Below are 70,000 nucleotides of genomic sequence, written 5' to 3'. Positions count from 1 at the left end.
AATATTTGCTTGTCTTTTAACATGTCTTGAGTGACAAAGAGAACAGAATTTACCATGATAAAACCATTGACATGCACATGTATTTAATTTTACAGTAGAATGTGAAATATATATTTACCTTTTAATCTTTTTTTAAGTGGGAAAGAGAATCACTATACCTGTATCATGATAAAACAGTAAAGAAGTTAAAGCAATTTGGTATTGTTATGTAATTTATGCATTCTTTTGCTTTCACGAAGGAACTCTTGATAAACTTGATGCTATCATTGATTTACATGATTGTACAGCCCTTTGCCATAGTGAAATGGTAAAGGTGGCACAATTGTAATTTTACCTTTTCGTTGTTAACTAAACATATCTCGAGATTAAAACAAGCTAATTGAACAGAACAAACGGCATCTGAGAGCTAAGACTATGCCCGTGACGTTGATGTAAGCATCAGGTCACAACGGTTTTTTCTAATTAGCAAGAGGGCGCTTTTCACTTGCACGATTTTTTTTAGACAGGCTGTATTAAGAGAGGGTTCCCTTTACTGTTACTGTTAAAGCCTTAATGTACGATTTCCGTCATATTTTAATTTTTCGCATGGGTTTTACTTACTCTGTCTGGTAGACCGTGGGGCGATGACTTTGGCGCATGACTGGGGCATACTATTATGTGAATTTATACGAGGGTGAGTTGGGACTTTTTGCCATGCGCAGTAACAAAAACTGAATAATTTTCGCCTATTATGAGCCAAACAAACTTTAATTTGAAGCAAAAACATGGTAGCTCAAAACTAACATTTGGGAAGCCCTGACGTAGGGACTGTGTTGTAAGTTTAGGAAATTTAATTTTTATTATCTTTATTTTCTTGTTTTAACAGGCTCTGCCACCCAAAAGTTACTCCAGTCTCACAGATGAAATGAAGAACATCGTCAGTCAAAATGTGGAGTTTGTGGTCGGCTTTGAAGAAAAACTTTATACTGCCAAGGAAAAGAAATGAACTTGGAGGTGGTTTCCCTAAAGAACTAAAGTCGGAGATGTTTCAAAATAACCGATATACTGAGTATTTCTTTTGACCACGATGGTAAAGACCATGAAGACAGTGAGTGAATATCATCACAATGACTTAGATTTTGGAGTCATCAACTATAGACTGCTCAGCTACGTCACGTGTGTGAGATGTTGTTTTTACGCAAAAATGCAGTTCTTCATGATCAATTCGATTAAGAAATTTATGTGTATTTTTCAAAGACAACCACTATGTTTTGATATAATGGGTCATTTTAAGATATATGAGTTTGTGTTGTATTAATGGAAATACTAGTATGTAAAACACTATACAATGTAATTATGTATATTCATACGTAGCGGTAAATGTAAATAGGAAGCAATTTAAGACTTCTACGCTACTCAAATTTCACTCACCGGAGCGCTTTCACCGGGTCAACTGCCATCTTCAGCAGATATTATTGCTCTGAAGATTTGTTGTTGCTAGTAATGTTATTGGAACACCTCCGATGACGTCACACATGTTGATGACGTCAAACTGGAGGATGTGGTGGCACCCCCTTGGTTCCGGGGGGTCAGGAGATTGTCCCAAACAGGGCCGATGTCTAACCCTTTGTCACGGTTCAGTCTGCGTCTTTTAGTTCTGATGGCTTCAAGACCCTACAAGGGAAGTCCTTAGACTACCTCTCTAACACTTTTAAGTGTTAGAGAGGTAGTCTAAGGAACGTTTTCCCAGTCAATCTGGTGCCCTTTGCTCCTGTCAATATGTTCCTTGATTGACCCAGATAACATCCGCTGAAGACGCCGGTTGACCCGGTGAAAGCGCTCCGGTGAGTGAAATTTGAGTAGCGTCGAAGTCTTAAATTGCTTCCTACTATGCAATGTGTTTTATTGGAACCTCATAGATCAAAGTCCCTCCTCCAAACAAATTTGTTTATTTATATCTTTATTTATATCTTATTAATATCCTCTTTGATTGGTTCAAAATTGGACACAATATTCATTTTGGCCAATTGGCAGGTAGTTCTCATGGGGTTAAAACAATCGGACCGATCCTGTCTTCCACAGCGCGGCTGAGGACAACCAAACAACTTTTTTTGGCCTTTAAACTTGAATCAGGAAAGCATAATTTACTGCAAAATACCAATTCTCATTTTTTTTTCGAAATGCAGACAATTATGTTATTTTTCAGAATTTTGACATTCTGAATTATAACACAAAAGTTGTTAGTGTATTCACACATGTACACATAAAAGAAATCATACAGAAGAAAATTATCACAATTCTCACTTTATTAGGCTTTTATATTGAGCTAATTATGCAGGTTGACAATCAATTGTTTTATGTTTTATTGCTTCAATTAATATATACAATTGTATTTGTATCTCCTATATAACAATAATTAGGTATCCAGGTATGATAATGTAAACTTTCAGAATTTAAAATAAAGTAATGCATTACATTTGAGAATATCTAGGCATTTCAAATCATTCTTAGCCAAAATGGCTGTAGCTCTGTGATAAACACACCGGCGTATAACACTGTTTAGAATATTGCATGCATTTGCCTTAGATTATGGAAAATTTTGCAGTATTTTGAGTGAAAATTGGCTTAGCTTCCCTTGAAATAAACATTTTTCCAGCCCTGTACGCTACATGGACACACACAACATGTATAATGTTCCAGCTTGGCAAACAATTGAATACATGAATACAAAAGCCACCTAAGTCCATGGGATGTGATTTTGAGAGAAAAACCTGTGTATCATTTTAATTCCTTCAGTTAGATTTACCTGGTCAATATGGTAAGTTTACGTGCAAATGAGTGGATTAACCTGTAATAGGTATGACGATTAGCATTTCAGGGACGTCGTGGGGTTCATTTTAAATTTTGGACTTAGGTGGTTTTTTGAATCATATACAAAGACAATAATGTTAGAATGAGATTACCACTAGTAAGATAATACAAAATAAAGCGCACAGGTATGTATAATGTTGATAAGCATTCTGCCATGTAATATAAACCACACACTTTCCTTTATTAAACCCATTTTTTTCAAAAGTCACTCTCTAGCAATGAATGTGTTACAAGTGGACTTTTATACATACTGGATTTTAATCAATGTGTTACAAGACTCAAATCATGGAATTGGGTGATTCTTTCATACATGCTATTTTTCACATGCTCAATAGACACAGAGGATGAATTTGAGTTGTTCTTTCATACATATGACAGGCCTATGTAAAGCAACACTTTCCCATGCTTAACTCAATTTGGTTTAAGTATGGACTTAGGTGGCTTTTGTATTCATATATTCAATTACTTACAATGCCTATAGTGTTGATTAGACAATACAGTCTTAGATTACACATGATCCAGATATGTGACAAGATTTCATCCACTTGTGCCAAATTAAAAGAGTGTGAAACCGAGACATAATGGGATATTACATTTTAAATCCACACTACCCATGTGGAAGATTCTGGAAATATCTTCCACAGAGGAGTATGAATTTCAAATGAAATGAACGCATTGGAATTTGAATTTCATACACCCTCTAGAAAAGAATCATTTGAATGTCATACCCCCTGTGGAAGATATTTCCAAAAGCTTCCACAGTGGTAGTGTGGATTTTAAATGGAATAGCCCAATTAGTGATTTAAAAGATGCAATATGAAAATTTGTCAGCTTCATTCTATAGTGGCATAAGGTGAGGCACCGCGAATAAACAGCTTTTCGAGAAAATCAGGTTTGAAGAAATGTCAATATAAAATCGAGTTGTGTAAAGCAGACATTCATTATATTTTGTAAATGATTTGAAATTTCTGTAGTAAGATAAATAGATTTTATCTTTATATAACTCTTGAAAGAAATATAGACACATATATTACTGGCAAATTAAAAACAATAAGTACGCGCTAGTACGTCAATATGGAAAACACACAAAACCCAATACCCTAAACTGTATGCCACCATGGTCGCTGTGTAATCCATATGAAGTTACTTTGAGTCAGCTTCATTCCATAGTGGCGCAAGGTGACCTTACGCTAACTACTATGGAATGAAGCGAGTTGATACGCCAGTATGACGTTCAATGTTTTTCGTTTTGCCGATATTATCTCAGTAATCATATGCCAAATATAATTAATTAGCTAGTTTTGGCTGTTGCGACTTGGCATAATGAAAGAGAACATCATTAAAAACATAATGCTAATTTTTAAACAAAACATGACCAAAAATCACCTTACGCCCTATGGAATGAAGCCGACAAATTATAACTTTGCGATAAAGAATGTTAGGCCATGGGTTTTAAACTTGACACTTGCAAAAGGTGCATGATGACATTGTATATTTCCAAATCGTGTTCTGCTAATTTCAGAGTGGCGAGTTCAAAACACATGGCCTGATGTAGAAGTCCACAACTTACACCATGCTCCAATTTCAGCAAAGCTAGTATCGAATTGTTTATCAATTGCATTCTAGACAGAATAAACTATTCCTATGATTAACATGACAAATAATTTGAGACCGCTCGAATAGCAAGTATACGAGCGGTGGAGTTGGAGTTGGGTGTCATAATGGCATAAGTAACAGACTGAGCTAGATTGATATTAAAAAGGGTATTACAATTTCAGGATAGTTACAGAAGTCACAGGTTGGTCAATTTCAGGATAGTTACAGAAGTCACAGGTTGGTCAGTTACCATAGCATCTGCGTTTCTCACCAATTTTGGTTGATTTTGATGGCACTAATTAGTATAAATGCCCCAAATGGGTATAAATGGTTGCCAAGGTAACTATCGTACAACTACCTTCAAATTGGAAGTACCAGTTGATACGAATAATATAAATTTAAAGTTTTATGATAAAAAAAAATGCCTATATGTAGGCGAAAATGGCAAAACTGCCAAAGACGTTCTTTTATGCTGACCTTTGAAAATCACAAAAATTGCTTCAACCCAAATATCTCGGCTCATGTCACCATGCAGAAATAAACTATTAGAAGCTTTGCCTAAAAATGTTGCACGGAAATCTGAACTAAAGCAGATAGACAGATGTGGCCTCTTTACTAAAATTAGCATGATTAGTGAAAATACCTTTTTATAATAGAAAATATCAGCCTCTCAAGATTGAAGAAAAGTTTTTGTAGAAAGTTGTAAGCCCGAACTTATAATACGTCGTATACATAATATTATCAATAGCTATCAATCAATATATAAAAAGAAATAAAATTGTCAAAACTTACAATTGAGTTGATGTAATGTTATTCTTATTCTAGCACACAGAAAAGGATTGTATACATGTATGTGACTTAGATAATATGTCCCCTCATCTCTATTTATGGTGTTCGGAGCTCTCTTCCTAATCAAGATTTGGCGGGTTCCTGAATTTCATTCCTTCTCAAGGACTTGGGAATCTTTCCAACTGATAACTTGATTAACATGATTATAATACAAACACAATGACAAGAAACAATTTGATAACATGATTCTGTTGAACGGCATGTTACGCAATCCTTGATTTGGATTATGCACTGACCCTGCCAGGTCAGTAAATAATTTTTGGTTTTGACCAGTAGCGTACCTAGGGGGGGCAAGTAATGGCACATTCCCTGGGTGTCGTCTTAGGGGAGCAGCGACTCAAACAATCAAACTTCCTCTAGATCGATTCCGTGGCCCGTGAAAGTCAAGTATTTATGCAAATTTTTGCACAGGAATGTGGTGGAGGGCACCAATCTGTATCCTTTATGGTACTACAATCCCTAGTTACACCACTGGTTTTGACAATATGAAATGTATAGTAATGGTTCATTTTCTACAAGCCTAATTAACCTTTTCAAGAATATTATGAAATTTGGCAACAAAGACAGTGGCGTAGGTAGGGGTTTTGGGGCCCAGGGCTAAGCCTAGGATACATAATGGTGCCCCCATTCTTGAAACAATTGCGCTGTTGAGCGTGAGAAAATTTGTACAAATAGGGCCTACCACTAATTAATTTTGGTTATAATGAAGTTGAATATCGGTCCTAAATTGATCTTTCAAATGAAATGATTATTTGTGGTTAAATGTGCGCAAAGTGCAAGAAAATCACTTGGAGGGGGGCACAGAATCGATGCTGAATTGGACTATTCGGTATCCTCTAAGGTGTGTTCCTTCCACTGTACAAAGAAGACAAGTCAACCGTAGGGGAGCTTTGCATTGGAACTCAAGTGCATTTTTAATCTACAATGTAGGGGAAAATTACTGCAAAATTAAAACCCGCAGAACAATGGCGTAGCTGGGATTTTTTTCAGCGGGGGCAAGCCTGTATGGGGCGGGGGCCCAAATCCACCAAACAAAAATGGTGGTAGGTGCGGGTGGTGCGACGCATCCCCCACCCGAAAAGAAAGTGTACTTTCAGAGTAAAAATATTAAAGAAAAATAAAAAACAAAGGAAATAAGTTTAGATATTGCAAGAGGGAAAATGGTAAACTGGGTTATTACTTTTTCAAAGAATAGCACGCTCCGCGAGAAAATGTGCTTTTTTATTACTAATTTGGTCTTAATAGAAATGAATTTTGGTCATAATTCTTACTAATTTCTTGGGCATAGTGCGCATGAAGCATGCTAAAAATTTCCAATTTCAGACCAAAATGAAGGTAAACGTAAATTTTATGTAAAGAGGGAAAATGGTAAACTGGGTTATTACTTTTTCAAAGAATAGCACGCTCCGCGAGAAAAATGTGCTTTTTTATTACTAATTTGGTCTTAATAGAAATGAATTTTGGTCATGATTCTTACTAATTTCTTGGGCATAGTGCGCATGAAGCATGCTAAAAATTTCCAATTTCAGACCAAAATGAAGGTAAACGTAAATTTTATGTAAAGGCCAGTGCGCGCGAAGTGCGCAAAATTTTGCATTTCGGTCCAAAACATGGTGTTTTGGGAAACATACATTAGGCAATTTTAGGGGCCCTGGGCCAGGCCCATCTGGTCTGAAGGTAAATCCGGCCTATAAGTTTGAAATAACTCAATGGTAAATACTAAATCGGCCAATATTGTGTCGATATTGACAATTTTCGGTTGGGGCATGCAATACAAGAAACATGTCGTACACAGCCTTCTTGACCACCTTTTTCAACTTTTCTTTTTGGGTTGGCCCTTTTATTGTTTTATTTTTATTAGTCAATTTACTGCTCCTATTGGTGCTTTTGTGCAATTAGCATTTCAAAAGCTTTTAGTATTTTTTGTCTTCAAGAAGTCAAAAACGATCCTGGGATCTACGAGTATATTGATAATAATCGTATAGAACTACATATCGTATGGATTCCCTCTCTTTTTCTCTCCTCCCGCCTCTTTCCCCCCTCTCTCTCTCCATCCTTTCTCTTTTTCCCTGCATGCACTGGGGGGGGGCAGGGCCCAAATAGACAATTTTTGCCAGGCTTATTGATAATAATCGTATGGTATTGAATGTTGTATGGATTCCCCATCTCTCTTCCCCTCCTCTCCCTCTCTCTCCTCTCTTTTTTCCTCTCTCTCTCTCCCTCCTTTTCCTCTTTCCCTTTTTTTCCTTGCACTAGGGGGCGGGGGCCCAAATAGGCAATTTTGTCAGGGCTACGCCACTGCCACAGATGTTCACAATATGCATACAATGTAGAAAAATTTTCAACAAAAAGAAAGCCATGATTTTTCTTTTTAATACACCCTTGGTACTTTTTTGTTTTAATTTAAATATATGGAAAAATTACATGTTGAAGCATGCAATCACATGCATATGAGGGGCAAAAAATCCTCTATGCATAAATGAGCTAAAAATCAAATGGTATACACTGTTCACACGGGGATAGGGTGAGACATCACCAATCTGCCAAAAAGTAAAATTGATGTTTCTGGACTAATTCACATAATTATGGCTAATTTCCTCACTATATAAATATATTTATTGTTTTTATGATGCCAAGAAGTTCACTTCTACTGAGTGATAGGGGTTAAAGCCATAATGTATGATTTCTGTAAAATTTTATTTTAAAGTTTTAACTTTGTTATTCTTTGCCAAAATTAATTCATATATTAGTAACAATTGTCAAGGAGGTTTTCTTATAATTTTAAAGCAGAAATAATGAGAGAAATCTTAACTGTGGAGCTTGGAGAAGACATCCGGGATCCCGGTTTTATTATAAAAACTCACAAGCAAATCACAAGTGGCTTTAGGGTTCACTTTTGACATGCAAATTATTACTTGTTTTTTTTTCTGAAAAAGGTCAACATTTTGGAAGCCCCCTGGTTATTTGCCAGTGTTCACAGTACATTGGCTTCTTCTTCCCACTTCCATCGAAGATATAAAATACACAGATATGGGTTCACCAGGTTAATGATATGGGCATGGATGATGTATGTGGGGATCAATGGCATGATGCAGTTCACTGGAGGCTGTAGATTTGGATTGTGTCCAAATTCACCAGTGTCATACAGAAGCATCTGTATATACTGAGTGATTTGTATCCAGAAGCACACAGTAAGCTAGTACTTTGCGTAGTCTGGTATAGAAGCACACGGGTAATTCCGTGTGCTGGACCCGTTGTTGCTATGCCTATTATGCCGTTGCACTGTCCGTTGCCTAATTGATCGAGTGCACTGTTCTTTAGGATCCGATGAATTAGTTTTAAAGCAGAGCAGCTCAGAACGACTGGTCTTTTAGACAATTTTAAATTTTAAACGCGTATTTATTGCACGGTTGGCTTGACAGTGATTTGGCTTGGCTCTGGCGACCTTGCATCCCGGGGTACCTTGATCACAACAAATTTGGTTCTCATAATTATCTACAAGCTGACACTATAGGCCTAATAAAAATTTTCGTAGACCCTATATTAGGCCTAATAGCTTTTATTTTATCCGTAGGCCTATATTAAACGACTGGTATGTGTGTATAGGTGTACCTGTATGTAAATACCGTGTCTTTGTTTTGATACGCGAATGGACAAAAGACCGGATAACCGGATCGAATATTCCCTTTAATGAGTGGGGCTACTACGGGCAATAGCGGTGTCGGGGTGCGCATGCAGTCTCATCAGAGGATGATTTAAGCACTTCCCAGCAAGTCTTGCGGTTAGCACAGCTGTGTGAATGAACATGACACCACTGCCCGCCCACTGCATACACACGTGCATGGTTAAATTTGAATTTGGACAGATATATTTACAATAAAAACACCTTCTAAAAGTTGGTCGATTTCACATTTTATGTTATCTACAGAAGGTGTAAATTATCCTTCATGCATACATCACTTTAGATCTGAAATCGACCACGTAATAATGACACACGGGCAATTCTAAAACAACATCTTTTGCACAGAGTTCAATGGGATTTGAAAAGTAAAGTGGCAGTTGAAACACTAGTGATAACACTTTTACAGTGCATGATGGGGCTTCCTTAAATCATCCTCTGCAGTCTCATACAGGGTCCATACGAATTATCAAGACATGCAGGACGAATTATTGCTCAATAGGTTATTATCTAGAATAACATAGAATGGCAATTATTAGGCCTATTTATCGATTTATTATTATAGACTGATAAATAAATAAATAAATAAATAAATAAATAAATAAATAAATAAATAAATAAATAAATAAATAAATTAATAAATTAATTAATTAATTAACTTTTATTCATTTATTTTATTATCTATTTATCGATTTATTATTATAGACTGATAAATAAATTAATAAATTAATAAATGAATAAATAAATTAATATTAATAAATATTAACATTTATTAATTTATTTTATTATCTATTTATTTAGGCCTATTTATCGATTTATTATTATAGACTGATAAATAAATAAATTAATAAATAAATTAATAAATTAATTAATTAATAATTAATAAATAAATAAATTAATTAATTAATTAATTAATTAATTAATTAATTAATTAATTAATTAATTAACATTTATTCATTTATTTTATTATCAATTTATTTTATTTAGTCACTTATATATTTATTTATTTATTTATTTAATAATTGATTAATATATTGATTGATTGGTTGATTGTGTGAGTCAGAAAGAGAGCTTGTGAGTAGGGTGAAGTATCAAGTTGATTGATAAGCTGATTGGATTTATTCATTTGATTTTAAATATTTTGTTGACTCATCCACTCATTTATTGATTAATTTATCTATTTATTTATAAATTTTTACTTATTTATATATTTATTTATTTATCTATTTAGTTATTCGTTCATTTAGTTTAGTTTGATTTAGATCGATTAATCGATTGATTGATTGATTGATTGTTTGATTGATTGATTATGTGAGTGAATGAGAGAGATGGATAGATTCAGAAAGGGGGGAGAGTATATCAAGTTGATTCGGATTAGTTGATTGGATTAATTCATTCATCGATTGCTTGATCTGTTGATCGCTAGGTAGGTTGATTGGTTAAGTAGGTGATTTAATAGGTGAGTGAGTAAATGGGGGTCATTGAGCAGTATAGGGATTGAGTAAGCAGTTCAAAGTATAAGCCTACTTTACGTGAAGGGGTGAATGGATAAGTTCTTTCTTTCTCCTGGCTTGGGACCGTTACTGTCCACACCACCCCACCCCGTTGCCTCCAGTTTCTTCATTGAAGGTAAGTTGTAGGTTGTACTGTTTGATACATGTTTTTATTTGGTGTCATAGGGACACGGGGGCACGTGTCTCCCCCCCCAATCGATCTGGAATTTTAAAAAATCCCATGGCGAATTTGCTGACCCCCATTAGACCCTTTGCCCCCACCCAAAAAAAAAAAATCGTGGTCGGTACCCCCCTACAACCATGTTAAAGTTTTAGCGCCTATTCACTTTTTGACTGGGGATCCTCCCCACACAAAATTGCTCGAGCCAATCCATCTGGTTCAGTGATGATAAGAAAATGGAAGCTAGTTGTAGCCTAAAACCCGTTACGATCATGTAAATGTGTTAGTGCTTACTCTTATAATCACACCTTGCTTCCCATAAATTATATATGATATCCGCTTTAGGGGAAAGCTTTCTGACTGGGGACCCCCACCCCCCCCATACAATTGCTCTCAATCCATCTTGTTCGATAAAGATCACCCACCCACACCCCCCCCCCACACACACACCCCATCTCCCTCACAATTGCTCTCAATCCATCTTGTTCGATAATGAGCCTAAAGCACGCTATATCCATGTTAAAGTTTTAGCGTCTTCTCCTATTTGAACATCTCGCTTCCCATAAATTATAATGTTCACTTTTATTTCGATGGGGCATTAGGGACAATGACTTCTGACTGGGGAACCCTCCCCACACACAATTGCTCGAGTCAATCCATCTGGTTCAGTGATGAAACAAAAAAGTGGAAGCTGTAGCCTAAAACCCGTTATGACCATGTAAATGTTTTAGTGCCTGCTCTTATAATCACATGTTGCTTCCCATAAAATATAGGCCTAATGTCCACTTTTACATGTTTAATTTATTTGTAAAGGGCATTAGGGGAAAAGACTTCTGACTGGGACCCCCCCCCCCGCACCTCACCCCCCCACACACACCCCCACACACACAATTGCTCAATCCATCTATGGTGATACAAAACACTGCATTTTGAGCCTAAAGTACGCTATAACCATGATAACCATGTTAAAGTTTTAGAGCCTTCTCTTATTTGGACATCTCGCTTCCCATAGATTATAGTGTTTACTTTTTTTTCGAGGGGGCTTAGGGACAATGACTCAAAGGGGATGCCCCCCCCCCCCACACACACACAATTGCTCTCAATTCATCTAGATCAGTGATGATACCAACAAAATGCAATTTGTAGCCTAAAAAAATCATGGTCGGTACCCCCCCCACCCGCTATATAAACCATGTTAAACTTATAGCGCCTTCTCCTATTTGGACATCTCGCTTCCCATAAATTATACTATTCAATTTTGACTGGGGGACCCCCTCCCCCACACACAATTGCTCGAGTCAATCCATCTGGTTCAGTGATGATACAAAAAAATGATACTCAACCCTGCAGTTTGAGCCTGATGCACGCTATAACCATGTTAAAGTTTTAGCGGCTTCTCCTATGTTGAACATCTCGCTTCCCATAAATTATAGTGTTCACTTTTATTTCGATGGGGCATTAGGGACAATGACTTCTGACTGGGGACCCCCTCCCCACACACAATTGCTCGAGTCAATCCATCCGGCCCAGTGATGAAACAAAAAAATGGAAGTTGTAGCCTAAAACCCGTTATGACCATGTAAATGTTTTAGTGCCCGCCTCTTATAATCACATGTTGCTTCCCATAGGCCTAATGTCCACTTTTACATGTTTAATTTATTTGTAAGGGGCATTAGGGGAAAAGAATTCTGACTGGGACCCCCCCGCACCCACACACACACCCCCACCCCCACCCACACACAATTGCTCTCAATCCATGGTGATACAAAACACTGCATTTTGATTTTTGAGCCTAAAGTCAAGTACGCCATAACCATGATAACCATGTTAAAGTTTTAGCGCCTTCTCTTATTTGGACATCTCGCTTCCCATAGATTATAGTGTTTACTTTTTTTTCGAGGGGGCATTAGGGACAATGACTCAGAGGGGGAATGCCCCCCCCCCCACACACACACACAATTGCTCTCAATTCATCTAGATCAGTGATGACACCAAAAAATGCAATTTGTAGCCTAAAGCCCCTTATGACCATGTAAATGTTTTAGCGCTTGCTCTTATTTGGACATGTTGCTTCCCATAAATTATATATTATAATGTAGCCTACCATTTTACATGTTTAATTCATTTAGAAGGGACATTAGGGAAGTGACTTCTAACTAGGGACCCCCCCCCCCCCGCACACACACACACCCCCACACAAATTGCTCTCAATCTAGATCGATGATGATACAAAAAACTGCATTTTGAGCCTAAAGCACGCTATAACCATGTTTAAGTTTTAGCGCCTTTTCTTATTTGGACATCTCACTTCCCATAAATTATAGTATTCACTTTTATTTCGAAGGGGCATTAGGGACAATGACTTCTGAGTGGGACCCCCCACACACACACACACCCACCCCACCCACACAATTGCTCTCAATCCATCTGGTTCAGTGATGATGTATGTTTGCTTTTATGAAACTTTTTAGTTCATCCCTGTTTGAACACAGCTTTAGTACGTAGGGCGACCGGGCTATAAAAGATAAGAGCGCCCTCGTTAGGCCTCCTATATTTTCATCGCCAAATACGCAGTTCTATTGCATGTAAGCAAGTCACTGATAGACGTGACGGTTCTCTATAGAAGAGATTGCTGAAAAAAGTTTTTTTAAGGGATGGTCTTGTTAAACACGCCAGTTAGGAAATTTTTTGCATTCGCAAAATTGATTTTTGAACATGCACAGGTGGGATAATGGGAATGCTGTGCAATTATTATAAGCCCTGGGGATGGTTAATTTTTGTTGGGGGAAAACATTTTTTTGGCTTCTGATTGGGGACCCCCCCCCCCACACACACACACCCCCACACACACAATTGCTCTCAATCCATCTCGATCAGTGATGATACAAAAATGCAATTTGTATATAGCCTAAAACCCCTTATGACCATGTAAATCTTTTAGCGCTTGCTCTTATTTGGACATATGTTGCTTCCCATAAATTATAATGTCTGCTTTTACATGCTTAATTTATTTAGAAGGGGCATTAAGGAAATGACTTCTAAATGGGGACCCCTCCCCCACAACCCTCCCCAACACACCTCAGTTGTTCGGTGATGATACAAAAAAACTGCATTTTGAGCCTAAAGCACGCTATAACCATGTTAAAGTTTTAGCGTCTTCTCCTATTTGAACATCTCGCTTCCCATAAATTATACTGTTCACTTTTTATTTTGAGGGGGCATTAGGGACAATGACTAATGACTGCGGGAAACCCCACCACACACACACCCCACCCACACACCCCAATTGCTTTCAATCCATCTGGTTCAGTGATGATACACAAAAATGCAATTTGTAGCCTAAAACCCATTATGACCATGTAAATCTTATAGCGCTTGCTCTTATAATCATGATAATCACATCTTGCTTCCCATAAATAATATTGTCCGCTTTTACATGTTTAATTTATTTAGAAGGGGCATTAGGGAAATTACTTCTGAAGGGGACCCCCACCTGAGACGAATTCGTCTCAGCCCCCCCCCCCCCACCACACACACACCCAGTTCAGTGATGATAGAAAAAACTGCATTTTGAGCCTAAAGCACGCTATAACCATGTTAAAGTTTTAGCACCTTTTCTTATTTGGACACCTTGCTTCCCATAAATAACAGTGTTCACTTTTATTTCGAGGGGCATTAGGGACAATGACTTATGACTGGGGACCCTTCCCCCCCCCACACACACACAATTGCTCTCAATCCATCTGGTTCAGTGATGATACACAAAATGCAATTTGTAACCTACAACCCCTTATGACCATGTAAATGTTTGAGTGCCTGCACTTATAAATCACATGTTGCTTCCCATAAATTATAATGTCCCCTTTTACATGTTTAATAATTAAAGAAAAAGGTTTTTTAAGGGGGTACTACACCCCTGCTCAATTGTGTGCCTATTTTTGCATTTTTCTCAATATTATAGCGCATTGGTGACAAGTAAGATATGTATATTATAGGGGCAAGGACTACAACTACTGCACTGGAAATTTTATTTCAACACAGACACCAGTTGTGGAGTAAAGCAGTATACAGACTTTTTTTATTGTACGTACAATATTGTATGTACAATATGTACGTTATTTAATCTATTGCCATTCTATTTCCAGTACTGTATAAGTTCTAACGAATGTTTGATGACGTAAAATCGATAATATATTTCTGCTAGGTATTGTATGTAACATATTATCGATTTTTCGTCATCAAACATCGTTAGAACTTAAACATTACTGGAAATAGAATGGCAATAGATTAAATAACGTACATATTGTACATACAATATTGTACGTACAATACTCGGAGTCTGAAGCGCGCTTTACAGTCAAAAATGAGGGAAAACCAATATTTGATCAATAAATCAATAACTACTTGCCTTGAGTTGCTGAATTTTCAGTGCAGTAGTTGTAGTCCTTGCCCCTATAAGATTACTTGTCACCAATGCGCTATAATTTTTGAGAAAAATGCAAAAATAGGCACAAAATTGGCCAGGGGTGTAGTACCCCCTTAAGTGATGGTCTTGTCAAACACTCCAGCTACGAATTTTTTTGCATTCGCAAAATTGATTTTGAACATGCACGGGTGAGATAACGGGAATGCTAATTATTATGAACCCTGGGGAGGGTTAATTTTTTGTTGGGGGGTGGCATTTTTGGGCACACATTCATTAACGGATCACCTTTTTAATGGGGGGGGCAGTCCAAAACCTTGATTTAGATGCAAAATGTCATCCTCTCATTATTCCTTTTTGACCATTAAAGATTTGTGCAATTATAAAGGGGGGGCAAAGATGTTTTGGCAGGTCGAGAGGGGAGAAAGTATTTTGCCAGGCCAAAGGGGCAGCAATTTTGGCACATCTTTTGAAAATACCCATCATTATTGCACAGCCTAAACATAATATCAATGATTTCTTATTTTGTCTGTGATTTGTAATGTTACTATTGTATGTGATTTTTTTTCTATTATTGACAAGACTCAGTGACATAGCCGAAATTTTTCTGATACCAGAATCTCAACTTTGATAGTGGGTGTCAGGAGGAAGAAAGTCAATTGGGTCATTCACATATAAGTATGTAATTATGTATAGCTTCAGGCCCATACGCAGGATTTAGTTTGGGTGTGGATGTGGTACTTCCAAAGAGGGGATCTTTGAATTAAAATGCGCTTGTAAAAATTGGGACTTAAACCCCACTAAAATTATCAAACCTTTTTTTCCCATGGATGCGCAATGGGCAGTCCTTGCAGTCCGCTGGTGGCCAACGCGTATATGGAGTATTTTGAAAAGCGAGCTTTGTCATCCGCTCCTCATCCACCACGCATGTGGGTTCGCTATGTCGACGACACATTCTGCGTTATAAAAACTTCGCACGTGGATGAATTTACAGATCACATAAATTCGCAAGATAATAACATTAAGTTCACCAGAGAGGAAGAGGAAGACGGGCAACTTCCTTTCCTAGACACTCTGATCGTGCGGGCTAGCGATGGCAGTGTGAAGGTCAAGATCTTTAGAAAACCAACTCACACTGACCAGTATTTAAGTTTCGCTTCCCATCACCCACTGGAGCACAAATTAAGTGTGATCAAGACATTGCTTTATAGGAGTGAAATTGTTACGGATCCGGAGGATAGAGCTGAGGAAATTGAACACGTAAAAGGAGCGCTCCGAAACTGCGGTTATCGCGACTGGACCTTTTCAGAGCCCAGGAGAAGCGTGAAAATCAGCTTCACAGGACGAACCGGATAGTGAAACTTCCAGGGGGTTCACAATAACTTTACCCTACTTGGAAGGAACTTCGGAGCAGCTTCGCCGAGCATTCAAAACAGCAGGTGTTCCCACAGCCTTTAAACCATACCGCACACTCCGGCAAACACTTGTGTCACCGAAAGATAAAGTAGACAAATTAAAACAGTCAGGGACCGTCTACGAAATCTCCTGTTCAGACTGTGATGCTATGTACATTGGTGAAACAGGTAGAAAGTTGGAAAAACGGCTATCTGAACATAAATCAAAGGCTGCCGGTTCCAAATCTGCTGTACATGAGCATATTTCCAGGAGCAAAAACACCCATCAAATAGACTGGGAAAACGTAAATGTGCTGGAAAAAAGAACCCAAAGAATTTTCCAGAAGGGCCCTAGAAGCCATACACATCAGGAAAAAGGACCCAACTTGAACAGAGACACTGGACTGGATTTAGATCCAGTTTGGGACAACCTACTCATACCCAAGAACACCAGGGGGGCGAGGACAACACCCTTGACGTCATCTTCTAATAGTGTGACGTCATCGAAGGTTAATCAACAAGCCATAAACCATCAGAGCCATAACATCCGGCTGAGGACGCAGTTGGTACTGTGAAAGCGCTCCCGGTAAGCGATCAAATTTTAAGTAGTGTTGAAGTCAAAAAATTCTTCTAACTTTTTTTCCCAGTTTTGGACCATTTCATTGAAAAATGTGGACTGTTGTGGATTTTTATAAAGAGAAATTGTAAAACACAGATCAGGTGATTAAGGAAACTTTCACACAGATACTGGCAACGGGACCCGGGTGCTTAAAATGAAAGACCTGTTTAGAAGTGACACTACAAACAGTAGAATGAAAGCAGATACAAGTTTGCATTATATTCGCTTCTTTATTTTGTTCTTACAAACCCACAAGGGGCATACAAATATGTTGAGTATAATACTTCTTAGGCTTAAAGGAAGGTGACCTGATATATTTGGAAAATCAAATTCTTTAAAACTTACGTATAACATAAAATGTCATCCCTTTCAAGCACTCATGCAAAAAGAAAATGTAAACGTTTTTTGTAAATGTGACTAATTCCTAATGGAATTACCGACAGGGTGTCTAAAAAAAAAATAGGCCCTGTGGAATGGGGTCCATAACTTTAAGTATCAGCAGTAAAATTAAAATGTTCTTAAAGATTCAAAAACCACAAAGTGCCTGCTTTAAAATTATGCAAAAAGCGTCACAATCTGTTCTCGCATCACTGAGATAATTGAGATTGTACAAATAGACTCATTTTTGGACCGTTCCAATGGGGCAATACACATTAACAATATGCATTGTAGTTTAAAATGAAAAAATAAAATGATGAATACTCCCAATGTTGTTGGATTCAACATAAATCAATCAATCAAGCAATCTCTCAAAGAATGTTGTTCACACATTTCTCTTTGGGTTAACAATATGTAAAAGTGAATCTTCTAAAAATATTGTTCACTCATTTCTCAAGCAACAGTAGGGCTGGCCTTAATATTGCAGTGGCTGAAATAAATTGTTCTAAAAATGGTTACAAAAATTAAATGGTTCAGGTGAAAGTATTGATTGTGAAATAAACAAAATTTGAAAAATAATATCAATAACCATGGAGGCATAGTTTCTGATCAGACAAGCTATCACCTACCCAAGAACACCGGGAGTTTTACGTGTATTTCCTCCATACTAAACTACAAACCAGCACATTATTGTTAACGTGTATATTGCCCATTGGAAAGGTCCAAGAATGGGTCTATTTGCAGTTTTCCAATTATCTCAGTGACGCGTGAACGGATTTTGATAATTGTTGCACCATTTTATAGCAGACATTTCATGGTTTTTGAATCTGTAAGAAACTTTTAATTTTACTGCTGGTAATTGATGCTATGTCCCCAAATCCACAGGGCCTATTTTTATTGAGACGCCCTGTACAGTGTGATATTGGTAGTCTACAGTGTTTTAATTAATGATAATCATCATGATCATGTAATATATTGATTTCAAGTGAAAGGTCCTATTTTTCTCATAAACATATTGAAATTAGAAGTTCCAAGTCAGTGTATTTCCCAAGATATCTTCAAAAAACTGCCTAATTAGTCAAAACAATGGTATACCATAGTTTTGACTAATTCGGCAGTTTTTTGATGATTTCTTCGGAAATACACCGATTTAGAATGCCAAATTTCAATATGTTTATGAGAAAAATATGAGCTTTCTTCTGATACCAAAATCAGCATTTTGATGAGGTAAAGTGGGGGATGAGATTTTCAATCAGGTTACCACCTCTAATTTCAAAATGTTTGAACCAAACTTATAATAAGTACAGGTTCTACATAAAGTTTGTACTAACAACTTATGCAAAATATGTATGTTTTATTTAAATGAAACTTTAAATGAGGTATGATTACGAACACTATAAAGTATGGGCAAACACATTACCTTAAGGTGGTACTACACCCCCTAATAAATTTTGTGACTAATTTTGCATTTTTCTCAAAAATAACTTTACACTGGTAACAAAATTATGTATATTATAGGGGAAAGGAATCCAATTACTTCACTGAAATTTCAGTGATTCAATACAAGTGGTTCATTATATATGTTATTCTAGCGGTACCTCTTTTCTTATCATAAATAACGTACCGCTTGTCTCGAGTCACTGAAATTCCAGTGTAGTAACTGGATTCCTTGCCCCTAAAATATATATAACTTTTGTGTGTTATTATTTTTTGAGAAAAATGCAAAAAAATAGTCACAAATTTATACCACCTTAAGCAACAACAAAATTGTTTCATTTACTTGTCCTCCATCCACCAACCGACCCAAAATTGGCCAAAATCAGGGTCGGCCCTTTAAAAAAAATTAATTTAGTTTTACGTTTAAAATGTTCAGACTAATTTACCATCATATTCTGTTTATGTACCAATACCTGACACTACATTTTATAAACATGTAATTTATAACCAGTTAAAAAGGGAATGATATAGAACTACAGAGTATCATGATAATATTATGTGATGTGATCTGTGAAAACCCTTCACATGGCAACATTTTGCGTTTTGTACACAAAAAACATGGAAATATAGATCTCTTTTTAGAACTGTTTTCATTTTGTACCTGTGATTTCAATGTCAAAGGTTATGAGCAAAGGATTGATTTAGCCTTTATTACCTTTATAAAACAAAATAGGATAATGTAACATACAAAGGCTTTTCACAAATCACATCAAATCAAAACAATCACTCTTTTTATATTTGTGCTAAATATTGAAATACACATTACCACTGCATAAACATGTAACTTTATTTCTTAATGTAAAGTGTGCCAAAGTTTGGGCATCAACGTCTAGGCCTTGTGCCTGTGCGTAGCGCCCTATAAATCTCTGCGCTTTTTTTTAAATATACAATCCAAGTAAACACAATGTTTCTACATATTCGCTTAAGGTTATATGGTTAGAAAAGGTTGCGACAATGTTCAAATGTTGTTGCCAGGTTATATAAAGGCTATAAAGCGTTTTCATATTAACATTCACAAACGTTTCGAAAACTTACTGCAAAACATTCTAACATAATGTTACTTAAATGTTGCAAACATTTTGACATTTATGATATTGTAGTATTTTTTCATACACACATTTTAAAACGTTTTCATGTCCTTTATAAAATGTGACATGTTATTTAAAACATTTTGACCAAAACCCAAAATATAAACCCCTTTAAAATAGGGTGCTTCTTTTTTTAAAGTCAAGTAATTGGTTTGTGTTATCCCTCTGTTGTCTTGAAATGTTTTGACTTTAACACTAATCCCAGCAAAAGTGTAAAAAACCCTAAAATTGTTAATAAATTATTTAAAAGTGAAGGATAAGTCGATAAAATTGTCATTTGGTATTTTTGAAATGAAAAATTTGGCAAAAACAAAACAAAAACAGCAGTGTTGACTAAGTTCCATTCAAATACATGATAGCTAATTTATATACTGTCAGTATAAAATTACAGATTCATGTAAATGTCTTATTTTGTTTCAAATACACAGCTTTTGGCTGAACTACTAGCATGCTATGTTAGCACATCTATGACAATGACAATGGTACCAAGATCAGAATTTTGATGATTTTTAAGATTGTCCTGATGAGCAAATCACTGAATGGGCATTTAATTTCATTAAGGGGGTACTACGCCTATTTTTTTAAATTTAGGGGGTCAATTTCCCCCGATCGGGGGTTAACGCTACCCCTGATCTGCTTGTGCTTGTTTGCCATTAATCGGGTGATGGGTATAGGCATACATGTAGGTCAGTCAAAGGTCAACATGGTGATCAAGTGTCCAGATTTCAACAAAAATGCATGGTCTCAAATTAGTTGTCATGTAAAATAAAGTCAAATAAGGAATAGTTCGCTTTGTCTAGAATGCTTTGTTTTTACTGCCTAAATTTATGATTTGATCAACCCTGTATAGGGCCTATTGAACATATGACCTATTTTGTAATGTTTGCTATGTATCAAAACATCCTAAATGGTAAGAACTACAAACCAATTTGGGATAATTTTTGTTGAAATCAGAGCACTTTTACATTTTGTATAGTTTGTGGCCAAAATAACTGACCATAATTATACTGGGTTTGACCTTTCTGTTTGTAACTCTAGAATGGTATGTTGCAGACAGGTCAAACTTTTTTCTGAATCCTTCACATGAGAGGAATACTAGTACGGTTTTTAACAAAATTTTGAAATTTGACCCCTGCGTTGACCTTTGAGCGACCTCTACACTATACCAATCACCAGACTAATGGCAAACAAACACATTATGATAGCTGTGGACCTTTGCCAACAGAAAAACATGGTGGATGAAAATCTCTAAAGAGGGCTACAAATTGCTCCATGCTCTAACACATCCATAAATTTATAAAAACTAATTTGTAAAAAAGCCATGTTTTTGAAACCATATATTTTGGCATTATTTGTAACATTTACACATGTCCCAACTTACACCTTAATTGAATCAGTCAAATTTGTTGTGGGCAGTGTTTGTAGGTCAATGTGAACAATTTGAACTTAAAGTCATATTACAACTTTAATTCCCCTATATAAATCCATGTTAAACAGCCAAAATAGCCAGTGTGGTTTCTTTCACTTTACCTTGTTATTTCAGCATAAAATGGACAGAAGATCTTTCTGACAGGTATTATTACTATTAGCATTATTTTTAATAACAGTGTTTTGGTTCAAGAATAACAAAATTAAAATTTGACATTAATCGTACATTATGGCTTTAAGAAGCGCAAATACTTCACAGATAGTGCTGAAGAATTTGCCCTTTTTCTAGTTTTTAGGGGAAATTAAGAATAAAAAGCACATCTCTAAACCAGTTTTCTGAAAATTGCAGCCCAAAGTTATACCCAAAAGCCTGAAAATGCACCCTAAATCTGCTGCACATCTACCCACCTTTCCACTAAACACACTCCCTACCAGTGTTGTAGGTCTCGATACCAGGTCTCGGTCTCGAGACCATCTCAAGACCTGGTTTTGCAGTGTCTCGGTCTCGGAACTTAAAAGTCTCGGTCTCGGACCTCAAAAGTCTCGGTCTCAAACGTTTTCTAGTTCGAGACAAGAAGAACATGAGGAAAAAGATATGATTTTCTGTTGTTGTTCATTACTTATTCCTTACCCTATGGGGGATGTGCCGCAAACATGGGTAGCATTTTTAGCCTTTTGGTATGTCGATGACCCCTTTTTCTAGGCCAAATTTGGTATAAGAATGGGTCCTTTTATATAAATTTTTGCAGAAAATTTTGCCTCCACTGTAGCCAACATTTTTGAAATTTTCCCAAAATTTAAAAGGAAAATTATAAAAATTAAGACAAATTGTGTTAAATTTGGGTCCTTGAAAACTTGGTACATTGATGAGTCCCTTTCAAATTCTCAGCGGCAAATCCTTACCCCAACCAAACTTGAGTATCCCCGGGATTAAACCAAGGTCTTGGTCTCGGAACTTAGAGGTCTCGGTCTCAGAAGGGGTGATCTTGATCTCGGAAGGTTTGGTCTCGGTCTAGGACGGGCAGGTCTTGGTCTCGGACGGGCAGGTCTTGGTCTCGGACATAGAGGTCTTGACTACAACACTGCCCACTACCCCAACCCATCCCCCTGGCTTGCCACATGAGAGTGAAAGTCCATACGGACAAAGTACGCTAACTTCGTTAATTTTAACTGCTGCATCCTCCCTTTGTGAGATTGTTTCATGTTTGAACTTTGTACAATATTTTATCATATCATGTATTCTTGTTCAAAAATACCCAATTCCTAAAGGTGCCTGTAAAGGCTCATTCAGTGATTCTTTCATCGGGAGGATCATAAAAATCATCATAATTCAGGTTTTGGCACCTTTGTCAGTGTCATGTGCTAACATAGCCATGTACATAAAGACAAAAGAAGACATTTTACACAAATCTGTAATTTCTCTACTTCAGTAGAGAAATTAGCTACATGTATTTGAATGGGGCTTCCCAGCTTCAACTTTGTCAATACTGCTGTTTTCTTGTTTTTTTGCCCAATTTTTCATTTCAAAAATTGAATTACTTATCCTTCCACATTTAGGCAAATTATGAATAATTATAAATTGTTTACACATACGCTGGAATCACTGAATGGGCCTTAATTAAATACAAATACACATAGAAAATGTTTATTACTCTAATAGTCTATTTGGCTTCCTTGAGAGAGAGTGATGTCAGAACATTGTTGGAGTAAAATTTACATCATGCGAACAGCGAGCACAGACGTACCACCTTTAGTGATTGCACCTGTAAACACATATTTCTTTGAGTCACTGTACGCACGATTTAATACCACATGCACACACTGATATCACTTTCTCGAAGCCAAAGGACTATTAGCTATTGGTCATAATCATAGACTGTAATAGATATCTATGGGTGGCCGTGAGGGCCAAAAGGGTCTCAAAACCACACAAGGGTCTCAAAAGTACAATAAGATCTCAAAAACACACAAAGGTCTCAGAAATAAACACACAACAAGGTCTCAAAAGTATAATAAGGTCTCAAAAACACAAAAAGCTCTCAGAAACAAACACACAGTAATGTCTCACTAGCACAATACCAACAGAGAAAGGTCTCAGAAGCAAACACACAAGAATGTCTCAATAGTATAATAATTAAGGTCTCAAATACAGAGAAAGGTCTCAAAAACAGAGAAAGGTCTCAAAAACAGAGAAAGGTCTCAAAAACAGAGAAAGGTCTCAAACACAGAGAAATTCAGAAAAAGGTCTCAAAAACACGTTATGGTCTCAAAAACATGTTATGGTCTCAAAAACATGTTATGGTCTCAAAAACACTTTATGGTCTCAAAAATATGTCAAGGTCTCAAACCAGGTATTTCCGCATGGTGAACTGCAATATTTTTGGTGTATTTCCGCATGGGGAACTGCAATATGTTTGGTGTATTTTCGCATGGGGAACTGCAATTATTTTGGCGTATTTCCGCATGGGGATCTGCAATTTGTTTGTGGCATTGCCGCATGCAAAAAAAAGCGAAAATGCACCAAAAATGTTGCAGTTCCCCATGCGGAACCGCACATCCCGATGTGCATCACCGCATGTGGAAATGCTAGTTGGGATGTGTAGTTCCGCATGCGGGTGTGCGTGACGGAATGTGCAGTTTCGCATGCGGAACTGCAAGCGGATGTGTGCAGTACTGCATGCGGTCGGTTGTAATACCTGGTTTGAGACCTTGACGTGTTTTTGAGACCATAACATGTTTTTGAGACCATAACAGGTTTTTGAGACCATAACATGTTTTTGAGACCTTTTCTGTTTTTGAAACCTTTCTCTTTGTTAAGGACCTTTCTCTGTTTTTGAGACCTTTCTCTGTATTTGAGACCTTTCTCTGTTTTTGAGACCTTGCTCTGTTTTTTGAGACCTTTCTCTGTTTTTGAGACCTTTCTCTGTTTTGAGACCTTTCTCCGTTTTTGAGACCATTCTCTGTTTTTGAGACCTTTCTCTGTTTTTGAGACCTTTCTCTGTATTTGAGACCTTTCTCTGTATTTGAGACCTTTCCCTGTTTTTGAGATACTATTGAGACATTGTTGTGTGTTTGTTTCTGAGACCTTTCTGTTTTGAGACCGTCTTGGGCTGTTGCGACATTACTGTGTGTTTGTTTCTGACAGCTTTCTGTGTTTTTGAGACCTTATTATATACTTTTGAGACCTTGTTGCAAGTTGTGTGTTTATTTCTGAGACCTTTGTGTGTTTTTGAGACCTTATTGTACTTTTGAGACCCTTGTGTGGTTTTGAGACCCTTTTGGCCCTCACGGCCGCCCATAGATAGGCCTTACATTGGCCAGACATTTTGAAACTTTGCAATGAGTTTTAGTAAACATTCAAACGTACAGTATTGGGGTTTGAACATGAGGTCATATTTATGAAATTTGCTACACAAGTAACATTTGTACTCCAATTGATGCTCAAAGCAATTGTCCAGTGTTTCCCTTACAAACTTCCATTTGATAGTCTTAATTCACTGTTTTTGCCATATTTTGGCCATGTTGAGCTATAATTAGTGAGCATCTGCACATCTCAGCTTACAACAATCCATTTTCCAATCCAAAGAATTTAAAGATGGTTGCTTTTTTCTTGTATATTCGACACAACCACCTTACGTGTATCAAATGTGATGACGAATCCATCAGCCACCTTTTTCTTCTTGTCCTGCTCCAAGATCTCCTCTTTTCCGACCTATAATACACAATGATGTTCTTGCTGTCTACCTGGAATGACCTGTCTCCTCTTAGGGTATGGCGTATCTCCAATTACATCACACTTCATTCCCTCCGCTGGCCTGAAAATTGAGCATGTTAAAATATGAGAACATAAATTGAACTGCTGTTTTATAAGAGCTTAAAACAAACTAAAGCAGTAGCAACTGACAAGTAGGTGAACTTTGGATGGATCTAAGAAAGCAGTGTTGCCAAAAATTTTGCAGTGTCAAGGCGTAGCGAATTGGTTTGCCAGGCTGCAAGGAATGACTCTCAAGGAGCCCAATTTTAAAGATTCCAACATAAGTGCCCACCCTTACGAAAATGCAAGCAATGAAAAATGTGTGCGGAAGCATGCAGCACGCGTGCGACAGTGTGCAGCACACGTGCAGATGTGTGCAGCATGCAAGCAAGGCCTGCTGGTTGCGTGTTCATGTGTGCGAACCAGCTGTGTGCATGCAGGCACCGCACACAAATATCCACCGCGCACACAATTTGCTTGCAGAACCTGCGTGCAGACTACCAATCTGTACGCAAATTACGTGCAGACTACACTTGTGTGCGGACTGTAGGACTGCATGCAAATTGCACGCATCTTGCATGCAGCACGCATATTGCTGCATGCATGCAGGATTTCCAGATCACAAAGTTAGAATGCTGCACGCATACAGGGTTTCCAGAAGCAGTAAAGGTAAAATGCTGCATGCATGCAGGATTTTCAATGACTAATTCACCTTTACACAACTGACATCAAGTCACAATTTGGCAATGATCTAGAAGTGAAAATATTTAAATGTTTACAATGAATAAATAAGTTAGCCTTCGGACCAAAATTTTCTAAGTATTTAACCTTCAGACCAAGATTTTTGGCAGACCAAGAGGGGGGGCAAGCAATTTTGGCAGGCCAACAGGGAGAGGGGCAAGCATTTTTGGCAGGTCTAGATGGGAGGGCAAGCAAATTCTTGTTTCGATAGTTGGCATTTCAACTTTGGGCCAATGTTGGAATGCCATTCCTGTTTTGATAGTTGGCATTGAAACACTGGGCCAATGTTGGAATGCCATTCCTGTTTCGATAGTTGGCATTGCAACATTAGGCCGATGTTGGAATGTCATTCCTGTTTCGAAAGTTGATATTGCAACATTGGGCCAATGTTGGAATTCCATTCCTGTTTCAATAGTAGGCATTGCATCATTGGCCCAATGTTGGAATGCCATTTCTTTTTTCGATAGTTGGCATTGCAATATTGGGCCAATGTTGGTATGCCATTCATGAATCAACAGTTAATTGGCACTGCAAAAAATCAAAACAAAATTCAACATTTTTATAGTGAATGTTATCAATATTCACAGTAAATTTGATCAATATTCATAAAATGATGCACTTTGGCTGGTTTAGTCATCAAAATATTGCTTATATTAACTTAAAACACTTAATCAAATGTGTATACCCCAATAGCTCAAATGGTAAAGCATCAGACTCCCATGCAGAAGGTCCCAGGTTCAAAATCAGGTAGGTTAAGTTAGATAAGTGACTTGTATAAAATTAAGCTAGGCAATTTTGGTTCATTGTGAAATGGATAGCCAGGTTATGTAAGACTAATTGTAAGGACAGTATACACTGTTAACCATTATTTTTGATTTTTTTTTTCATGATTTTGTCTCGCATATATATGGCCAGTACGTGCTGCACGCATGCAGTGCACGCTAATGGATTTGCATGCTGCATGCGAACTGCACACGCTCATGACCTGCACGCATGCAGCAAGCATCTGCACGCTTCCCTGCATGCGTGCCTCGTTCCAAATATACGCATCCGCACGCTACCAACTGCACGCGTGCTGCATGCGGTGCGGCACGCGTGCTGCTTGCATGCTGCATGCGTTCAAAAACTGCGTGCCATTTTCGTAAGGGCAATATCAGATATATGGACAATTCACCCGGATTTAGAACGTAAATCACCCAATTGAGCGGAAAAGCAATTCACTTAAAAACATACGGTTCATGGGAAGTTACCGACCAAACAATCAATGGTCACAAAAACCCATTGTCATTCCATTTTGGAGCTTCAGAGACTAAAATCTTCAAAATTCGGTTGAATTGAAAGGAAAATATAGTCACATTACTGCCGCGAACTGACTCTTGCAATGCAAAGTAGCCCAATTTTAGGCTACATTACTTACCAGATGTTTCCAAATTTAACCAAAGTTAATGCTTTATTTAGCTAAATGGTGACAGATAATAAATGCATTCTAAAAAAAAAAAAAAAAATCATGCTTTTAACAAACACAAACATTTTTCCTAACAGTTCAATTACAATGTACCATCAACATTTGACAATACTATGATTGAGCTTGTTCAAAATTTAAATATCTGGGTTTGAGACTTTCTTTTGGTCTCTCATGGTTGACTCAAATTGTCACCCATCAAGACAAACATCTTCTTTACTATATACATTAGTTAGCACATGTTTGGATCTCATTTCACTCTTTTGTTATAAAGTTTGTTTCCACGGATTCAAATATCAATTGATGTATCGATCTATATTCAGTGTGCTAATAATTCATCTCAAAGCCCCGTGCACATTAGTAAATTGGCCCATTGTTTGTGTTATTCCTGCTGGATTGAGTAAATTTCTTTCTGCTGTTTTATTTTTTTCTGATCCACCACACAAAAATTTCACGTCTGACATAGTCAGACCTTAAAATAGCCTAAAGCGTAAATCTCAATAAAAATGCTTCATACATGTAATTGTATTAGCCACAGTGCAACCTCCATAAGAGATGAAAAGGTGGTCTATTCTTGCCACAGATATTTGATTAATTTTTTAATTGGGAAGGGCTTTGAGACAAACTATCAAATCAAGATGGCCTAATCACTGCGTGCTGATGATGCATCTGTTGTCATTGATAGATATTGACTCCGTGGAACAGACTGAAAAGGAGGTTAGTTTCGTAAAATTCTTTTATTGTATTGCATGCATACTTTGAGGCTATTCAAGCTACATTGTTTTTCTTCTCTTTTTTATGAATGTGTCCCTCTTAATAAAATATATTGATTTTTATCTTGAAAACATGAATACCTAGATATTGATTGCCCTAATTAGCATGGCCATTGACTAATGACAAGCCTCGATTTTAATACATTTGTAAATACCTTGTGGGGACTTCAGTTTAGGTATAGATGAAAGCCCAGTTACTGATTATCCATCATATAAGTTTAATTTCAACTTTAGTTTATTCATTGATACATGCAATATGGTCTTGGCCATGGGTGGAAAAAGGTAATTAAAAAGGAGGGATATCTTGGAATGCAAAGCTGAAATTTGGGGACTCCAAGCCTAAAGACCTGAAAATATAAAAGTTAAAGAGACAATCTCACCAGGAATTCCAGAGATCGTTCAAGCTAATGATCACAGTGAATGGTTACGGGATACCACAAGCAGCAGAGCTCCTGCAGATGACAGATGCCAATGTTGCAGTCGGTGCAGTTCTTCGACCCCAAACTCATGAAACTTCTCCGGTAGAAAAAATGCTGCAAAAAAAAAAGATACAGAACCTGTCAGTGGCTATGTAGAAGCACATTTGACTACATGCATAAATGCTATACAAGACTGTGTAACTGAACATAACTTGATGAAAGCTGGCTGATGACACCAGGCAACCTGTTAACCAAGTGGGGAGTGAGTGGAATCATCAGGATGAAATGCAACTGAAATTGCAAAATGCTACTCACAATTTTGGAATTGCTACTCAAATCTGAAAGTGAGTAGCATTTTTTGCTACACAAAAAATATTCGAAAATCGATCACTGGTGTGAACAGAAATTCACTGTTTGACCCGCATTACTAGAAGCAAAACGCAACCATTATCACCCCATTTCTATTGTGTCTGTCTGCACTGGGAAAAGAATGATTCAGTTCTTTGGCAATAAAATCTATGGGCGGCCAAGACACACACAAAGGTCTCAGAAATAAACACACAATAAGGTCTCAAACGTATAATAAGGTCTCAAAAACAGAGGAAGGTCTCAGAAATAAACACACAATAAGGTCTCAAAAGTATAATAAGGTCTCAAAAACAGAGAAAGGTCTCAGAAACAAACACACAACAAGGTCTCAATATACAATAAGGTCTCAAAAATAGAGAAAGGTCTCAAAAACAGAGAAAGGTCTCAAAAACAGAAAAAGGTTTCAAAAACAGAGGAAGGTCTCAAAAACAGAGAAAGGTCTCAAAAACAGAGAAAGGTCTCAAAAACAGAGAAAGGTCTCAAACACAGAGAAAGGTCTCAAAAAAAGAGAAAGGTCTTAACTGAAACAGAAAAAGGTCTCAAAAACACGTTATGGTCTCAAAAACACGTTATGGTCTCAAAAATACGTTATGGTCTCAAAAACACATTATGGTCTCAAAAACACGTTATGGTCTCAAAAACACGTTATGGTCTCAAAACACATTATGGTCTCAAAACACGTTATGGTCTCAAAAACACATTATGGTCTCAAAAACACGTTATGGTCTCAAAAACACGTTATGGTCTCAAAAACACGTTATGGTCTCAAAACACATTATGGTCTCAAAAACACATTATGGTCTCAAAAACACGTTATGGTCTCAAAAACACGTTATGGTCTCAAAACACGTTATGGTCTCAAAAACACGTTATGGTCTCAAAACACGTTATGGTCTCAAAAACACGTTATGGTCTCAAAAACACATTATGGTCTCAAAAACACGTTATGGTCTCAAAAACACGTTATGGTCTCAAAACACATTATGGTCTCAAAAACACGTTATGGTCTCAAAAACACATTATGGTCTCAAAAACACGTTATGGTCTCAAAAACACGTTATGGTCTCAAAAACACGTTATGGTCTCAAAACACATTATGGTCTCAAAAACACATTATGGTCTCAAAAACACGTTATGGTCTCAAAAACACGTTATGGTCTCAAAACACGTTATGGTCTCAAAAACACGTTATGGTCTCAAAAACACATTATGGTCTCAAAAACACGTTATGGTCTCAAAAACACGTTATGGTCTCAAAAATACGTCAAGGTCTCAAACCAGGTATTACAACCGACCGTTATATGTGCAGTACCACATGCAGTACTATACTGCACACATCAGAAGGCGAAACTACACATTCCGTCACGCACTTCCACATGAGGAACTACATATCCCAAGAGTGGGGATGGGTGCGACCACACCTTCACCCCCAAATTTGTACAAGTATACACAAAGTACCAAAATATCACATTTTTGTGAGCATAGCAAGCAAAAAATCAGGTTTTTTAACGCTTTTTTGGTTTAAAAAGGTGAAAATTCCACTTTTCACAATATCACCCCCCTGAAAAAAAAGTGCACTTTCTCAAAATCAGCACCTCCAAAAAAATCCTGCGTACTACGGGCCTGAGGGAACTGTGACAAGCCCTCTAAACTAAAGAGCATTACTTCTTGTCATTTATATAAAGCACTTATGTTTTAGAGCTAATAATTCTGTTTGTACTGAATTTATTCCTAAAAATCACGGAATTCACCTTTAATGCCAAATTTGAGTACTTTCTACCACTTTTATGAAAGTACATAAAAGATTCTGAATCAGCACCCCAAAATTGACTAAGAACACTTCTCAAACCTTGTATAGCTCTCTGTGTAGACCCCAGTCCGAAACCCCGTCAGTCCGACACCAGCGCCTTAGACCGCTCGGCTATCAAGGCTTGATGGTGTCATGATGAAAATTTTAAAATATAATCGCAACTTCATTACTTCAACATACCACGTGACAAGCAAATACAGAAAACGTACCATATTTTGGAATTTTATTTGTTTAAAAACATTAATGTGTGTTAATAGCGCTCAATTGTTGATAACTGCGTGTTTTATATACAGAAATAGGAATGAGGCTATACACGCACAATAGTATAATCGATTTTGATTCACACGTGCGCTACGAACTCGCTCGTCGTATAGACGAATCCAACGAGCCAAGTCATGGTCAGGATTTGGTCGGCCATCTTTGGTTTCCCGCTAGCACCAACCTGGGGTTTTGAGCGCCCGATTGTGCAAATAAAAGCCGCCTAACACCTGGAGAAGATGCAAAGACGAGGAGGGTTAATAGAATAATATATACAATAGAGGTAATCCTGTCGCATCTATTCATACAGTCCTTTTGTTCATCCATTTGTACATCTATGAATAGATGCGACGTGATTACCTGCGGAATTATCTCTATTGTATTATTCTATTAACCCTCCTCGACATTATCTAGGTGTAAGGCGGCTTTTATTTGCACAACTGTTGGAACTGTATTGTGTTGTAAACTTAAATCAATCTTTTGTCTACCTGTGTTTTCGCGGAAGGTGTACAACGGGTGATGGAATGCAGTTTAAAATTTCCGCCAAGGCCGAATCATTTCACATTTTGGATGCATTGTAGCCGACGGGGACCCAACTAAAGGCTGCTAGTCAGGTGTAGGGATGCTTGTATTTGGATTCGTCTATACTAAAAGCATAGATTATCAATGTGGCGTGGCCTACCATTTTGCTTGTAGCTTCTTTTATACACGTCGATGTTTTCATCAATTACACAATTAATCCACATTAGACCCATAATTTTATTTCAGGAAATAAAAGATTAGATTACCATAAAAACGAAACAGTTATCATTGGTTGGGTCTAATGTAATTTATACATGGAATTTTCAACGTTTTTTCTATCGCCATTCTCGCTCAATTAAAAAAATATTTTGGCGTATATAAAATTGAAATAAAATTTTCTGCCTCATAAACGACATCAAATGTGCCACAATTGGGTATCACGAATCGTTATATATGATGTGCAGTTAATATTCATATTTTCTTTTATACAGAGGATGCTTCGGTTTTTACAGGAAAAATATTTTCTTGAAAACCCTCTCACTCGGTTATTTTAAAAAGGTAACCACGCTTCCCTAGAATGTGCAATAATTACAATTAAAATTTTTCTTATTCTAACAGCAAGCGTTTCTAAAATGCAGTATGGCGAAATGTGGTGTAGATATTAACAAACCATCTAACCCAATAAGTATGATAGGGCCTATATTGTGACGAGTTTAGTAACTTAATTTAGCATGTGATCCTAGCATCCTTTTTTATGACATTTTTCAGTAGATATCCACGAAAAAGCTTATTCACAAAATTTCAATCCGATTTTGCGTTTGCGAGTTATGCATGATTATGTGTATTATTTCATAGGCCATGTTGTAATTTCGATCTGGTATACCGGTACCAGAACAAAATTCAAATTTTTCATGTCACGATATTTTTGCTAAATGAATTAATCTGCAAGAAATATTTAGTACATAAACATTATGTAGCCAAAAGTTCCCAAATGGTATAAAAATCTCAACTTTCTTTTTGAAAAAGTGGGGGGATGAGGCTGTGGATCACGAAATGCCCTTTTAACTGCATGTCAAAGCACGTAGCCATTTGACTTAAACTTTTGATTAATACATCCAATTCGGAAATGTACCCAAAATTGCAATACATCCAAACATATTGCAGTTCCCCATACGGAAATACACCTAAAAATATTGCAGTTCCCCATGCGGGACTGCAAGCGGATGTTGCAGTACTGTATGCGGTACTGCATATATACGGTCGGTTGTAATACCTGATTTGAGACCTAGACGTGTTTTTGAGACCAATATGTGTTTTTGAGACCAAGACGTACTTTTGAGACCCTTTTGGCACTCACGGCGCGGCCGCCGGGGTCAAAAGGGTCAACGCCGAGGAATACTATGGGCGGCCAAAAAAAGGGTGAAAAACACGTTCATGTCTCAAAAACACGTCTAGATCTCAAATCAGGTATTACAAAGTCAACCGACCGTTATGTGCAGTCTATGTCTCTGAGGTATATGTCTCTGAGACCTTTTCTATTTTTGAGACCTTTTCTGTTTTTGAGACCTTTTCTGTTTTTGAGACCTTTTTCTGTTTGTGAGACCTTTCACTGTTTTTGAGACCTTTTTTGTTTTAGAGACCTTTCTCTGTTTTTGAGACCTTTCTCTGTTTTTGTGACCTTTCTTTGATTATGAGACCTTTCTCTGTTTTTGAGACCTTTCACTGTATTTGAGACCTTTCTCTGTTTTGAGACCTTTTTCTGTTTTTGAGATCTTTCTCTGTTTTTTCTCTGTTTTTGAGACCTTTCTCTGTTTTTGAGACCTTTCTCTGTTTTTGAGACCTTCCTCTGTTTTTGAGACCATAACGTGTTTTTGAGACCATAATGTGTTTTTGAGACCATAACGTGTTTTTGATACCATAACGTGTTTTGAGACCATAACGTGTTTTTGAGACCATAACATAATGTGTTTTTGAGACCATAATGTGTTTTGAGACCATAACGTGTTTTTGAGACCATAACGTGTTTTTGAGACCATAACGTGTTTTGAGACCATAACGTGTTTTTGAGACCATAACGTGTTTTTGAGACCATAACGTGTTTTTGAGACCATAACGTGTTTTTGAGACCTTTTTCTGTTTCAGTTGAGACCTTTCTCTGTTTTTGAGACCTTTCTCTGTATTTGAGACCTTTCTCTATTTTTGAGACCTTATTGTACTATTGAGACCTTGTTGTGTGTTTGTTTCTGAGACCTTTCTCTGTTTTTGAGACCTTATTATACTTTTGAGACCTTATTGTGTGTTTATTTCTGAGACCTTTATGTGTTTTTGAGACCTTATTATACGTTTGAGACCTTATTGTGTGTTTATTTCTGAGACCTTTGTGTGTTTTTGAGACCTTATTGTACTTTTGAGACCCGTGTGTGATTTTGAGACCCTTTTGGCCCTCATGGCCGCCCATAAAAATCGATAAACATCTATGTCACACCCGAAGGATGAACATGTTGGATTATAATTGAAAACAGCGGTACTGTTCACACAAATAAGAATTATGAACACAAGACAACAGTAATTTAAATCTTCTGTACATACCAATTAGAATAAGACTGATCCATTATGATAAACAGGTAAATCATAGGCCTATCAACTGGCAACTCTCAGCTGGTTGACCAAATCATGCACTAAGCTAGAGTTTTCCAAAATCACAACAAAAAAAATGAAAGTTTAATTTTGGTATCTGTACAATCTATTCCTGAGATAAGAAAGTTATTTTCATGCAAACACAGGGGTGCAAGGTTTTTAGGCTCAAGATTTCCTCAATCATACATGTATCATGCATATAATAGCTTTATTCTGCACTTCAAAAGATGATAATGTAACATAGCGTGTATTTTTAGAGCGACTGTATATTGACTTCGAGCTTCAAAAAGGCTTTATGACGACAATGTGCGCGTGTCGGACAGAGGCTCCTTTCCCCTTTTATTTTCCTTTGCCCCATTCCTCTCATTTTTTGTCAGAGCACAACTTGTTTAGTGCTTTATGGTTCTTCTTTTTAAATTTCCTCAATATTTTCTTCTTTGTTAGCATTAGTATTGATATTGATACACTGAATTCCTTCATGACTTTTGTTCCCATAAAATCCTCATTGCTGCCTCTGTAAATTTCCTCAGATATGATTGCTGCCTCTCTAAATTTCCTCAGATATGAGCCATGTTCCCACCTGTCTTCATCCAACTTCTTTTTTCCTGTTAAATTACATTGAATACCTCTTATGGTGATGAATTGTAAATTTCTTCATGTCCCATTTCCATATTCTATCTAACACCAACACCTTCCTCTTTTTTGCTCTTACTTATTTCTTGAACAATAATGTGAATTCCTCCCAATTTTGCACAACCAGTGTCTTTAAAGATTTCCTCTCTTCCATTCATGCAGTAGCTTTACTTCCTCACAGCCCTCCCCTATTATCTTCACTCACTCATCACTCATCTTCTTTTTCTTTCCTCTTTTCCCTCTTCCTCTTCTTTTTCTTTTCTTTTCTCTCCTCCTTTTCCCTCTTTCTTTTTTCTTCCCATGGCATTATTTCCTCAATTTTGACTCTCATTTCCTAGGAGTGGTGCTCCCTGCTCCCGCACAATTTGCATCCCTGGAAACAAATTACTAATATCGAATCAAGAAGTAACAATTATTTTTGTGAGTTTTTAACCCAAAACAGGTCGAAGCAACTAGATAAATTGTACATAAGGTGGAATTAGAAAGGTAAAATAATCAACCCGGGTCAATTTTCTTCATGAGAGTGGCTATAGTGTGAACAGAGATTTTTTGAACCCGGGACCCGGGTATAACCCGGATTAACTCGGGTCCCGGGTAAATAATTCATATGTGAACATGACCTTACAGAGCCGATCATTGTAAAGAACTACAAACATTAGGCTTGTTCAGACGATCGCTTGTAAAGTCGCTTGTAACTAAATTCAAATGTATACTTGTATGTAGTGTCCGTCTAAACGCACTCGCATGTAGCTATGCAAGTTACAAGTGACGATTTTACGAATCTTACGTAGTATGGGGCATTAGGGACCACCGGATATCGCAAAAATCATAAAATTGCAAAATTGTCTTTAAAAGTACATGGTCCTGTGTCATAAGCAGGGACAGGCGATTTGCGCGGAACTTTTTCTCCGCACAATTGGCTTCTTTTTTTTTTCCTGTGGGCAGGGATACATGATTTGCACTGAAAAAAGAGTTCCGCGCAATTTGCTATTTTTTTCCGCGCAAATCGCCTGTCCCCAGGAGTCATAAGCTGGGGTACCTTTGTGTTACATGTCATAAATTGTTGAAAATCAGAGGTGGTGTGGCATAAAGTGCTGTATCATTTTGTCCATAAATCTGACAATATAGTAAAAGTATATATTTTCGAATAGCTTATAATACAGGGATAATAACTTTTGAGTTTCAAATTGATATACAGGGTTGCCCAAAATATATACAGGGTGAAACAAAAAGATAAGTGCTTGAAAACTATAGATGTACATGTAATTTACCTATTTATTTTTCACTAAAATGATTTTAGCAATAACAGTGATGTGAATAGTATATTGATGATGCTTTCACAAAATATACAGTTTGTTTAAGTTTTGCCTAAAGTTAAAATATACAGGGTGTGCCAAAAACCTGTAGAAAATTTTATATAAAAATTTAGATAACTGTTAACGTACACATTATTTGGCCATGTAAACAAATGACTACCCAAATATACTCCAGAATGACTTGAATGGTGCAGATTACAGTAAAAATGTTAAATTATGCCATACAAAATTATACAGGGTGTCAATAAATAGTAACACAACATAATTCCTGCTATAAAATATACAGGGTGTCATTAAATAGTACCGGTAACACAACATAATTTCTTCAATTTTAAATGTACAAGTGATCTTTAACTTCAGACATGTACCTTGTCCCTTACAAAATGTTTCATACAATGTAATTCCAGTGTACAGTGTACTTTGTAATACAATGCTTTTAAAGCATGTCGATAACTAGGCATGATGATTGAAATGTGCACAAAAACTTAGGCCTTTTGGAATTTGGAAATTAAAAAAAAAAGATATTTTGAAAAGATTAGGACCTATTTTGTGATATATTATACTATTTATATATGTAATTCTAGATTCCTAGAGTCAGCAGCTTTCCAAAAATGTATACTCTTACTATGCTAGGGTGAATGGCTCAAAAGATTTTTAAAAAATTGGATATGCAATGAAATCGCACAACTTCACACTTTGAATTACTGAGTCTTGCATAACGACAAACAGGGTGGTCATGTGACATGCATTTACATGTAGGCCTACTTAAAAAATAAAATAAATAAAATACAAATTCCGATGTTAACATCTAGCGCCTTTCCCCAGATCTCAGAGGTTTGTAATTTCCCTGCCATGGTGAATCATCACAATCAGATCCGTGATCGCAAACCTGTCTGCACTTAGATCCCCAATTATCTGTGCAGCTCCCCAAATACCATTGGATGAAGGGAGTTTTGATATTTACCAAACAACTTATAACCTATTTTTGAAAGCAGGAGGAAACTGAAGATCCTGGAGAAAACCTGCGAGAGCGAGCATGGAATCGGGAACCCAATTGCACATTAGTTTGTGTGCCGCGCCGGGGCTTGAACCCGAGTCCTCAGTGGTGCAAGGCGAGAGAACAACCGCTGCTCTCTCTAGGGTTCTTGTTATAATAAAATAAATTTAATATAATCTAACTGCAACATTTTCCCTTTCAAATGAGACCAAATATTAATATTTCCATTAAGGTTTGCTAACAAAAATTAACAAAATTAAAAATGATAGTGAAAAATTATGATTCTGCATAGACTTTATACAGTCCCTCCCCCTAATCCTCCTCCCCCTAATCCTCAGCCACCCTTGGCACATTTCATTTAAAATGTTATGAAAAAGAATGAAAGTTGATTTTAAAACAGCACTTTACATGAGTAATAAAGAAAAAATTACCTTAAATTTAAGGCCTTTTAGGAAGGGGTATGAACAGTATTTATTGTGGGACATTATAGCACATCAGACATATCGAATTGCATTCTGAATACGAAGAATGTCCTTCTGATATCAAATAATTTTGATTTTTTGAAATTCGCCATACATGTAATACACATTTTATGGCAAATCATTAAAAATTGATATTTTTTATATTTAACAGTACCGTACTTGAAGTAAACTTTATAAATCTGATGATTTATACTTAAAGTGTATGTAGGTGGGATGAAAAGCCGACGATCAATTGGAAATTTTGACCTTTCGTATTAAAGATATGGATTTTTTTCACAAAACACAAAAAAAAAATAGGTCTCTTGTGCTTGATCTTTCATTACATAACTTGTTCCCTAAGTTGTAAACAAATTTCACTCATTACAAATATCCGCTATCACCCACATCTTAACGGGATGGGGAAAAATGAACTCTAAAATTTCGATTTTGAAGCCATTTTTCAAACTTCACCACGGTCAAGGTCAAGTCACATATTGAGATGGGTTTTGTATGTGATGTGTCAAACTTCACACTACTCTTTCCTAGGTTGACAAAAATTGACCCGGGTCGATTTTTTTGAGGTTTTTTCCTGTAACCCGGGTCTAACCCGGGTTGTACCCGGGACCCAGGGCAAAACAGGCATAGTGTGAACACGACCTAAGTTTCTTTAAATTCAAAAATTACTTTCTGAGGTACCGGTATAGAATGCTTGGTCATCTTTTGGTTGAGATCATTTCCTGTGATTACCTGCTTGGTGCATTACTGAATACAGTTTGCACGATTTCAATCACTTCACCTGGAAAATGAGACCCATCATACTCAACAACATGAACAAATTTTGTATCAGTCATACAAATCTCAGTATCAACTTGAAATGTCACTGTGGCTGTTAGCTAGTCTCAGGATTTCCAGTATCTATATTTCTTGGGCTAGATTTTTTTTGGGGGGGGGGGGAACTAAAAATTTTGGTTGCATCATTTTGACCAGGTATTAGTAATGGGATATAGAGCATTTCTTTTAGAGAGACTGTACAAGTTTAAGTCTTCGAGCTTCAAAAAAGGGACTTTATTATGGTAAAAATTTGGTATACATGTATTTACACTATTTTGGCGCATGATCAGGGTGAGGGTGGAACTGGCTCCTTGAACCTGTTCTCTATCTTTGCCTTCCATATTTTTACTTTCATTTTTCTGTAAGAAGGGCACCTTTATCTTTAATTTTGGCCCCCACACATGTGTGTTTGCCTGGTTGTTTCTTTGTTTGCTTCTTTGTTCGGCTGCTCGGGAGGAAGCGAATTGATTAATCCACTGTGCAGCTTCAACACAATAATCGATCAACTACATACTTGGTATACTATGCCAGATAGATAGTTAGGTATGGTGATAGGATATGGTGGCTTGATGTGCTGTATAGTTTTGTGTTATTTGCATATTTATGAATATTAATGAGCTTATTTGCATATTTTGCCTACATTTTCATTGATCCACTCTGCAGCTTAAGTGCATAAAATAACCAATCAACTTGAAACTTGGTTTGGTGATTGTATATTGTGACCTGATGTTTGTCATGAATGTTATTTGCATATATGCATATTAATGAGCCTATTTGCATATTGCATATCATTTGTATTTACAAAACATTGTTATTTACACACTTTTGAGTGAGTGCCACCTTAATTACGAACCCCGTAATTCTAGTTTGCCGGGGAAGTCTGCCCCACCTGCTCCCCCAACTGGCTACACTACTGCTAGAAAGTTGTTACCATGGTTACATTTATGCATATTCATGCAGTTGGGAGATACCTCTATTACTGCCAAGTGGTATTTTGCATTACCTTTGCTGGTACAGGGGGGAAGTGGGCTATGGTAACTCGTGCTACATCGGTAACTCGTGCTACTGGTAACTCGTGCTACAGTTTTTAAGGGGTCATTATTATGTGGTGGATAGTGTTTTGTATTTCAATTTCTTATTTTTATTCAAGGTACTACTAGTAGAAGGAAAATAATAAGTGGCATCAATTAAATTGTCAACATTTTGTAAATATATTAAAAAATGCATCTCTCGGTAACTTGTGCTACACCATATTTAGTGTTATGAAAACACAATGAAAGGAAAAAACTAGCGGGGGGTTATTTAAAATGTGATGGATATTTCTTGAAGACCATATTTCATATAAAATGTATCAAATTAAAAAGAAAAGTGCCCCTGTTTAATAAAATAGACCCACTTAGAAAATATCCAAGTTGAACAGGATTTTTCAACTAAAAATACACTCTCCGAAGAAAGTTTTTTTTAAAACAAAATGTTAGAAAAATGCAGAAAAAAGTTTAGAACTTGAACATTACATCTGCTTGGAATATTATGAAAGTTAAAAGAAATACAAAAAGGCAATTTTAGTTTTTTGAGTCATGTCCACTTTTGCTTGGAATTGCCCATTTATACATTTGAAAATTAGAATAATCAGGCTGTATAATGAGCCCAAACTTGATGCAATTGGACCAAGAATAGCCCTGTGAGAACAAGTTAAATTAGAAAGAGGCGAGAAAAATGTAACATCACCAGGTATTTTGGGGTCCCACCATAAGACACATGACCAGCTCCGAATTTGCACACGATAGTTACGCATTCGATGCTAGAGTTGTATGTTGCTATCGTTTTTCGGTCAGACAGCGGTACACTTTTTTGCACCGGAGGTTATTTATTCTGTTAATGTTGAAATTTGGATGAAAGTTATTTCGATGAGTCAACTGTATCTTTTGAGTAAGATTTGCCTATTATGGACAGTTTAAAATTGTGCTGAAGTGTAATTTTCACAACATTTTTGTTTTGATGCGATCGTCTGTCGTGATCGGCTGTGACAGTGTTTACTTAGAAAGTAACTTCCATTGCTTAGTACACAGTGTCATGCTTCAGCATATCCGAAGTCTAGATTTTGAATGCAATGGTCTCTAGCCTAGAATGTGAAGCTATCGGTGAGCAAATTCTTGGCTAGACTTCTCGAGCAACACAATGACGTCGACCATCACTGGCACTGCCACTGCATATATTAATTATGACCAACAAATGTGGAGCAATGAGAATGATTGATACTTGGATATAATTTTACTAAGTAGAACTTACCCTGGAAGGTGCCGCGCCATATCATCGCATCGCCATCGGCAGTGCAGCTAGTGCATGAGTGTCAGCTGGTCATCACTCAGTGTAGACAACATACATGGTACCGCGGATACATTTACCGGCATTGACCGGGTAAGCTTAAAAACATTTTACACATGGACATGACATGATGACAGTTCAGTCAGTTGTGACACCGAAAATCACACCACCACACATTCAACAAATTATGCATTATGCGGCAGTAAAGTAGTGAATAAATCATGAAAATAGGGTTTCTCTATTTAGGCCAAAGACAGTTCCAAATGAAACAAAACAATGTTCGTATCGAAAACTCTGTTCATGATTCGCGGAATCGCGGTTTCCCATCGGTCACTCAGACTTCATTTGCAGTCGTTTTTGTAATTTTATTCGTCATCACCGGCAACACGGTACCGGCCAGAAAAGTATACGCTACAAACCGTATGATTCTGTATACCAAGCTATAAACTATTTAGCTTTGCATCGGTACTACCGCGTACTTGCGCACCGAAAGTGCACAGTAGGTAGTGTCGACTGTATCTTACACGGGTGCCAAATTAGCAAGCACCAATGAGCCATCAGGTGTCATGGACAAATCCCAGGGATAGTACAATCCCTTGGCAATGCATTGTAGGAATGTACCTGTGGGGCTGTATGCATGAATGTGACCTGTGTTGTTTCTATTGGATACCATCATTGCAACATATATGTTATCCTCATCATCACACTCTATCCCACGTGACCATACTACCCTACCTGTCACATCCTCATCTATCTTGGGTGTGAAGCTGAACACCTCATTACCTGAGTAATCTATTGCTACTACCCTACTGTATACTGAACCTGATGTATCGGAATGAGTCAGGATTTGATTCTTATTATTGACAACCATACTTCGATCAATAGCAATTGAGCATTTGATCTCCTTGACCACCCTACCATCAGGATATGTATGAATTGTTATGATATCCCTTGCCCTATCACCCACCAATACATTCCCTTCCCTATCTATTGCAATACACTGCAGGTCAACATGTGTGTTTTCATCTTCACCTTGGGCTAAGGTGTTGAAGCAGTGAAAATACTTCCCTTGCTTATCAAACACATGTATGAATTTGCATCCATATCCTACTACTAAGATGTCTCCTTGTGGTGATACACAAATATCAGTAACACATATTGGTTGGTTAGAGTCTTGATCTGTTGGCATAAATGACATCTTGTACTTGCCATCACTATCATGAATGTCAATCATGTTGCTCAGAAGGTTGCAGGTTGTTACTAAATCTCCATTATGAGGACTGCATGCAATACAGTGAGTAGGCTGAGGGAGTTTGATTTCTCTCTTCAGTGACCAGGTGCTCAAGGCTATGTAAGATATAAATGGTAAACATAATAGTGTCGATGTCATTCCAATATGATAATTGCATCATTGGGAAACAATAGTTACAATCTTATTTAGTCACCATTCTTTGGATATGAATAAATGACAATTTATCTAAAATGCATTGTTTTAATCAACATTACAAAGATTTGATTGAAACATACAAAAAGAAACATTTATTCATGTTCACCATTACTTTAAAATGAATAACTGACAATGAAACATAATTTGTCGATGGATTGGGTAGTATTAAAGGCAGTTGGTGTTAACATGGAAAATAAAGCACCAATTTGGCTTATTCACATAAAAAGCTGCTTCTTCAACATTTACATGATAAAGTTATCAATAAAACTGTTATTACCCCATCTTGTTTGATTAAGAATAATAATGTCCTAAGTTTGCTAGGCCACCCCCCCCCCCACACACACACACCAAACTTTACCGAGCCTTAAGGGGTATAGTCCATACAAGATTTTGTCACAAGTAAATTCTCAAAATAAAATTTTGATATTAATCCGCGATGTTATAAGGCCCGCCGATTACGAGCTGATCAAAGTATAGGTTACAATTAAATACAAACAGAGGAAGAGGCTTACGCATCATACACTGGAACATGGAAACATTCAAACATTACAACTAGCGCACGAGATCAAATTAATGATGCTTAATCGTTATTCTTAATATATCAATAGGCCTATACAGGGGAAAGAAGAATTACGCATCGCACACTAGCACATTTAAAGATGAATTTTCCATTTGCATGTTAGTCGCTCGAGGTCTCGCCTTTTGAGCGACTAACATGCTCACCATACCTCAACAAGACACCGATTATCTATGGTAATGGTCTGTTTCTCACCCTTTATCTACTACATACGGTGAGCCAAAATAAACGAATTTGTTGTGATGGTTTATTCATTTTCCAAAAGACAAACGGGAAAAGCTGATATGATTATCTTGTGTAAGTTTAGGGTTTTTCCAAAATAAAAACACACCGGGACAGTGTAATATTCTTCTCATGTGTCCTGCGTTCAAGTCTATGAGTCTTATCTTGTTACAATTGCAAGTGATTTAATCAAATCAATACAGCATTGATTTCAATCTATTTAACGCGTTAACGGGAGATTCTATTCAATTCACTCGATAGCCTTATTAATTCTTTATACATATTCGTAATATTAATAATGAATATGTAAATAGTTCAAAGGTCAAATTACCAAAATGGGTGTGTTTTACCTAGATATGACGGTAACCCATTTAACACCATAGAATATATATTATTTATCTTTAATATACTTATACAACAAATGTCCCGAACCAAATCAACGCATATTCCTGGGTACCCTCCTCAATCATCAGTCACCGACTCGCCGTGAGTGGCGGTCGGGAAGTGACTACGGTACGAGCACGTGAAGGTACAAATTATAGAGGCAAGACCTATATTGCGCTAAGAAGGTTAAGGATAGTGACGAGGGCGGCGACAGCTAGACGTTTGAATGTGCATACCGCCGTGTCACTGCACATGAGCCTACCTGTTGTGTCGAAGCACCCAAGCTATCCCGAGCTTTCCAGCAGCATAAGGTCGAACCAAAGTTATACCGAATAGTAACATTATCCCATTATGGTTCGTTGTATGGGCGGCCATTCATGTATAAATAAACGGTTCATACAAAGACAAAATCATATGAAAACCAACAAGGAATTAAGAATAGACCATCAAATTTAACGTTAAACGACCACATGCTTTTAGTAAAACAACACAAGAATAAGGCGCTTCGGCCAGATGACACGACGCGACGACGAGATGAAACAACGAAACGACGACGAAACAACGAAACGACGACTAATGTAAATTAAACGATAGAGGGCGCTATTAGTCTAAACAACCATAGACATACCACCTTGTTTGTCTGGGTAAACAACGACGCAACGACGAGACCAATATCGAAACGACGACTAATATAAACGACAGACTATTAATAAAGCATGTCTTTCTGTACATGATAATGCAGGGATTGACATGTAGGTCTGGCATTAAATGCTGAGCATGGATAAGCGACTTATGTGTCTTATTTACTATGGGCCTAAATATTAGCATAGGTCTATCATTCGTAATCATTAATAAAAACTTGCCCCCCGATCAAACGTAAACCTCCCCATTGAAATACACACAAAAATAAAGAAAAATATTGACAATTCTTTTTCTATCCTACAATATTTTAAAAGTATCCATTGGCTTTCCTTAGACCACGTCACCACTTCCATACTTAAACATCATAATGAGCATCATCATTGATAATGTATGCAATTGGCTAAAAATGACATTTTTGAAACATTCTCAGTAGAGGGTCTGTGATTAACTTTTTTAAACATTTAAAAGCAATGGTAAAAACTGGATTGTAATCATTGTTGTAAGCATTGAAGTTTAAGGTCATAAAAAAGTATTTTATTAGTGAATCGCTGAATCATAGCAGGATTATGATGATGATATTCGATATACATGTTATGATAAATTATTCCATAATTATTAATACATGATTCTATCGCCAACATTGCAACACCCTGAGTTCTGTATGCAACATATTGGTTGGGTCAGGGTCATATTACTATTTTTAGTATGTGCAAATGCATTAACCATAGACTCTGAAGACATGAGATGACCATGGGACTGGAGTTACAATGTATGTGGAGAGCAAACGTCGCTAGAATAATCCGATAGAAAAATCATGATCAAAATCACGGTTCTGCAATGCGTTTTCTCTTGACTTGCCAAGTTGCTATCATGATTAGCTATACTTTTGGGTTTTGTGTATCGTGTAGTAATTTAAAATTCGATTTAGCTCTACAGAGCAGATCATGGTTAATATTAGTAGGCCCCGGGAGTAGGCCTATAGTTTTATTCAGAATTGTCTTATTGAAATAAAGAATATATCCCTACAGATTATATTTATTAATTATTTCATTAGTTTATAAGTAAATTAGTTAATAAATAAATATTAATTATAATTAATTAATTAATTAATTAATTAATTATTCATTCATTCATTCAATCATTCATTCATTCATTCATTCATTCTTTTATTTATTTATTTATTTATTTATTTATTTATTTATTTATTTATTTATTTATTTATTTATTTATTTATTTATTTATTTATTTATTTATTTATTTATTTATTTTATTTTTTCACAAAAAGTGCTCAAATTGGGTATTTATTTTATTTTTTCACAAAAAGTGCTCAAATTGGGTGCTCTTAACCCGGGGGGGGGGGGAACATCAAACATTTTGGTGGGTATGTTCCCCGGAATTTTGAGGTGGTGGGTCTTTGGGGCTGACGGCCTACCGGTAAAAGGGTGTCTTTGGAGCTAGCTGCGAACGGTCAAAATCAAGGGTCTTTCTTGGCTTTTTGGTTGAAAATCGCCTGCAAAAACCAGAAATATGAGAAATGAGAAATTGTTGGGTCTTTTAGAGCTGAAATTATCAAAATCAAGGGTCTTTCGGAGCTCTATTTTGGTCCAATATAGGCCCAGCAAACACAAAACGTTTTCGACATCATTCGCAAAAGGTTATAAAAGATTGTCAGAAAACGTTTAAATGTCGGGTTATATAAAGGGTATATTAAGAGTATAAAACGTTTTCATAACCTTAAAAAACAATTTTTGATAATCTACTTCTCTGCAAACAAAAATGTTTTACAGAAAACGTTTAAATGTCGGGTTATATAAAGGGTATAAAAACGTTTTAATAACATTCCAAAAACATTCTTGAAAACTTGATACAAAACATTCTAAACAGAATGTTATTTTGGGGTTGAAAACATATTTTGCGAAAAATGTTTGCCCAAAATATTTGCAATAACGTTTTAAAAACGTTTTCATGACCTTTATATAACCCGACATTTAAATGTTATTAAAAGATTTTGAAAAAAAACATTTTAAGAACATTTCTGTGTTTGCTGGGTTCAAACATTTTAACATAATGTTATTTAAGTATTGACACAATATTTGGCAAAAATGTTTGCAAAAAATAGTTTAAAATAACAATTTTTGAAAACATTAAAAAAATATTATTGCAATGTGTTTTCATACAAAACGTTTTAAAATGTTATCATGACCTTTATATAACCCGACATTTTAATGTTATTAAAACGTTTTTACCTAAACCAAAAGCCAAAATATAACTTATTTAAAACGTTTTTAAAACATTTTTGTGTTTGCTGGGGGGTCTTTCGGAGCTGCGAAATCCAAAAAGGGGGTCTTTCCGGGGGAACATACCCGTATGGTCATTTGTGTTGAGTGGTCCTATGACCACAAAGAAAAGGGACCTCAGGGGCCCGTAAAAGGTTAAGAAAAGATACTTGTAATTAAGGCATATTTTCTTTGCTTTATATACGGGCCAACAAAGGTCTCTTGTCCATTAGGCCTAATGTATGTCTTTTTTGCTTTTTACAGGCCCTCCGAGGTCTCTTTTTTTCTCTTTATGGGTACATTATTATCTTTTCTTTGCTTATTAAGCTTTTTATATATTCACTAAGGTCTCTTTTCCTTCCTTTACGGGCCTATGGTATATTTTCTTTGCTTTTTACGGGCCCACTACGGTCTCTTGCCTTTACGGGTCCATTTTAAGGTCTGTTTTCTTTGCTCTTTTATGGCCCAAAAAGGAAACAAAAGTACCATAGCGGGTCCGTAAAAAACAAAGAAAAGAGACGTGGATTTAAATTTTAAAAAGGTAGCATTTGAAGCACACACTCTAATAGATATCATGATGCAGTCATGTCTACAGTAGAATTCATCTCGACCTTTGCAGGACTTAAACCCCATTAAAAGCTATTAAACCAAGATAACACTCATTGAAACAGCTCAACTGATTAAATCGGATCTTCTCTGGTTGTGCACATGTGTCTGTTTTCATGTGCGATATCGCAATAAAGCTGGTATTATAGCTTCAGTTGGGTAACCGATTATAAAGGAAACGAAAGGAAACAATGGTATGTGTACCTTTGTTCACGAAATGAGACAATGGCCTGCTTTTTGTAAACCAGCATTCTTGAAAATGAGCAACATAATGATTGTTGACTTAACACGGTTTGGAAATAATTTCTTCATATTTTTGGTGTTATCTGTCGTTTACATATCCTTCCTAAAACACAAAAGTGCGACCCTCTCCAAACACCTAAATTAGCTAAAAATTTAGGACATGTTACAAAACTATATTGTCTAGAATTTTAGAAGAGTACTTTTAATATTGGCCGGTTATTTTTCACACAGCGACGTTAACTAGGCAATAGCGTTTAATTAAGCGAAGTCGAATTAAAACCAAATTGTCAATGGGGAGAAAATTTTTGGCCAGGCGTATAAATGGTTTTTTTTTCCCTTGTGTATAATATGGATTAAGCCGTTGATCCACTTGGAGGTATGCACATCAGTGATTTCAGATATGCGTTCACCTATGTTAAAACAGGTGCAGGGTTATTGAATGCATTCATAATGGTTTTGTTAAAGGTTTTTGTTGTTGCTATGATACAACCAATCACTTGGCATAATTGTAGCTGGCAAATGCAAATGGGTTTTTGACTCACATCATGTTTTATCATCGAGAGATCAACGTCTACTGAAAAAAAAAAGGTTAAAGCATCTATGGTTAAATAGCTGCATGTCAATATAAAACAGTGACATGTTAATGCTTGCATTCGCTCTATGGCAATGTATAGCGATCTACCAACAGGATAAACAAAATGGCAACAGTAAAACAATCAGGGTGTGATTGTAACATAGATCGTGATTGTGCAGGACGGTGTGTCATCATGGTGGAATCTTTGTCTTTCGGCGGTATGGAAGGGACAATGTACTTGAGTAGGCAAGTTATGATTAATATGTTAATTATACGATGAAATAATAATGATAATAATAAATAACAGAAATAGCACTAACGAGGATCAATATGAAGGACAGCGATTAATTAATTTAATACATGTAGCGAAAAGATTACGCAACTATACGTATCCCTTATCTCTTGGAAATTTTATTAAATGTAAGCCTACATGCATAGGCCTACACATATAACATCTATAAGCCCCGCTATAAGCAGTGCCAAGAAATGAGTGCGTAAGGCATAAGATAAGGTGTGTTTTAAAACATTAAATAGTGCCAGCGTGGGCATTTCAGTGATCGAATAATTATGAACAATGCAGTTAAATAGATTAAGTTCAAACATGCTTAATACACATGAGCACAGTCATGGTAATTAAGGCGGAGGGCAAGTAGTATGACCAGAGTAGTATGACCTATGGTACCTTTCGAAGTACAGTGGGATCAAAATTATTATACAAATGCACGGTCAGATTCAGTTTCGAGTTAATGCGAGTTGATAGAGTACGTAAAACCAATATCCCACAAGTTCGAGTTTATAGCTATTAATGACGCTTCAGTTTGACATGGTTTCTTCAAAAAATCATAGGCCTAAACATGAATATTCCAGGATCTAATAGTAGTAGGCTAGTAATTATGGTAGGCAATAAGTACAAGGATAACTAGCGGGGAACAATATTAATCAAGCAACAAATGGTAGGGTCAAGGAGGTTACACTAAATTCATGGTTCTATTACTAATGAAAAACAGAATAAGAAGAAAGAAAAACTATTGTTTATCAAGAGAGATAGACCAGCTCTATATAATGGCAGAGTCTGGATCTTATCAAGTAATGAAGTGAAAACAATCTGACAAATAGGGATGGTCACTTAAGTCACAAATAAGGAAAATGGAAGTATAAGTAATAGGTCTAATATAAATATAAAAAATAATAAGCAGATACAGTAATAGCAAAATGAAACCCCAATTGTAAGGGTAATGATAGATATAATATAGATATGCAGTAAAATATAAAAACGGGAAGTAAAGAAGGCCAACAAGAAAAAATATCTTATTTTCTGGAGGTAAACAAATTGGGATGGTCACTTAGGTCACAAATAAGGAAAATGAAGTTTAAGTACTGTATAAATATAAAAATAATAAGCATACCAGATACAGTAATAGCATCTAGTAGATTAAAATGAAACACATTTTGTAAGGGTAATGATAGATACAATATAGATATGCAGTAAAATATATAAATAGTCCTTCAAGAACATAAATTAGTAACAAGGTAGAAAGGACCGATTAGTGGATCTGCATTATACAATTTAATATAACTATATCAAAGAATACATACAGGTAATATAGTGCAAGAAAAAAAAATAAATACAAAATAAATGGAATTGAGTATATTAGGCCTTAGGCCTAATATTAAAAAATTATAAATTACATGCGTTTAAGGGTAGACGAGGTATTGTTGGTCGAAGCAATCTAAAATCGATTTTCATTATCTAGATCAATATATTATTGAAAGTTAACACCTTGATGTTTTGCAAAGTTCTACAAATCGTATACTTTGCAAACTTGCTTAATTTATTGTTGTTAATGAGCTATGTACGTTTTACAAAAGTGTTGTTGTTTCAGCCCTCTTTACAACGTAACTCAAGAACCGCAGCACCTATTATAAAAGTATATCTGTGATATTTTGATTCTTCTACACGCTCGCTATGAATTGAGCAATGCAGTTTTTGCCAAAGCTCACAACCATTCATAAGATACTGTGAACTACCAAATCACAACAGTTTAAAATAATTAATAACCTTAAAGAGATTCTTTTGGGGGGTTGTCAATTAATACGAGTTATATTATTGAATTCGTGCATTCGCACAACTCCAGCGATGGTTTAGGACGTTTGTAGTGCAAGTATCGGGTAAAGCGCGAGAGGCTTGGTTAAAAAGAATGATAAAAACAAAAATTGTCTGGTACAATTGTAAAATTTGAAAACCCTTAAATGCTTATTACAGTGTGTAGCAAATACCCTGGCTGATAGTATGGAACATAGGCATATCAAAATATTGTAGTTGGCATGTATTTAAAGAAATTCTTTCGGGTGGTTGTCAATTTAATACCAGTTATACTCCATCGATGGTTAGGACGTTTGGAGTGCAAGAACGAGAGGCCTAGTTAAAAAACTGACTTGTGCAAATGTAAAATCTGAGAACCCTTATGCTTATTACAGGGTTAGCAAAAGCTAGCAAATACCTTAGGTACTGGCTAATAGTGCGGAACATAGGCAGACCACATGGCATATTCGTACAGGCAAGAAATATATTTTTGAGTATAGGCCTACACTAAAAAGCCGAACTATTATGTATATAGGCATTCATGTTTGTAGGTGGTATTTATAAAGTATGCGGACACATCAAATATGGTTAAGAGGTATATGTATGTAGGCAACGGGCAAGGAATACATGATTATACAAAATAGATGAGAAAGTAGGGGGAGCAGTTATATGAGGAAGCCACTAATTGCATAGTGCGTTGTGATGTTAGCCACCATTTTCATTATAGTTAAGCAGCTAATGTAGTAAGAGAACAAAACAAGCCTAAGTTGAAAGGGCAAAGGTCACGTTCGCGAATTCACATGCATACAATGAGCTACAATGTCAAACAATTTTATAACAAATAGGCGTTTTAAAAATAAAAACAAAGGAGTAGGCCTATAGTTATAATTTACAGACGTCTATAAAAGAAACATGGCAGAACAGACACCAACAGACAAATCATATCTGCATATCATAAAACAGTAGTATAAGACATACAGTGTATAGCATCAGTTGTCTCTTGCTGTGTATTTTTGTTTCATTTCAGAAATTCATAGTGTTGATGTTGTGGAATTAGCATAGGCCACTTGTGAACATTACGAACATGAACAATATCGTGTGGGACATGGCAAAATGTGTAGGGGACATCATGCATGGTATAAAGTTCAGTCTACAACAAGCGACAATTGGCGGTACTTCACAAGGCGAAGTTCCTGAGCTCATGGAAATTAAAAACAAATTCACGCAGGAAATGTGTGGACATGCATGAACACATGGATATATATCGATTCGTTATCTAAATCAATATGTCATGGAAAAATAAAACGTTGATGTTTTGCAAAGTTAATTCTACAAATCATATACCGTGAAAACGTCAGCTTGAAAACGTGTTGGTTTATTGTATTGTTGTTAAGGAGTTGGTACCTCCACACTTCTTACAAAAGTGTTGTTGTTTCAGCGTTTGTTACAACATAATTCAAGAACCACATGACCTATGTGTATCTGTGATATTTAAATTCTTCTACACACTTGCTATGAAAGGATGAAGGCAATTTCGGCAAAAGCTCACCACCAATTGCAAGCTAGGTGCTGTGAACTACCAAATCGCAAGGACCGGATGTGCGAACGTGTCTCACATGTGCAGGAATTATTACGTGTTTAGGTGAACGATGTTGTAAACCAGAGAAAACCGTTAAAATCGATGCACAGTCGATTACAATATTAATAGTCGCATCACCGCATCATCAACATATTTGTCAGGGGTGTGACAGCATGGAATTGGCATTTGATGAAAGCGCAGATGAAAACAAAAAACAATGCAAGTAGTTTGTAGTCACAAAATAAAGTCAAGCAAACTTTATTTGGAAACGGCATGATCATCACTAGAGCTAAACAATGACCAAAAAAGGACAATGAACTACAAGTATACAGTACAGGATTAAGCAGTCTAAGATACATTTAATTTGGTTTCCTTGGGGACACAAATTGAAATTTAATTCCTGAAATGCATAATAAAGCAAGTTGGTAACATAATTGATATAACACTCTTGCTATGAACCTCGCAGTTGGCAAAGGCGAAATGATAAAACAAGTTCATAAAAGAAAAATTGTATATATATCCTGTATGAAAATCCTTTGTAAATATTGAAACGATACACGCTGCAATTGGAAGGTTTTCCTGCTTTTATCCCACGAAGGTTTTGATTAGGTTTTTCTACGTTCCAATTGCATCTATTCGGTATCAGTGACAGTATGAAATCCAAATGATTGATATGGGAATTTGTGTTTGATATGTATGATTCAAAATATATGTGTTCATTTTATTCAACATTTATTTGAAAACCGTTACATGTAAGAAATAAAATATGCGGTAAAGCATTTAGCCACTTCAATGCTTAAAATCAGTTCTCGAGGTGCTAATCGCTTTAAAACCCAAAAGTAATTTGGGCAATTATGTTGGCCAATCGTGTGTCACTCTAAAATCACAATCATCAACTCAAGCTCCACAAGTGAAATAATTCTTTATCCTATAAAGCCGAGTAGCGCCAGCTAACTTCATGCTACATGTTCCATGTTGCATCCAGGAGCATTGAATCATTGAAATTGAAAAAAAAGGGGCAGGTGTTAAGCAAGTTCCTTTTGAAATAAAGGAACTTGTTTGGCAGTTATTTTTCGGCTTTCAATGATATTCTGCATTAATTATATGCATTTATGACAAATCATGGCAAATGACATGGTCATTATTTGAAATCGAATATATTTTCAATAGTAACTACATGTAACCTTTAATACATGTGTGTAAGTATGGAATTGGGTGTTATAAAATACACACGATAAGAATTCCAAATGGGATGGCCTTTCAATTGAAATTAAAATGCGCGTGATTGTTTTGTCTGCGTTTTGGGATCTTTTTGGGCTCAATTACAGCGCTGATTATGTTTGTCACGGCTTTTAGGCTTTTACTCCATAGGATATTGGTGCCAATTAGCGCAGATTATGTTCATGTTGCGTCAGGTTGGGTACTTTCCATGGAGTTGGAAATATGGTGCCAAGTAGTGCGGATTATGTATGTGATACATTATGTAAGAATCAAATATTCTATATATGAATGATAATAACGTCATAAAGAAATATTGTGCCTTTAAATATGCGCAGATTATGGTATTGTCTGGTGTAGGGGCATTTTTCTTTGGTATGAGATACTTAAGAAATCCCATAGCGGATATTCTTTATAAATAAACCAAATGATCTCTCGGTTGGTATAGAACATGACCACCACAAAAGTGTTGTCTCCCATGTTTGTTGTTTTGAGTTCATTGACAATAGCGTTTAATTAAGCGAAGTCGAATTAAAACCAAATTGTCAATGGGGAGAAAATTTTTGGCCAGGCGTATAAATGGGTTTTTTTACCCTTGTGTATAATATGGATTAAGCCGTTGATCCACTTGGAGGTATGCACATCAGTGATTTCAGATATGCGTTCACCTATGTTAAAACAGGTGCAGGGTTATTGAATGCATTCATAATGGTTTTGTTAAAGGTTTTTGTTGTTGCTATGATACAACCAATCACTTGGCATAATTGTAGCTGGCAAATGCAAATGGGTTTTTGACTCACATCATGTTTTATCATCGAGAGATCAACGTCTACTGAAAAACCCACCCTCCACGCCCAATAAATGTATATGTTAAGTGAAAGTAAAGTAACAGTGAGTCATGTATAAGTTTACATGTTTTAGCGGAAAGTAAGTAAGAATAATCAATTGGTTTTAAGTTTTACGTAACTTTGAAAACATGTTTAATGCTAAATTATGCGGTTTAAATTAACACGAGCATTAAATGTTTTATCAGAGCGTTAAACGTTTTCAAGGTAATCATTTGAAACAGAAATATCATAATAAATGTCAAATGTTCACTTCCAATTCATGCATAACAATATAAGAATTGAAGTAAATATAATCAAGCCTTGCAGGCTTAATTGAAGTTCATTTAATGGCTTAACATGATTAATAAAACAGGTTATCATAACAAGTGGGGACACGGATAAGATAATAACTCGCAAGTCAGCAAGTGATTATAATTGTGAATTCAAGTTTAAGTCTAAAAGCTTTCAATTGTATATACAGAAATATCACAATGAATGTCAAATGTTCACAATATGAGGTAACTTCGAATTCAGGCATAACATAAGAATTGAAGTAAATATTATCAAGCCTTTGCAGGCTTAATTGAAATTAATTAAATGGCGTATGTTTAATAAAACATGTTTATCATAACAAGTGGGGACACAGATAAGATAATAACTTGCAAGTCAGCAAGTGATTATAATTTTGTATTCAAGTTCAAGTCTAAAAGCTTTCAATTGTATATACTTGAGCCTTAAACACTGCATAGAGCGGTCGTGTTAAACTAAGATGTCTCCCAGCGCAAAACACTGGAGAAAAATGGTTCACAAAGGAAATGAGAACCAGCTGTATAGAAATAAAGTAATAAGTTCAAAATAAGTTTGATATGACTTTGAATTCATAGCAAATTCTAAAGTCTGAAAATATGTAAGCTAAATAATTCCACAAAAAAGAATCTTTCTGTTGGTGTCAAGTAGGCACTTTATCATAAAATCAAAAAGTAGCCAAAGTTAAAGAAAAGCACTTTACCACTGTCTACCTTGTTTACTGCATAATCAAAAAACAAAACAAGTCAAAAATGGTTGTTGAAGTTAAAGACATAAGCCTGGTACATGTATGTCAACAGTTTCCTAGTCATTGTGGTAAATAAATACATGAAATGATTGAAGCAAAACTTTTCATGTCTATAAAAGAAGACGCATACGTGCAGTTATTTTTCGGCTTTCAATGATATTCTGCATTAATTATATGCATTTATGACAAATCATGGCAAATGACATGGTCATTATTTGAAATCGAATATATTTTCAATAGTAACTACATGTAACCTTTAATACATGTGTGTAAGTATGGAATTGGGTGTTATAAAATACACACGATAAGAATTCCAAATGGGATGGCCTTTCAATTTTAAATTGAAATTAAAATGCGCGTGATTGTTTTGTCTGCGTTTTGGGATCTTTTTGGGCTCAATTACAGCGCTGATTATGTTTGTCACGGCTTTTAGGCTTTTACTCCATAGGATATTGGTGCCAATTAGCGCAGATTATGTTCATGTTGCGTCAGGTTGGGTACTTTCCATGGAGTTGGAAATATGGTGCCAAGTAGTGCGGATTATGTATGTGATACATTATGTAAGAATCAAATATTCTATATATGAATGATAATAACGTCATAAAGAAATATTGTGCCTTTAAATATGCGCAGATTATGGTATTGTCTGGTGTAGGGGCATTTTTCTTTGGTATGAGATACTTAAGAAATCCCATAGCGGATATTCTTTATAAATAAACCAAATGATCTCTCGGTTGGTATAGAACATGACCACCAAAAAAAGTGTTGTCTCCCATCTTTGTTGTTTTTGAGTTCATTGACAATGTACTATTACCTATAACATTAACTAAAACACCAAAGTACGCATATTTCCAAACATCTAAATTAGCTAAAAATTTAGGACATGTTACAAAACTATATTTTCTAGAACTTTAGAAGAGTACTTTTAATATTGGCCGGTTATTTTTCACACAGCGACGTTAACTAGGCATATCCCCATACTTTTAACGTAGGGCTATTTGTAGAGGTCACGCGTCAATGGGAAAGAGCACTGTGTATTGTGTATAGGAAAACGGACAGTAACTGCATTGATTGTGAGATGAGCGCTGTGAGGCTGCTCTCTCCAGAGCTCTGTGTTTTTGAGAACTTTACACAGTCACTAGGCACTTTTAGTGCAGAAGTTGTTTACCATCTTCTTTAGTTATCATCAGAGAACATTTTGGTTATACATTGATGCAGTTTTTGTGGATAATTGCTACATTTTTGGTGATATTCTGGATTTTAGATTTTTCACCACTATTTCATCTATACTACTATTTCACCTAAAGACACTATGCATGTGTTGATTTGTATTGGATTCTGGATTTGCACAGATATCATCCTTGTGTGGCAAGGACCATTACAAATTAATCAATTATTGATCATGGATCAATCACCTCAAGTACAGACTTACTCTAGAGAAACTCTCTTATCTCTTAATGATGGCACTCACCATCATTTTCTACCCAAGGAAGTATTTCACACTTTATGTGCACTGGATATTTCAAGAGTCAAACCAACAAGAAGAGGAAAGAAAGGTGGACTGAAGCATAGACAGAAATTGACTAGATCTACTGTGTATAAGGCCAATGCTACTAATGATTTATCACTGTTTTCATTGAATTGCCAGTCAGTCAAAAGTAAAGCAACTCGAGGTATCATCACTGATTTGCTTGTTGAGTATGACATTGACATCTTTGCTCTCACCGAGACATGGTTAGCTGGAAACGAATCTGATGATTTCATCTTATCTTCTCTTACACCTCCTGGTTATGAAATCTATAATATACCAAGAGGCGGTGGGGATCCACATGGAGGGATAGCAATCCTCTTCAAACAAGGCATCACAGTTGTATCAAAATCTTGCGATCAGAACCATCAATATACGAACTTTGAATTCTGCGATGTTGTGTTCACCTGTGGATCTAAATGCTTTACGCTTGTCACAGTCTATCGTCCTTATCCATCGGCCAAAAATCAGTTCACCGCTGGAAAATTCTTTGAGGAATTTTCTCAGTTCCTACAGGACTATGCCATCTCCCAAGGTGAATTGGTGCTAGTTGTTGACCTGAATCTACATCTTGATATTGAGGATGACTATAACACACAGAAATTTGCTGACTTAATGGACAGTCTTAGTCTTACACAGTTTGTGGTAGGGCCTACTCATCGTTGTGGGCACACGCTTGATGTTGTGATCTCTCGTGAAAGTGACAATCTTGTCAAAAACACATGTGTTCTCGACTTAATATCCGATCACGCTCTCATTGCCTGTACATTACAAATCGCAAAACCAAAAATCCCCATGAAGACAATAACATCTAGAAAATACAGGTCAATTGACCCTGCTGTATTGAAAGAGGACATTGTATCATCTGTTTTAACGTCATCTCCTGCCACCAATGTCAATGATGCAGTTAATCAATACAACGACATTCTTTCTAACCTGTTAGATCTGCATGCACCTGCTCGAACAAAATCTGTCGTTCCACGGATACAACAACCTTGGTTCTCAGATTCCTTGCATCAATTAAAACGTGAGCGTCGGAAAGCTGAACGAAAGTGGATCTCCAGTAGATTGACTGTAGACTTGGAGATTTTCAAAGCCCTCCGTAACAAGTATAATGTTGCACTTTATCATGCAAAGTGCACATTCTTTAACAACAAGATTCTTGAGTGCGGTAATAACTATAAGACCATGTTCTCCATTATTGGTGAGGTATTGCACAACAAGAAAACCACAAAACTTCCTGATCATGACTGTTCCAGTGACTTGGCTGACCAGTTTGCCAATTACTTTATGTCCAAGATTGAGACAGTAAGATCCAATATGCAATCTAATGTCACTGGTGTCTCAAGTAGTCAGCATAATTGCAATTTGTCTTTCAGTAACTTTGACACTGTGTCAGTTGCTGATGTCAGTGAGATTATCACAAAGTCTCCTTGTCCTTCCAGTCTTCTGGATCCTCTACCTTCGTGGTTGGTTAGATGTTCTGCTGCCTGCAATTACCTCCATTGTTAACATGTCATTAATGGAAGGTTTTGTTCCAGCTTCCTTGAAAGCTGCCATCATTAACCCACTGCTCAAGAAAAGTAGTTTGGACCATAACACTCTTAAAAACTACCGCCCAGTTAGCAACCTGACATTCATCTCCAAGGTGCTTGAACGTGTCGTTGCCAAACAGCTCAATGAGTACATGTCAAAACATCATCTTCATGAGCCATTGCAATCCGCTTATAAACAGTATCATAGCACAGAGACTGCTCTTGTAAAGGTCCACAATGACATCATGTGGGCCATGGAAAGACAGGGCGTTACTATTCTGCTGCTGTTGGACTTAAGTAGCGCGTTTGATACCATCGACCATGAACTGTTAATCGCGAGACTTCAAGATATTCTCGGGGTAGATAGCATTGCCTTGAACTGGTTCAATTCGTACTTGTCTGGTCGGACACAGCGTGTCTGCATCAATGGAGCCTTTTCTGACTCTCAGATGCTCCGCTACGGGGTACCTCAGGGGTCTGTGCTCGGACCTCTGTTGTTCCTGATATATACGCTGCCCATTGGCCCCATAATCCGCAAGTATAATATGGAACTGCATACCTATGCCGATGATACACAAATTTATATATCTGTGTGCCCAACATCTGATCATGGCGTTGAATGTGCTGTCTCCAAACTTGAACAGTGTGTCAATGAAGTTCAGGAATGGATGTCTACAAATTTCCTAAAGCTAAACGCGGAGAAAACTGAGATTCTAGTTTGTGGTTTCAGAGCCCAACTGGCAAAATTTGACTTGCCTTCTGTGCAAATCACTGGTGTCGACATTCCCGCTCAGTGTAACCATGTCAGAAACCTTGGGGTCATGTTTGACCGTGGTATGACTATGAGTGCTCAAGTCGCTAACATTTCCAAAGCTGCCAATTACCAACTCATCAATATTGGTCGAGCCCGCAAAATGCTCACCACCGAGGCCACTAAACTCGCTGTCCATACCCTCGTTACATCTCGGTTGGACTATTGTAACTGTTTACTAACTGGTATAACTGGCACTCTGCTAAAGCGTCTTCAGAACATTCAACGCACCTCGGCGCTCCTTATTACCAGGAAGCGAAAATATGATCCCATCACCTCCGACCTCATCGACTTGCATTGGCTTCCCATCAAACAACGTATTGACTTTAAAGTCCTTGTTCTGGTTTTCAAGTCCATCCGCCAGCAAACCCCTGAATAAATGTCTGCCATGCTGCAAGTTCATACTAGTTCCAGACGGCTCCGTTCCACATCTTCATCTGCACCTCAATTTGTTCAACTTCGCACTCAACACTCAACTTTTGCCGACCGGTCATTTTCATGCCACGCTCCTCGCATTTGGAACCAACTGCCAGATCACATCCGGGATCACATCAAACTTGCTGGATCTTTGGATATATTCAAAAAACTCTTGAAACATCATCTTTTCACAATTGCTTACAACCAATGACATTTTTGCTCTTAATGATTATTTTGTTGTAGTAGTAGTATATTTTGCTTGTATCACAGGGTATTCACCTTCATTGTATAATCTTTGTTTATTCATTGCTTTTTGTGCCTAGATTATAGCGCCTTAGTGCAAATTTCTTTTTTTGGTTTTTGGCGCTCTATAAATGTCAGTGATTGATTGATTGATTGATTGATGTTTCACTTAAAGAAATGAAGCTCAGACAAACTGGCATTATAATAAAGGAGAGAAAAAATCAGAACCGTTCGGATTCGAACCAGCGCGCACCCACGATTACATGTCGTTGAGTTCACCACCACACGCCATAACAGCTCATGGCGGATCTGCCGGCGAATTGAACATGTAGTGATTTTATTCTCTCGAAAATATCTCACGGCCAATGGTTTTGCCAAAATGATCATCCTCGATATAATGAAATCTTCGAGAAATCAGGGGAGTGCAGCTTAATCGTGGGAACACAAATTGCAAATTTTCGCGAGCATTGTGCCCTTCAGTTTAAATGCTTTCAAAATGCCACTTTCAAATTGCAAATTTGTGCGCGCATCGTGTGCATTTATCTCCTTCAATGTTCTTATTTGATTATTGGCAGCTATAACATGCTGCTTTTGCTCCGCTTCAATGCATATGTTTAAGGATTTTATAACCTCCCTCCACCATGTCACAAAGAAATTTACGCCACTGCTACCCCTCCCCCACATACACAAATTAACGCTAATTAGCACGTACTAGCTCAATTAGCAACATTTGAGCTAATACAGATATTAGCGCTAGTAACGCTAATTTAGCGATAAGCGCTACTTCATCATTTCAATTCGACGTCTCGGACCGAGTGAGAAGGGCGCAATTAGCGTGATGTAGCGTTTTTTTCAATGTCCGAAACAGCCCTTTAAATTAGTCCAAAAACTGCCCTAATTATGCAACGCTAATAATCGCTAATTAGCGATAATTAGGACAAATTATAGTACATATTCGCTAATAAGTAAATGTGGCTACTTAGCGCGCTAAAAGTGCAATTAGCGCTTATTACGCACGCTCAAAATTATCGATAATTAGCACATACTATAGCTACAATCTATTGTACACTCTGTCGAAAAAAGTACACTCTGTCGAAATTCCTTAGGATTCTTAGGAATTTCTTAGGATCATGGAAATGACGTATCCGCGTATATATTGTGCTTGGGAACAAACATGACATCTATACAACAATGATGTACCCTTCCCATGCGCGTATTTTTTTTTTGGGGGGGGGGGCTTTGGGGGCGCGAGCCCCCGGTGTAAAACAGGGGGGGGCCAAAAAGAAAGGGGCGGTGGAAGAAAAAAGGGGCGGCAAAAAGAGGGGCGGCGGAAGAAGAAGGAGCAAAAAGATGGGCGGCGGCAGAAGAAGAGGCGGCAAAAAGAATTAGTAAAGAAAAAAGGGCCGAAAATATTTGAAATGTGTTGCTTTTAGGGCGCTAGCGCCTATAATCCTTTCTTTTTTTTTTTTTTTGCTCTTCACTTTTTCAAACCACCGAAAAAAAAAATTGGGTCAACCTTTTAGGGCTGTCACACAGTGAGGAAGGGGCGGCAAAATTGAATTTTTTCAGCCCACCGGGGTAGGAGCGCATTTGGAATCTGAAGACATTAGCATTTCTCAACATTGTCACAGTTTTCCGTTATTTACACGCAAGCGTTCAAAGACTTATTTCGAGGATTATAGTTAACAAATTTTGCGCTAATCACCAATTTACGCTAATCAAAATTAAACTACTTAAAATTGTTCAAATTAACGCTACTAGCACAATTAATTAAAGCGCCAATTCACAACAAACAATAAGAACGGATGAATTACCGTTAGTAATAATTACTGATTTAAAACATGACCAGGCTCCCAAATTTTGCTCATCTCCCTCTAAATTCTAACACGCCGCCACTGTCGATCTTATACCTAAATCAAAAATATCTGTATTAGCTCAAATTTTGCTAATTAGCTAGTACGTGCTAATTAGCATTAATTTGTGTGTGGGGGGGGGGGGGGCAGCAGTGGCGTAACTTTGTTTGTGACAAGGGGGAGGGAGGTTGATGTAAACATCCTTGAACATATGCATTGAAGCGGAGCGAAAGCAGCAGTTTAGCTGCCAATAAGAACATTGAAGGAGATAAATGCGCAGGAAGCGCCCAAATTTGCAATTTGAAAGTGGCATTTTGCTCCCATATTACATGTATTAAGTTTCTCTTAACAAAAAAAGAACAAAAACTCGAAAATTTGCAAAATATGTGTTCCTACGATTAATCTGCACTTCCTTGATTTCTCGAAGATTTCATTATATCGATGGTGATCATTTTGGCAAAAGCAAATAATTCAAGTGAAATACGGTATTTATTAGAGTGTGTGCTTTATTGACCGGGAGACCTGGGAGGGTCCGTAAAAAGCAAAAAAGGGATACCTGAGATACCTTAGGCCTAATGGACAAGAAAAGAGACCTTTGTTGGCCCGTATAGTAAAGCAAAGAAAATATGCCTTAATTACAAGGAATCTTTTCTTAACCTTTTTACGGGCCCCTGAGGTCCCTCTTGAACCCTCAACAAAAGGTTCCAGGAAATGCAGGAGCCCTTTGCGTGCACAGAGAACCTACAAAGGTTCCTGTGAGAACCATAAAGGGTTCCATATACGGGACAAGCGAAGAACCTTTTAGCAACCTTTTTTTTTCTAAGAGTGTATATAAATGGCATAGCGTGTAATGCCATCATTATAAACTACAGGGTTCAAAAGAAATACCCCTTAAAATTGCAAAATATTTCTTTGCATACATTTTGTCGATTTGAAAAATTCAAACATCTGCGAATAGAGGAATCGTTTTGCCCGGTCGTTTTGCTACCTCCCAAAGTTCTTCCATCTCCAGAAACAATGTCTCTGGTCAAAAATAATCACATTTTCCAAAAAAGCTGCTTTCAGAATGTAATGTAAGAAACAATAATTATTATCAATATTATAATTTATTATTTTTTGTTTTGTATTTCTGTCTCTGATCACTCTGTCATCCATATAACCACCATTCAGTACAAAACAACCATTCGGTGAAATGAATGAATTTTGACATGAATGAGGTTTTCTTTCAAGTTTATAATCAGCAGTTGTTTCAACATTTTCAAAATGATAAAATCATGATCGAGAAATCTCGGGGAGAAGTGAGTTTTCCACTCATACGTACATTTACAAGGGTGAACATTTAGGTAGGCTCACATCTTGGATCTTGATCTAAAGTGATGACTTTCTTGGATAGATGCGCAGTGGCGGTGCTAGGTTGATGGGGCCAAGGGGCATCACCCTAATATTTTTCCTGCCCCCCCCCCGTCCCCGACCCCACACACTTTCAAGACCAAAACCCAAATTACACACACAAAAAATCCCCTTTTGCGGCAATTTTGGGCAAAATTTGTTGATTTTGCCCCCTTTGCCCCCCCCCCTGAAATTCTCTTTGCATCCCCCCCCCTCATGCCACCCGAAAAGAATTTGTGTGAATTCACTGTAAATGTGTAACAATCGTGATGTGGCACAAGAGTTTGGCAGCAGTTATGAAGCTGGATGCTGACAATCGAAACCAACCTCTTTATTCAACCAATCTCTGACCATTTCTTCTTATACGCCTTTATCCAAGAGAGACATCGCTCTACATTGTTGCAACTGTTTCAATCTAACATTTGCAAGTAAATTTCATCTCTTCTTCCAACGAAAGAACTAAGCATAAATACTACAAACCTTATTTTTCCTCTATAGTGATTTTACTGGTGACCATTTACCATTTTTGAAACAACTGCTGAATTACAAATGTCCAAGTCCATGTCCATGAGTCATTGTTTTATACTGAAAGATGATTGCATGGATGACTGCATGAGTTATCGGACGCATAAATTAAAGAAAACAAACAAACAATTAAATCGATCAAAACATTTATCACGTTTATAAAAATTGTACATTTTATGTGAAGGATTTTGAAAAGTGCAACTTTTTATGAAAGCATCATTTTTGGAAAATGTGATTATTTTGGTCCAAGTTGACTACGTAACGATATGCGAAGAAATCTTAGAGAAGATTTTTGTACTGCAAAAAAGGCACTTAGAATCATTTCAAATAGTCATTATTTATGTCACTATGCTCCTATTTTTAAAAAGTATGAATTACTTAATGTTTATGACACATCTATGGGGCCTATCATATGGAATTAAGCATATTTATGTATAAACATTTGTAGCATTCGACAACTATTTCTTGCAGCAGATAAATCGACATAAGTATCACACAAGAAATGCCGATGACTATAATATTATGTCATACAAAAACAGAATTTGCTCACAAAACAATAAGAGCTGCCGATCCTAGGAAATGGAATATTACTGATAAATATATAAAGATGGCAAAATCAGTAAACCAGTTTCCGGGACCAGTTTAAGTTATACAAATAAAGAAAAGTCTAATAAAAAATTACATCTAATACTTAGGCATTATTATTTTAATGACCTCCCCCATCCCCACCCATTTCCACCCCAACTATCAATTTCTTGTGTGAACTGTGGAATGTCTATTTATTGAAATGTTATAAATATTTATATTGGTTCTTTCTTTGCATGTTCTTCTCCTCTTTCTTTTTTCTTTTATTTGTTAAGTTTGTGTAATTGTATGTTGTAACTTAAGGCAGTGTAAAGGGGTGCTCGCTTCAGGCCTTTGGGCCTTTTGAGCATCTCCTCATTCAAATTCTGTGTCTTTTATATATATTTTGTATGTTGATTTGAATGAAAATAAAATTAAAATGCATGTAGGGGCCTATGTATGTATGTAGGCTATGTATGTTTTGTAATTTTTTGGGGAAGTTATTTTTGAACCCTTTATAATTGACCAAATGTTTGTTTGTGACATGCAAATTATAACTCGGCATTTATGTTTCGGCATCTGCGCTCCAGTGGCGATGGCGTAGCGTGAATCATCATTAGGGGGAGGGGGGGAGGGATCACCGACCTTGATTGGCATCGGGTCTAATGGGAGGGGTGGGGGGCACAGGCCTTTTTTCGGCAATTTTCCTATGGGATTTTATAAAATTTCAGATCAATAGGGGGCACGTGCCCTCGTGCCCCTATAACGCTACGCTATTTATATTCCATAAATTATAATTAAAGTTGGTGTGTTTTTCATAGTGAATACGAGTAGGGGTGCATGCGTTTCATGATGAATATGAGTAGGGGTATGTTTGTAAAATATTAATTAGCATTTTAAACATGGTGTCCCATAAAAGTGGGTTTCAACGAATTTTGTCATATGGTGTTTTCACCAATCGGTGTTTAAATAATTACAACATTATGCGAAAGCGCATTAGCAAATAATCTAGGATGTGGTTGCAGGATAAATTTTGCAATAAAATTTTCTTTTGACTTCAAGTCGCACCATTTGATTGTGCGCATAATGGAGAGCAGTTGAATTTTAAAATATTAGGCCTATATTAACGATTCAGCCCAATTCAGTAGGTTTTACGGTTCTTGAGTTAAGGCACATGTAATAGCCTATGGGAAAATGTCAAAAAATGTAAATTCTCTATATTTTGACCAAACACGATGTGGTCCATGGGGGCCAAAGGCGGCAAATTTGAAACTGAGATAGAGGTAAAAATATGGAGTAACAAACAATAAAATACATAAGAAAATAGACCTCAAAAAACTTCGTAACTTTAGAACCAAGTATGCTAGGACCTTTGATGTTTTCAGTAAATGGTAGCCTATTGTATCTATAATGTAATAATTATAGTCACTCAATTTTCAAAAATGCCTCATTTGGCCCCCATGTACCAGATCGTGTCACCAATAAGCTTAACGCAAGAACTAAAACAGATCTATTAAATTTGAATGTCATTTTTAGAATTATCAGACGATTTCCTATATACGATTGGGCAAAACATCATAACAAATAACATCATAACATTCGTTGGAACCCAGCCGCTTTTTTATGGGTCACTCTGTATTTTGTTTCTATTCCTATACTATTATTTTTAAATATTATATTATTTTTTGAACCCATCTTAAAAGATGGGTTCAAAACACATGCAGGTCTAATGTCTATACTTTAATGAAACAAAATTCATCTTTGTACAATGTATATACATTCTGCGCTCAAAGGTGATCACTAAGTATTATTATAGGTCAACTATTAGGTAATTATATAAAATATGGTTTTATTCCTTTTTCTCCCTTTCTTTATTAAAAATATAAAATAAATATTCTATCCCTTTCACTCTTTTTCTGATTTATACTGTAGTATAATTTTTTTACAAAAAAAATATACGGTATACAAATTTAGAGCTCTTAATTATGCTGTGCAAACTGTAAAATAACTATCATACTTTTCAATCGAATAAAGCCCGGAATTTAATAAAGCACACAAATCCATACTTTGATCCAAGATTTGATCCCAACGTTTATTATACAACGAGTAGGCCTATGGCATTTTGTATTTTGATCACGTGTAGGGCCTACGCCTTTGGCCCTCTAAAGAACGGTGAGGCTGTTATCACTGTTATAGTGGATTTGTGTGCTTTATTAAATTCCGGGCTTTATTCGATTGCTCATGATTTTTCCCATGATATAAGTAAGATTTAAAGTTTGTAGATACCTGACCATGGTCTGTGCATGTGGCTTGACCCCGCTGTACAAGGCTAGCGGGTTATGTACTTTAAGGGCGCACCATTAGATTTCCAGGGGGGGCATGGGAGTTTTTGAAAAAAAAACTTTGGCCACTAGTGAGAGAAAAAAAAAAAAACTTTGCCCACTAGTGAGACGAAAAAAAAAAAATTTTGCCTCACTGATGAGTAAAAAAAAAAATTTCACCCACCCAACTTTGTATACAAATGTACATTAAACTTGAAAAAAAAAAACTTCGCCGCCGAAGGCGGCGAAAAAAAAAAATTTTGTGCTCTTGGAGGCGAAAAAAAAAAAATTCCGCCGCCTTCGGCGGCGAAAAAAAAAAATTCTGCCTGACCCAAACTCCCATGCCCCCCCTGAGAATCTAATGGTGCGTCCCTAAAGAACATGGCTATTAAATATTATACAACACTCTTGGGTCCAGATGAGACCAGGCTCAAACCCCGGGGCTCAAACCATAGACAGTAGTGTCTATGCTCAAACAAATATTACTCAAGCCCAGGTTTTAAAAAAAGCCAATACAAGCATGCTGGTCTAAATATGGAAAGAAAAAATGAGAAACAGATTAAAGAAAAAGACATTTACTATATTTCTCTTGCAATTGTTGAACTCAATGAATTCCGTATCTTTCCAAGTTCTTGATATGTTGATGTAGCACATCCTTAAAAATTAAAATTAGGCCTGGGAAACACCTGTACCCGGTAAACGGATAAACTGCGGGATTGACTTTTTACCGCCGCCGAGATATTAGGGCTTCTAGACCCCTAGACCAAACGGTAATTTACCATTATACTAGTAATCTGCCCACTAATCTATTACTTGATCGTGCTTTCCTAATTTTTGAAGTCGCCATTGGATATAGCACATAATTTTCACAAATATTTCTAAATAGGCCTATGCCTAGATGTAGTAGGCCTATGTTATGAATCCATAATTTGTTCTAAATCAGTTGGTCAACCCCGGGGGTCAACCCCTCTGGAGGCTGCCGTATCCCGTCGTGATCGGCTGCTATTTGGTGAAACACAGGGGTGAAACACCTACTATTATAGCACCCTCTATCGTTTATTTTGAACTAGTCGTCGTTTCGTTGTTGCGTCGTCGTTTCGGGGAGTCCTGTCATGGTCGCCCCGGGGCATGGGCGATTGGTCGCAGCGTAGCATCTTGTTATTGTGTTGTTTTACTGAAATCTGTAGTCGTTTGACATTTAATTTGATGGTATATTCTTAATTCCTTGTCGTTTTTCACATAATTTTGTCAATATATGAACCGTTTATTTTTACATGAATAGCCGCCCATATCGTTGTACTGGCTTGACCGGTTAACGGACTGGGGGAATAATTTACTATTCACAAGACTTGGCAGTTTGCTATAAGGGAACCGACGACTCGGACTAGTGCGAGCTGGTATAAAACCGATACGCGCCTTACATGGCTGCCACAGGGGCTACGCTGAAACACAAGTCTTCAAGAAGTCACTTCAGATTGACCAATCAGAGTGGGTCGGCTTATACAGCGACCAAAAGTTACCCAGTTCCTGTTCTTTTGAACAGTTTTTTTGCAACCAGAGGGACAAGCTTTTAGCAATGACCCTGCTCCTACGAGAGCGAACCTAACGAACGAACGAACGAACCAAATCAACGCATATTCCTGGGTACCCTCCTCGACCTATTTTGGTTGGGGTTAGGCCGCGGATTGTTGTAGTTACTAGTTTTTCTACATCTAGTCTTGTGGCCTGTAATGTACTGCATTTTAGGTGCAAAATATCCTTGAACTTAATTTGTAAGACCTCGTGGCTCTGTTTTGTTACCTACTTTGTCGGAATCTGCGTTAGTTGGGAAGGGGGGGGGGACAAAGGTAGATTGACATCCCGTCCTAATTTTACAGGCTTTAAGAGACATAATACAAACTAATTTGCATTATTCAGTAGAGGTGTTCTTGGTGTCATTCAATACACACAAGTATTGTTTACCATCTTCATTTAAATCTAATATGCATAAACTTGAATAATAATTTATGCTGATCGTGTAAAATATGTAAAAGTCAAAATTAGAGCCCTCTCTAGTTTGATGACTTCATAATGTACTTTGATGCATTTTAAGTTTGTTGAAATGTCCAAAAAATCAAATAATGTAGCCAGTGTTTCTAAATATGAACATGTACTTCTCTTGTTCAAAATTTATTGACCTGGCCAAGATTATCTTGACCTGTCCAGATTATCTTGACCTGTCCAGATTATCTTGACCTGTCCAGATTATCTTGACCTGTCCACATTACTTGATATAATCGACAGTTGACCAGACTTTGAACAAAAGAAATACAATAGATAATGGAACAAAAGAAGAGGGCTAGACGTATATTTTATGATAAATATGTTATATGATACTACATGTAGTTAATAAGATTTTTAAAAAGGTCGTTTGATATCACCCCTTTTATAAAATATTTTTCTTAGGCCTATTGTGCCCTTTTAAGGGACGCACCATTAGATACTCAGGGGGGGGTAGGAAGTTGGGGTCGGGGGAATAAATTTCGGCGGCGAAGTTGTTGGTTTTTTTGCCGCCGAAGGCGGCAATTTTTTTTTTTTTAATTTCATGCATTTATACACAGTTAGGTGGGGGAAGGTTTTTTTTTTTTTTTTTTTAGTGTTGGTGGGGAAATTTTTTTTTGCTCATGTAGTGGAGGAAGTTTTTTTTGAAAAACTTCCTACTCCCCCTGAGTATCAAATGGTGCGTCCCTAAATGGACAGTAAGCCTATGCTTAAGAAAAAAAATATACACCTAGCTTTATTTATATAATATATAGACCTATAGCCTATATTATTTTTTACGTATTATTGATTTCCTCTTGCCCAACCTTTACCAAAATTGTATTACATTACATTACATTACATTACATTACATTACATTACATTACATTACATTACATTACATTACATTACATTACGAAGTTACACTTTATCAAATCAATAGGTAACCAAATATCTTACTTTAAAGGTCCGCCTGCCGTTACCAGTATATTTTGACATCTTATGGTATTATATTAACCATGTTAACAGATTGTTGAAACGACCAGAGTAGATTGTTTATAACTTGGATGCAGGGACGTGGCTGAGGGGTATTGGAGCACTTGCCCATGGCAGAGATGCCAACTCTCCCTATTTTAGAGGGAGGCTCCCTATTTTTGTAAACATTTTTGTCCATTTTGACACCCAAATTTGGCAACCTCCCTATTTCTGGCAAGTTTTGTGCCATTGAAGTTACATGCAATTTTGAAAACATCCCTATTTTTGGTGTGAATCCTCCATATTTTCTGGATGTTAAAGGAGTATTTCGTGATCCTAGCATCCTCTATTTATGTCACTTTTCATTAGATATCCACGAAAAAAAAACCTATTCCCAAAATTTGAGTTGATTCCGATTTTGCGTTCGCGAGTTATGCATGATTATGTGTATTACACTGCTCCATAGACAATGCGTTGTAATTTCGTTCTGGTGCACCAGAACGAAATTCAAATTTCACGACATCTTTGCTAAACGAATTAATCTGCAAGAAATATTTTGTACATAAACATTATGTAGCCAGAGGTTTCCAGTGATATAAAAATCTCAACTTTTTTTGAGAAAAGTGGGGGATGAGGCTGTGGATCACGAAATGCCCTTTTAAATGTTGGCATCTCTGCAATGGTGCCGTTTTGGAGATGGTATGGAATATAATTTACGTATACATTGATTCGGCATCCACTCGTATAAGAGTCATTATTTGTGTGGGCTCTGTCATGTCCGTGCGCATTTAAACAAAAATTAGTCGCTATTAAAGACGGTTATAATGTTAAAATTCACCTTGATTATGTCCAAATTAGTAATATTTGTGCTACAACAGCTTTTTATCCAGGTTTAGTCATTAGAGTCGTGGGACAGATTAGCTATTTTTGAAAGACAGCAGTATTGACAGAGTTAAAACACATGTATAGCTATAATTCTACTGAAAGAAAAGTATAGAAATTACAGATTCAAGTTTTACTAAAATGTCTTATTTTGTGTTCAATACACTATAGGCTATGTTAGCACATCTATGACACAAAAGGTGTCAAAATCTGAATTTTGATGATTTTTTATGATCCTCCGGATGAGCAAATTACTAAATAGGGGTGACATGAAATATGTATTTTATAGTATAGAATACCTTGCACTATTGATCCAATAGTAGGTCGTTGTTTGGGATCATAATTCCAGCACTGCTGCATGATATATGCAAGCTCTTTTGGGCAAGTTGCTGGTACTGAAGGCTTCAATTTACCACTGCCCAC

The 70,000-nt window shown here is 36.7% G+C and overlaps 3 protein-coding genes and 1 long non-coding RNA gene across 4 annotated transcripts; 2 read left to right on the top strand and 2 right to left on the bottom strand.

The window, feature by feature from the left end:
* Positions 1 to 15,908: 15,908 nt before the first annotated feature.
* On the top strand, positions 15,909 to 16,427 carry LOC140145442 (uncharacterized). The gene has a single exon (XM_072167157.1). The coding sequence runs from the start codon at positions 15,909 to 15,911 to the stop codon at positions 16,425 to 16,427; it is 519 nt and encodes a 172-aa protein (XP_072023258.1).
* An 8,251-nt stretch (positions 16,428 to 24,678) lies between these two features.
* LOC140145439 (uncharacterized) lies at positions 24,679 to 41,308 on the bottom strand. Its single transcript, XR_011858059.1, has 3 exons — positions 40,748 to 41,308; positions 28,586 to 28,738; positions 24,679 to 25,290 (listed from the first exon to the last, which is right to left on the bottom strand). It is a non-coding gene; the product is annotated as an uncharacterized lncRNA (long non-coding RNA).
* Positions 41,309 to 41,321: 13 nt separating this feature from the next.
* On the bottom strand, positions 41,322 to 42,017 carry LOC140145441 (uncharacterized; the record flags this gene model as incomplete). Its single annotated transcript, XM_072167156.1, has 1 exon — positions 41,322 to 42,017. A coding segment is annotated over exon 1 (696 nt), but the record flags the coding sequence as incomplete, so codon positions are not given.
* Positions 42,018 to 55,917: 13,900 nt separating this feature from the next.
* On the top strand, positions 55,918 to 57,555 carry LOC140145440 (uncharacterized). The gene has a single exon (XM_072167154.1). It carries the CDS (start codon positions 55,918 to 55,920, stop codon positions 57,553 to 57,555), a length of 1,638 nt encoding a protein of 545 aa, XP_072023255.1.
* The last annotated feature ends 12,445 nt before the right edge of the window (positions 57,556 to 70,000 follow it).

This window comes from Amphiura filiformis, unplaced genomic scaffold, assembly GCF_039555335.1.
Source record: "Amphiura filiformis unplaced genomic scaffold, Afil_fr2py scaffold_273, whole genome shotgun sequence".
Taxonomy (NCBI): domain Eukaryota; kingdom Metazoa; phylum Echinodermata; class Ophiuroidea; order Amphilepidida; family Amphiuridae; genus Amphiura; species Amphiura filiformis.
This window is presented reverse-complemented; position numbering and strand designations above follow the sequence as displayed.

What these genes read in the sequence shown, in the direction of transcription:
- LOC140145442 (XM_072167157.1), top strand. Translation starts at nt 15,909, where the DNA reads ATGGGCAGTCCTTGCAGTCCGCTGGTGGCCAACGCGTATATGGAGTAT.
- LOC140145440 (XM_072167154.1), top strand. Translation starts at nt 55,918, where the DNA reads ATGGATCAATCACCTCAAGTACAGACTTACTCTAGAGAAACTCTCTTA.